The sequence below is a fragment of the Anopheles ziemanni genome, chromosome 3 (genome assembly GCF_943734765.1).
Source record: "Anopheles ziemanni chromosome 3, idAnoZiCoDA_A2_x.2, whole genome shotgun sequence".
Taxonomy (NCBI): Eukaryota; Metazoa; Arthropoda; class Insecta; order Diptera; family Culicidae; genus Anopheles; species Anopheles ziemanni.
The window spans coordinates 23868441-23938335 of record NC_080706.1 but is presented as its reverse complement, the minus strand read 5'-3'; the positions used below and the strand labels follow the sequence as shown (position 1 = coordinate 23938335).

General features: G+C 45.3%; 6 protein-coding genes and 1 long non-coding RNA gene across 8 annotated transcripts; 5 read left to right on the top strand and 2 right to left on the bottom strand.

Annotated features, from left to right (window-relative positions):
* Positions 1-1854: 1854 nt before the first annotated feature.
* On the top strand, positions 1855-3302 carry LOC131286352 (uncharacterized). The gene is made up of 3 exons (XR_009189253.1): positions 1855-2008; positions 2813-2901; positions 3037-3302. It is a non-coding gene; the product is annotated as an uncharacterized LOC131286352 (long non-coding RNA).
* Positions 3303-11318: 8016 nt separating this feature from the next.
* On the top strand, positions 11319-14786 carry LOC131284380 (uncharacterized). Its single transcript, XM_058313234.1, has 2 exons — positions 11319-11357; positions 12746-14786. The coding sequence occupies exons 1-2, from the start codon at positions 11319-11321 to the stop codon at positions 14750-14752; spliced, it is 2046 nt and encodes a 681-aa protein (XP_058169217.1). The 3' UTR covers positions 14753-14786.
* Positions 14787-18152: 3366 nt separating this feature from the next.
* On the top strand, positions 18153-20722 carry LOC131286716 (peroxisomal ATPase PEX6). The gene is made up of 2 exons (XM_058315706.1): positions 18153-20511; positions 20578-20722. Exons 1-2 carry the CDS (start codon positions 18153-18155, stop codon positions 20718-20720), a joined length of 2502 nt encoding a protein of 833 aa, XP_058171689.1. The 3' UTR covers positions 20721-20722.
* A 1132-nt stretch (positions 20723-21854) lies between these two features.
* Positions 21855-23489, bottom strand: LOC131287000 (thioredoxin-related transmembrane protein 1). Of its 2 annotated transcripts, none has more exons than XM_058316014.1 (3): positions 23111-23489; positions 22595-22952; positions 21855-22486 (listed from the first exon to the last, which is right to left on the bottom strand). In XM_058316014.1, exons 1-3 carry the CDS (start codon positions 23257-23259, stop codon positions 21980-21982), a joined length of 1014 nt encoding a protein of 337 aa, XP_058171997.1. In that variant the 5' UTR covers positions 23260-23489; the 3' UTR covers positions 21855-21979. The 2 variants fall into 2 exon arrangements, with proteins under 2 accessions (XP_058171997.1, XP_058171998.1); XM_058316015.1 differs by having other exon boundaries at positions 22616-22952.
* Positions 23490-35213: 11724 nt separating this feature from the next.
* On the top strand, positions 35214-40053 carry LOC131286430 (long-chain fatty acid transport protein 4-like). Its single transcript, XM_058315377.1, has 6 exons — positions 35214-35575; positions 37767-37917; positions 38199-38671; positions 38749-38950; positions 39039-39231; positions 39299-40053. The coding sequence occupies exons 1-6, from the start codon at positions 35460-35462 to the stop codon at positions 40051-40053; spliced, it is 1890 nt and encodes a 629-aa protein (XP_058171360.1). The 5' UTR covers positions 35214-35459.
* A 1436-nt stretch (positions 40054-41489) lies between these two features.
* On the top strand, positions 41490-42578 carry LOC131284379 (lipase member H-like). The gene is made up of 2 exons (XM_058313233.1): positions 41490-41526; positions 41614-42578. Exons 1-2 carry the CDS (start codon positions 41490-41492, stop codon positions 42576-42578), a joined length of 1002 nt encoding a protein of 333 aa, XP_058169216.1.
* Positions 42579-42678: 100 nt separating this feature from the next.
* Positions 42679-47637, bottom strand: LOC131289626 (golgin subfamily A member 1). The gene is made up of 7 exons (XM_058318921.1): positions 45848-47637; positions 45666-45764; positions 44798-44961; positions 44513-44662; positions 44157-44247; positions 43784-44080; positions 42679-43719 (listed from the first exon to the last, which is right to left on the bottom strand). Exons 1-7 carry the CDS (start codon positions 46787-46789, stop codon positions 43576-43578), a joined length of 1887 nt encoding a protein of 628 aa, XP_058174904.1. The 5' UTR covers positions 46790-47637; the 3' UTR covers positions 42679-43575.
* Positions 47638-69895: the final 22258 nt, after the last annotated feature.

Below are 69895 nucleotides of genomic sequence, written 5' to 3'. Positions count from 1 at the left end.
CAGTATACATAGTGCGTACAATATTCCAATAATATACACTTCAATACTTTCACAACTACACTACACAAATGGGCACTACTAATGGATGGTAAGAAACATTACTCCCGGTCCCAAAAGGACACGGTGTCCCCCCCCCATTCCTGGTGAGATTTTAGATAGTAATGTTTTTAACAAATTTTTAGTGTTTAGATATTAACAGCGGGACATTTGTCGGGCCACATCTAATGATCGAATGTTTTTAAAATAGTTTTGTAAATAGAATAACTACAAACCAAGCAGATAATATCCTTACAACTTTAAGTAATGCCTGTCATTTTTAGTTTGTAAAGCCCTCGGCTAAAAACTATCCTCTACGCTAATACCGTAATGGAAAAGGTGTGTCTAATCGATTAGATCGTTCATTGGAATTGAGTATTGCAAGTTCACTAAAAGTACCTTTCCAGTAATGACGCAAAGCAATTGATAGGTCCTTTGCACATTGACAATTTCTTGCGGCAGGATCGGTCAAAGGAAAACCCATACCTATCCATGTTCCTTTTCCAGCTAAGAGAACGCGATTTGCCAACAAATCACGATATGAATACGAATCAATATACAAAAAAAAACGGAGGTAAAATCTTTCGCAAACGAGCTTCTTCTTCTCATGTAAAACTAGCTGTTTATGACTTATCATGTGTAGACGTTGTATCCGTTCATCGTTTCTTCTATGTCACGTAACTTTCTCTATCAATATTGATACTTTTCTTATGCTTCTGGCAAGGCTCTATTCGCTTACTTTCACTGAAAGTGATTACGGACAGAACATCTGAATCGTTTGTTCATCTTTTTACAATAGTTATCGTTGACGCTGCAGATACATCCTTTTTGCAAATCAACGTAGGATAAGAGTTCGGCATATTGGGGTCTGTAAATTGACAACTCACTCGATTACGGGGAACGTTGGGGGCGATTTTATCGATTGCAAATGGTATGATGGTAACCGAAGGACAGGAAATGAACTTGTGATCTTTAGCTGCACTGAGAGGAGGGTAACATAACCTTCGAGGAAATCAGAGGAAATCAACCACGTAAAGACAGTGATCAGGTAGTGAATAGAAGCAGCAAAGATGTAATCTGCTAATGTTGAACTATTTGACGAGATGTGGGTTAAAAGTTAAAGGAAAACAAAACCTTGAACACTCGACGCAGTGAAACCGTGAGATATATTCGGTAATCATCCAGATAAGTGATAATCTACTATTGATCAGCGAATGTGAATTTTGAAGGTGACAGGAAATGAAGAAAAACAATAAATTGACTTCTATCTTATCGGTGGTTTTCTTTTTTTTTAGCTTAATTATTCAACAGATATATCCGTTACGTGAGACACAGCACATTCACACAAAAGAAATGTCGTTTTCTAACATTGTTCGATCAATTTAAAAAAAATGTTCTAACTAAATTTCAAACTAATTTTCTACATTTAACTACTGTAAGCGGAATGAGTTTTACGTCCTATTTTAATTAAACGGTGTGAGAAAACGCGAGGAGTGTTAACGAACAATTGTTGTTAACATTTCAAACATTTGAAAAATTTCGGAACGGAGTGGAACTGGGATTGAGAACCTTTAGACCGAGTCCGCAGAGCTGGGTGCAAGGAATCTCTTTTCCCGGGCCTGTGAACCTACCCGTCCCATTTGCACACAAGGCTGAACCTAGACGCGTCCCGTGAAATTGCGGACTATGGAACTGGGAGGACGGTTTGAACCAGCTCACTACGTAACTGGGTTCATTATCTCTCTTCTAGGAACGAATCGTTCCGGGTAGGTGCTTTACGGAATTTGCAACACTACGCGCTTATTGCCGCCCGAACTTTTCGTCGAGTCGGTCGCGACGTACGGTCGTGCGTTTAATAGCCTGCAAAACGGGAGAAATTATAGGTAGCAAAATCAAAATAGATAGTTTTCTGTGTGACAAACAAACAAATGCGTGGCAAATGTATCTCCAGTCGACTCGACGATTCTGAAACGTAAGGAAATTTCACGGGAAAAGTGTGCCAAGCCGCCAAAGCTCTGGTCCAAGCAGCTTTGTGCATGTGGCGTGTGTGCAACGTTGTGTGTGTGTGTTCTGCGTACAAGTGGAAGCGACGCGCTGGTGTGTGGGGTGGCGCGGCGGGAAGAAAATTAATCGAAATTTTAACAGTTTTTACACGCTTCTCATGCATTCGCTCAAGGGACAATGAACTTGTATAGTCCCTGACTAAAGCAAATTTTACCTTCTTCTTTTAGAGGTAAAACGTTTCATGAAATGCGAAACAACAATTTCCCCGTATGCGGACTGGTAGTGTTGGGTCGTGCGCAAAGGAGCTAGATAACGTTCATCTTGCTGGGTCCGCGCGTTCCTTTTCACGATGCAGAAAGAGTCTTCTCTATTTATAAGTAAAATTGCGCGCCACAAAGAGCGAATAATTATAAAACATTAAGAATACATACTTTACATACAGATATCTGTACCATAACGAAATTATAAAAAATGAATATAAAAGCGTGTTTAAGACATGTAAAATATGTTAAAGTGCTCTCCAACATATTACAAACAATTTATCTGTTGTTCTTCGTCGGCGACTTTAGAACAAAATCAACGGTTACACAAAACATCCTAACTACAAAATCGCTTTAACATATCGTATGGTTGATTTCATTTTATGGTCGTCCACAATAGGGTCATTTAGTTTGTCCTTCTGAGTAGATATTGAACCATATACAACATGTCCTGAACCGCTTGTTTGATTGTCGTGTTTTTCGTTCCAAACGCTGCATCTTTTTCTAAGCAGCAGCATCCAGAAATCGTTGACCATAATTGATCTAAAAGCTGCGGACTTTTACCAAATAATGGCATAGCTAGTGGACAACGAAAAATGAGGTAAGAGTAGTTCACAAAACCACAAACCTAACGAAAATCCGGGAAAATTGTAACGTGTCGTATGTGTATCTCTATCCCGATAGACCCGGGTGTTTGTGTACTAAAAAAAAATACAATGCTCTCCCTTGAAAACAGGTCAAACACACGCCGGTTTCTCGCTCTCGAGCTTCGCTCGTCTCGCTGTATGGTGGTATTGGTGTGCTAGCGCTCGCGTACCATCACGGGTTGTGTGTTGAGTTGAGCAGCTAAAGAACGCGTGGTTGTTGGTGGTTTTTCCGTAGCGCTTTTCGCATGTCCCGTGGAAACCGAGGAAAAGTTGCCGCTGCTACTGCTGCTGCTGTGACTGTGGGACCGTGTGGTGTGCATGTGATTTAAAATTACCCTTGGCGAACCCGGTGCGACCAAAGAGGCAGTGTGAAAAACGTATCTGCAAGGCGAAAACGAACAAGCGCTCGACAGAGAGCCTGCTACTTTCTTCCGTCCATCATGGGTCGGTGTCCGTGCCACGAAACGATTATGTGCCGTTTGTGATAACGATTGGAACAATTGCGGAGGCGAAGAGACCCAGAGGTAAAATGGAAAAATGGTTCTTTTTTTTTATTACAAAACAAAAGTGCTGCGTAACAGGTTCCGAAGTGCGAATCGGGTTTTCGGAGTGGCGTATTGGCGTATTCTTCCTTTTTTCTCCGGGGGACAACTGCGCCCTAATGCGGTTTGGGCGATATTCCCTCGACCGGAAGCAGTTGTCCTTCGCGTTGCACGTTTTGCTGGGTTGCGTGGTGTGCATGTTTGTTCCTACCCCGTGTCGACATTTGCATACCGCGTCCATCGCTGACGCCGTCGTCCGTCGTGAGGCATATTTCGTTCGTTTGACGGACTGGCCGCAGCCGATAGCCCTTGGCCGCTAGCTGGGGCTAGGTATTGCTGCCTACACGACCTTTTTTATCGCTCGCCGAATCGTGCGCGAGCCTTTTGATAAGGGGGTTTAGAAATATAAATATCGTAAAGATTCAATGGGGAGTTGTTCGCAACAAGGATTTTTTACAGAAAGAGTGTAAGTGTGGGTCGTCCATTAAGCAAATGCCCGGTTCAATCCGCACAGTGAAGAAGACGCAAAGAGAACGTATTCGCCAGTGTCGATGATTCATCGTGTGAGGCATTATGAACAGTTCAACACCGCTATATTAGGTCCTTGTTTGGACCTGTGGACCTTGGTTTTAGAACCCGTTTTCCCTTCGAACGACTAGCTTCAAGTGGCAATGGAAAGTACACATCCGGCAGTCAACTTTCTTGGTCGAAGGGCCACGCCATCGGAATGCACATTATCATTTTTCTTGTAAAATTAAACGTATTGTGATGAATAGCACCGTATGGCCTGTTTTGTCATTATCTCACATTTCAGAAGCACTGGTAAAATCAATACCTTCTAGGAGGTACAGGGCTTGAGCTTAATGAGAGAAAAATGTAAGCGTTACTGTTTCCCCACGGCAGCTATGACATCATTTTTAATTACCTTCTCTGGATGTCTAATCCAGGAGTGCTCTAAACCACTTGGGGAGTGTCTTTGCTGCCACTCCAAAGCGGAGCCTTTGTAATGTTTTTATCAACATCTTTTTGGAATATTTTATCAGTACAAAAATACTCACAAATTTCGAGAATTCCGATCTATTTTTAGTGAAATAATAACATGTAGGTAATAGACACGCACAGTTAGCTTCATTTGGACCTTGCTAGGATACATTATGGGGATACATAATGGCTACATGCTAACGCAAATGGCTTTTGTTTCTGTTTTAACCAGCTGTGTACTGACTTTATTAGTGTAGTGTATTTCATACAATTTTCTCGTTGTAATTATAGATAAAGATCTGGTATTTTGGGTAATCACGAAATTTTCTTAATTTATTTATGGGTTTAGCTAGCAATTTACTACTACTGCTTGTTTGCACTTGGCTCCTTGACAATTGGAAAAAGTTGAAATTTTATTTTCTTAACAACCATCTCTTAGTATCTTTTGAAGATGCCAACGTCTCAAAGAGACACATGTTGTGTTCGCTTGCTTGACGCCACCGTGTCAATGATCTTGTACCGTATCTGACCTTCATGCGAACGACCCGAGCTCTGCACGAAAAGCTACTATGCAGTTACGTGTGTTGAGAAACCTTCATGATTTGCAAGTTTGTCTAGTTATTGATGCAACATCAAATATAACTATATATTTTACTTGAACATCATCATCTGATGACCTGTTACTTTGTAACACGGGTTTTAGTTCCCATTTTGAATGATGTATAGATTGGTCGGCGGACCACTATCATCAAACCGCTAAACATAGACAATCATATCCTACGCCCTTGACACTTTCAATATTCATCCCTCTGCCTCATTTACAAAGCTCTCACTTACAATCATCCCAGGGTACCGTATGTAAAAGTTCCACAATCTTCTCCCTTCACCGATATGTGAAGTGTGTTGGAGCCAAACATATGTAACGACCCGCTGATTATCGTGACAAACCATGGTGTGTGGAATGATGGAAATGAAGGCGATCGGTGGCGCAGTGTGCTTCACTTTCAACCTACCACCAGCATGTTATGCCTTTCAATTATGCTCGATTGGCTCGGCCACTAATGTCCAACGTTTGGTCCTAAACGTTTCGACCCTCGAGGTTCGATTATGGTTATGGTGGCGTGTGATGTGGAAGGCACGCAACCGCTCCCGTATCATTCCGCCTTTGAAAGACGGGGAAAGAGGCCGACATCTTGAACTAATTACACAACATAGCTTTGGGAATAAAATCTACATTCTATAATGTGATGAGTAATTTTAATCATTTATTAGTAATTTTTACAATTTTCTTTTAATTTCTATACTTGTGTAATTGTTTCACTTGCATTGATTGATTCAAACGGAAACTACAAGTTGCCATTTTCAAATCGATTTGTTTTCTACAAGTGCAGGTGCTTTGGTCTACGTACGCCGTGGTTACGGGACAACGCCCGCCCCTTCCGAGGATGTAGCATCAATTCAAACCGTCCGTTTATCATCCCCCGGCTGGCGAATAGTGGCGAAGCTTTCGACAGTAGTTCTCCCGGCCTCCTCCACGCCACGTTCATCATCCTTTCCTATTTCGTGCTCGAACGTGGTGGACATGCTTCCGTTTTCTTGTTCCATATGTCTGGCCTTTTCCCTGTTGAACGGCGTGACGGAGCCATTTGCCTTTTAAGGCTACGGAAACACGCTCAACACACAACATCCATACGCCACTACCGTACCGGGTCCGGTTTTTTTCCCTCCATTCCTTCCCAAATGCTTGCCCTCGGCCACTTATCTCCACTTCCACAACACACCTCGCATTAGTGTGTGTGTGTGTGCGTATGTTGTTGGTTCCTTCCGACAGCCGATCGGAAAGAGTATATCATTATTGTATTGCCGCATAGTTATCTCCGGGTTTGGTGATGCGTTCGTTTGTTCGAGATTAAGTAGCAGTACATGCGAAAGAAGAAGCCATGTTTCGGAGCCCAACAATTACGGTTCAAAGGGATGGAAACGTATTCTCAATTATTTTGTTCAAGAACATAGAAATGTAGCATTATGGTGGTGTCGGTTGTTCGATGAACGCGTATGCCTTGAAGGGATTGAATCAAGGACCTTGAAGGGAGGAATATATCCACCAACTCGAATGATCGCCCGACTGATCGATGGCGGCTAGACACAGTTGCACCAACCGAGTTCGTCTAGAGTTCATTGGTAGCTACATTTTTTCCAAATACAAGCGAAAGTAATATCGCAGGGGGTCCGCAAAAGGCCAAGCGGTAGCGCCGGTTAGAACATCAGCCCGCCCTGTTGATATGGGTTCGAATCCCAACCGAGACCCGGACCTCCTCCCCTGTACGAGAGGACTGACTATCCATGTGCACAATAGAAGCAAGCCTAGCAAGCCCTTAATCGGGCAGGCATGACAGAAGACAGCGACGAAAACCGGAGCTAACGCTCAAAAATGTATGTCAAATTTTCATGTTTTCTACCTACTCAACTTATGTACATTCATCTCATTCCTAATTGATGGTGTTCTTCAACCAAAAACAAAGTTTGTATGTTCTGCCATCAACTCAATGGACATAAATAGTTTTATACTCATTATTTCCTTGGTTTCCATGCCATGTAGGTTTACAACAATACATTCAGTGCTTCAATTGAAGTACAATTCTGATTGATCAAAGTAGTCTGAACGGAACAACCTGCACTAAGTCGTTTGTCATACATACTGAATTGAATCGTATGAGTAAAGAATAAAGCTCGTTGCTGTAAACTAATTTCAAACGACTTAAACCGAGGTCGACAAAAACCAAGCCAAGACTTCACATCCTAAAAAACTTGTTTTTAACATTACTATACTTTTTATGTTGCATTTTCATTTATTTTTGGGTCAAAAATTGTTTAGAACTAATAGCTGCTGTCACCCACTTTTGGGTCACGTGGAAGTTAACGTGTTGAAATAGTTAAAATATTACATGATTTGAACTTGGTATCAATTATCTATTACTCAAAAGTAAAAGTCTGTGAAAAAAGTCGTAAAAAATCAAGATATTTATTGCCTATGCTTTTCTCGCTAAGAAAAATGGTTCTATAATATTTTGAATCAATTTTTCGTAAGGTACTTCTGTGAAACATTAAGCTTAACTTTGCATTCTGTGATATCGATCAAGCAATGTAATTGTAAAGTTGGTAAGGCGGCAGCCATGGTGTTCAATTGGCCACGTTCAGAACGATTTGTTATAATTAAATAAATTTAAAACGAAAATTTGTTTACAAAAGTTCCAATTTCTCCTTATCACTGTTACGTTTACGCTGTGTGCAACTGCCGTGTGATATTTGCACTCATGTTGTTGATACGGGCACTGTTTTCCCTTTCCGTTGTAAGTGGAAAAAGAAACACGTATGTTGTGTATGGTTAAAATAATGGTTGTTCCGAATGAAGGACGGCATTTTAGCAGCATTACGTTTAAACGGCCGCGCCATACTCTCGCGTACGTATCTTCGCAGGTTACGCCAAACCCTCACGGGATTCGTAAACCGCTGGAGGATCGCTGGTGGGGCGCGATGTAGATAATGGATGTAAACAAGGGCAATGGAGAACTTGAGCAATTCGTAAAGCGTGTGGCCCCTTTCGCGCAAAAGGGTTCGGTGGTTCTCGTTGTAAACACAACAACAGGCGCCATTCCTGTCCCCCGTTCCATGCCCGGTGGTGGAGGCCAATGCACAGAGTATGGGCCTACGGGCCGGGGGATGATCACAAGATATATGTTGTGTCTTGTTCCAATTGTGTGTGTGTGATCGGGAATTTACGCGCGCGATGTAATAACGCCTTCTTTGATTGTGGCACGATGGGAGAAACTGAAGCTGATCGCGGTGAGATACAAGATCTTCGGTGAGTCGTGAAAAATCTCCCGATCCGTGAGGCACTTTCGTTGCCATAAGCGGGCCTTTTCATGAGGCCAAATCTTCTTACGGTAATATCGAACGTTTGCACAGTTGAACCCTACGTGTCTTCCATTCTGTGTCCGACAATTTTCTGTTCCTCGTCGGCGATAAGAAAAGACTATCGGGACCGGCAGGTGTGATGGCTTTCAGGTGCTAATCATGCCTCCGTTCTCGGAGCACAGCACACAGTGTGTGTGTGTGTTCGTGCAACTTAACCGCGGATGACTCAGACGCGCGAGAGGTTGGCAAGACGTTTGTTTCTCTCGCGACTTTAAGAAAAGAGTGGTGAATGGATGTAAGAAACCATGATCGCCTCACGCCAGCGGCATAAAGGGAGACGCGATACTCAGACGCGCTTCAGCGACTCCACCATCGGATCTTGAGCCCCATGGGAAGCGTGTGTTGGTGGCGACTGCCGGGACCATCCGCTAAAGGCGTGACGAACGGGCCTCGAAAAAGCGCGCGCGTTTTTATTTTCACGACCACAGCGGATTATTGGTTTCGGTGCGTGAAATCTTACTTCGTTAGATAAGCTCCTATAGCTCTTATCAGCCGAAGAATTGAGCGGTAAATCACGATATCTAACGTCTGCCTTAAATCTCAAACGTTTGCCCGGTTGGTCGGGCTTCTTTTCGATGGTTTTATGGCTTATTTTTTTATGTAAACGAGCAGGAATATATTACTCGTATGCGCAAGGAGAGAGGAAAGCAAGAGAGGGCGGATACAAAATCGCGCGCAATACTGTGCCCTAGAATCCGCCGATCGTCGTTACATGTCTCCTAGTGCAAGTCGCTTTCCTTCTTCTTTTACTGATTGTACAACCGATTGTGGCCGGGGAGATGATCGGAAGCGCGAAAAAAGGGTACGATCATGACGAGATCATATTCCCACTTGGCGCTCCATGGAGAGAAAAGAGAGAGAGAGAGAGAGAGAGCATGGTAGTAATGGGGTTGCCCTGATAGTATGCTCCGCGAATTGAGATAACGTTCTCGGTAAAGTACAGTGTGTTTCAAAAGTTAACTAGCTCATATTAATTTATTCGTACAAAGGGTACGTTAACCGTTTCGTCAATAGACGTCAATCGAAAAGATGCCAAAGTATTAAAATAATGTTTCCCTCTGATCAACCCTAATGTTTATGATCCTCGTTCGTTCATGAACATAAACGTTTTGGGGTTCTTCTCATATGCGCATGACTTGTATGTATTTTAACACGTTCCATGCGATCGAAGGGTCGGAGTGGATGATAAAAGATCATCTTCATCTTATTCTTTCCAACGATAAGGTTTCAAATTTTGACTTAAAAAATATACTGGTATAAACAGAGGCGATCAACTAGTCTCTAAAACCAAGGTTGATTTAAGAACCTTTAACAACTATATAATCCTAAAGCAACCACTAATTCAATCTACTGGTACAAAAAGAAATCTGTACGATATGTTCGTTATCGTCACAAATGTGTCCATTCGTTTCAAGAAACATACGAACCCGTAATTGGGTTGATGCTTTACGCAACGTATTTAAATGCTTCCTTACTTGGAAAATTCGGTATGATCATTCTTTGATTGTTATTCTTTTAGAAAGTGTAAAATAATATACTGTGCTCGATTATTTTGCCCTCGCCATCATCCATGGCAAATAATTCTTTTCAACCCTCTTCTCTAGCTCTAACTTTGAAAATGAAATGAACAAATGTTTTTTGTTATCCTTAGCCAAACATAGCTATAAAAATAGATCTTCGTCTCACACATGTATTGTTATCTTTTCCAATAATTAACTTATCATAAGAGATTTTGAAGAGTTTTGAAAATTAGTATCAAAATTAATCTGCTCTCCATGATACCTTTTGGAAATGTACTAGTTTTTGGCTTTCTATTATTTTTGCTTTTTCATTGTCACTGTATAGTGTTATGGTGCCATTTACTGTAATGTACAACAACCTTGTGTTGTTGCTTCTCCTGGCAGCTCATTCTTGCTCTCGCAATTTCATTCGCTACGCTAAACATGAACGCGCAGTTGCACGGGTGTGTCGTAACCATCGTGTTCGCGTTGTGGTGCACTAGACAAGACTGCATGCGCGCGAGGGATCTACTCCTTGTCGAACTTAACCAAGTGCACCCACACAACAACCCAGTTCGGGGCGCGCTGCATCCGGCCATCGTCGGATGGTTTGAGATTTTCTCGATCGACTCCGTGCGGTCAGTAGAGTGTGTTGCGCTGACCTGCGAACTCACACGGTCGTCGCCGCCGCCACCGTTCGCGTAAAAGCCTAGCCTTGCCTGCCTTGGTTCGGTTTGGCTAGATCAGTTGCATTCAAACGTGTGCCTCCCAGTTGCATCGCGAGGAACGTGTTCTGTTGGCCCGTTCCACCATAAGCCCACCAAAAAAAACAAAAAACCCGTGGTCACTAGAGTTGCCGGAGTGCATCGAGCTGACAGGGCGGGAACACAGTGTGTTTGCGTGTGTGTGTGTGTGTGTACTCGAGAAGATTTCATCACAACAATCAGCACCGCGCGGTGATCGCGCTCGAAATAGCCAGTTCCGCGCCCCTCGACAGAAAAACTCGACGATCCACCACCCCCTTGCGTTCGAGTTCCGCTCGTGAGGGTTGTGCCCGGGGGGTTGGAGTGGCATATATCGTGGCATAGTGCGTTGCGCTTATGTTGCATGTGCGTGGGCCCATATTTGGGTGACTTTTTTGTTCGTTTTTGGTTTGCCCTCGCTCCTCTTCTCCCTTGTGGAAGTACTGCTGCAGTGTGTGCGCCTGTTTTGGGCATCGGGCAATCGCGTAACGGATCGAGTACGACGGCGATGATGATGTTGATGGTGTCGTCGATCGGGAGGTGAATTATATGCAACCAAGAAAAAGTTGCAAGCAGGACTATAGTAGCCCGATATTTGTTGCCGTGTTTTGTTTCCATAGTTACCACCATCATGAGACGGTTGTCTAAGCGACGTACGGCGAAGCGAGAAGTGAGTCCAAACGTTCAACAGGTTCACGTTCAACCGACCACCGTGTTGCAACCAGCGGAAATGAAGAATATTCCATCAAATTCTTCAACCAATCTCTCACCAACATTTTCAGATGTTTGCTCGATTAATTTGCGTCTTGGTTTGTTGGACCCATTGGTAACCAAAGTAGCTGTTCTTTACTATTGTTTCTTACAGCACGGCATTCCACGCGTATCATTATCTGCGCATGCAACAACAACAACAACCTCCCTTGCGGGGCTGCATGGAGGGTTGGTTGGTGCACATTAAATGCGCATTGTCTTGACGCTCTTCTCAATCTCTCGTTCTCTCCCTCTCCCTCTCCCTGTTGCTATTTACTTTTACGTTCCTGGGCAGCGTTGTTTGTCGTTTACCTCATGCTAACCACCATCGAACGTACTTTTAAAATGCACGTGTCTCTGGCCATTACTTTGCGCTGGGACACTCTTCCTATTCTGCTACGGCGGAGATTTACTTTGGAAGGGCAAGCAGCCAGTTACCTTCAAAGGGATAAGTTTTCATATATGTTGCCTAACACTGGACCCGGTCGACAACAGGGGGAAAGCTTGCCTGCGGTTTTAGGGTCATTTTAAATTAATTCGTCTTATGTTGATTATGGAACGGTTTAGTTGAGATCCGTGGGTAATGGTCGACGTCAAGGACGACACAGATTATTTTAAATATTTGTTAAATTGAAGGCTGCATGACATTTTAAGACTATCCATATTTTGTAAAATGCTGATGAGTTGGGCTTTTTCATGATACGATAAAGCAAATTTAAAAATGTAGTTTGTAAAATTGGTAAAATACCATGAGAAGGTAGAATTATATCTGCATTACATTAGATTGCAAAGGGAATAATTATCAACTATTAAATTGGCCATTGTATCATTTTTCAATCTTGTTCGATCGATCTAAAACAAATCTATGAAAATTTCAATCGAGATAAGGTTTCGAGAGTCCTGTTTCGTTTACTTTTAAAATTCTAATCTTCCTTTACCTTTTATGTGATTGATGGTTAGTGATCGTGTTATTTAGTTATGGTTATTCGGAGATGTATCGTCATGACGTTGGCCATAATCATCAGTTGTTTTTCTTCAAGATCATCCTTAAACCCATGCAGATTCGATTCAATGAGATATGTGTCCGCCTACGTGCGAATTGGTTGATTATCGCGAAAGTAGATTTCAGTGTCAGGACGATAAGTTATAAAATGCCTCCAACTGAATAATTGGGACACATAACACATTACCAAGTAGAGTGGTGTTTTGCGCCAAATTGCTCCACAATTTCTTAAATGACGATAGATTGATGTTTTTCAGAAGGCGAATTTTCTGAAAGTAATGATGTTTGCACACTTCTCGTTTTAGGCCGGTATTATGAAAATTCATAGCTACAGCACCAGCCCACGACACGAGGAAGCGAACACTCGAACGGCCAAAAGCAATCGCAAAACAGCCGCAGCCGCCGTCGCAAAGCAGCCAAACGGTGTGGAAACGTCCAGAGGCGATTCGTCGGCGCGCAGACTGCAGAGACCGACGAGAACGGTGCGAAATAATACTCCGGTCGCCGCCAGGAACCGGAACCCGGAGCTGGACAACAAAGCCAACCGATTGGCGGTGGCAACGGCGAGACGGAGGACACAGCTGGAGAAGCTGAAGGAGCACCAGCGGACGTCGTCCGCGAACAGTGCCGAGGAAGAGGAAGAGGAGGAGGAGGAGGCGGCCGAAGGGGAGCTAGACCCTTTGGACGACGAAGAGACGGACGAGGTGGTGGAGGAGGAGGAGGAAGAAGAACAGGCAGAGCAGGAGCAAGGGAGCGACGCTGAGGCAAGCGCCGCCAAAAGACCTCGCCGTGAAGTAAAGGAGGTGGTTGGGACACGTACAGCAAAAGCAACGCCGCCGCAACGTGGCAAGCAGCAGCAGGCGGGGGAGAGGCAGCAGAAGCTAGTACGCATAGCCACGGAAAAGCAACAGACGGAGGAAGAGGAACAGGAGGAGGAGGAGGAAGACGACGGAACGTCATCGTCGACAGCGTCAGCCGAGGAGGAGATCGGCGAAGAGATGGAACCACTAGGGCCGAAGGGAGGCCCCCGTGTGGTGTCAACAGCATCCCGAGTATCGCTTGGCCGCGGTTCCTCATCGGCGGTGGCCCGCGGAAGCACTACCACCATCCTGCTGGCGGAGGAAGACTACGACGAGCAGGATCAACAGGTGGATGAGGAGGACGCTGCGATGGACGAATACGAAGGAGCTTCCGGTGCGGGCGCACTCGGTGGTGGAAGCGAGGATATGGAAGACACAGACGGTGCCTTGACCGGGAACCGATTATTTCGGAAGAAGGTGAAACGAAAAGTTCACACGCGGACAAACAGTACCAGCGCGGGCAGCAGCCTCGGGGGCCTCGGTGGCGCAACCAACCAAATCACGTCCTCAAAGGCCAAGCTGCAGATGCTGCAGGAGTTCCCGACACTCTTCATCGGGCTGCGGCGGAATCGCATGTTCTTGGTGAATTCGCTCGCACAGTCGTTCGATCTTAACCAGCGTGACATCGTGCTGACGCTGCGCAAGATCAAGCAGAACGAGAGCAGCGCCCGGCTGGCGAACTTCTTCGGCATCGGGGCGGCCGAGGTCGACCTGCTGTTTCACACGAGCGTGCCTAAGATCGCCGATTGCCTGCGCAACTTCATCGTGTGGCCCGACGATTTCACCATGAAGCTGAACGTGCCGATCAGCCTCCGTCAGCACTTCAACCGGATCCACCTGATACTGAACTACCTGGTGCTGCGGGTGAAGCAGAACGCCGTCCAGCAGCTGCCGCCGAGCGAAATCGGGACGGCGTACTGTCCGGTCGACCAGTGCCACAAGCTGAAGTACCTCGTTGCCTCCACGCTGGACGGGTGCGTCTGCTTCGTGTCGCGTGCGTTCGGCGTCCAGACGGACGACGAGCAGCTGCTCGCCCAGTCCGGCTTTCTCACCAAGTTCAAAACCAACACGAACCTGATCGCGGGCCAGAACTTCCACAACTTTGAGGACCGGCTTGCGAACGGCCACGACCACACAAACAACAATGGTGGTGGGCGCAACCGGAGATCTCGGGCTGCGGGCGGCGCCATCGACGACGACGACCTCGAGCGGGTCCTGGGCGGCGGAGGAAGCTGCGACGATGAAAACTTCGAGGACATCGTCTCGGAGAAGATCAGCAAGAGCCGAACGTTCAAGCTGAAGAACTACATCGAGAACATCCTGGAGAACTTTCAGAACCACCAGATGCTCAGTCCGCACACCTGCATCGATGGGCGGACGTTCAAGCTGCTCGACGACATCGTTGTCATCGTGGGAGCGCTGATCAATCTGCAGAAGCAGGAGATCGACTAGCGCGCGTCACTACGTCGCCAGCGTCGCCGTCGTCGTCATCGTCCTCGTTGGTAGAAGAACTCGCTGTCGCTTTAAGTCGCTACGATGACCACAAAGAGATCGAAACCGGGAGAGCAAGTTTTTAAGGCCATAAGTGTAGCGCCAAAAGCGGTGGTGTGCGGTGGTTGTGTTGTTCAAACCCTGTAGTAAGGAAGAATCGTTCAAGTGGAACTTTTTTCTTTTTCTTTTATCATATGTGGTCGTCCGCTCTATTTAAGGACCTTTCATCAAAAAGGCACCACAATTCCCAATGGCAAATTTCGTTGAAATCATCCTTAGAGACCTTTCATTTCCCCTTTAGCTACACTGAATTGTATGAACTGTGAGAAGGTCGATTATACTATCTTCTATATCTTGATCGACACTTCTTTCGATCGATAGAATGCATGAACTTGTTGAGGGAGACGTGTTTTGTGTGTGAAGGACGAAGGACGAAAATAAACAAACGGGCCAAACTATGTTCCGATACACGAGGCATCCCTTGCAAATGTTTCGGAATTCCTGGGCACACATGCTTCGTTTTGGCCGCTTTCGCGTCTTTCATTCAAACCATACCCCTTCCTCGAACGATACTCACTCGCCTCCCCCACTTCTCGATCTTCGTCTTCCTCTTGGACGCAAATTGGTCCTGGTTTTTCATAGAATCGAACTTTTAAATGTACTTTTCATTTGATAAAACCGGTAGTAAACTCTGTGTGTATGCGCATGTTGTTGTACGTTGTACAGATGTAGTTCAGTAAGGCGAGGCGACTTGGGGAGATAAATGATTCGAGATTTGTGGAATAGCTTGTTCAGCAAATCCCGGGGGCAAAGTTGAAAGGGGGCGTAAAATAGTTGAGCAAAATCGAATGGAAGTTAGTAGCGTAGTAGGCCTTTTACGGAAAGGGTTCGGAATAACAATGTGGATTGCTTTACTTTATTGTACAAAAAAAAAACAAAAAATAAAAAAAGATAGATGAAGAATCGAGTGGCAAACGGAAGAGGGAAGGGCACCACCTGGCGCTGCAATAGGGAAAATTTGAAAATTGTTAAGGTTTAAGCATATATACGCGGGGGTACAAGCGAAAAAAAAGATCTTCCGCGCTGTAGTAGATCGCCTTGATTAACAGAAGGCGTAAAGTGTATGCGGCATTGTTCATGATACACACTATTAACCACCTCACACACGTTGGGCATGGTGTGAAGCGGGTGGTGTCATATCATATGGCCAGAACACGCGCCATCGGCGGAAAAGAGTTCGTGGTTCTGTAATAATTTATAACGATTTATTACATCTTTGACTAAAAATGTCCATTTTCAATTGGTGAATGTAAAGTAAAACATTCGTAGTTTCCTTATCGAATAACTTTGGCCAGCAAGCTCATATGGCTCACAAGCGAAGGGTACGTTTACGAAATGCGTTTAAAGATGCGCATTTATGAGTAACAAAGGGGGGAATATGAGGAAAGCGGATTAATAGAAAACATTAACAGGATAGATAGAAGTTTCCCTGCCGTGTGCAAATGGCGATTAAAATTGAACACAAAGAAAAAAAAATCAAGTTGGCGTACTGAGACAGTGTGGCAAACAGTGTTGCCGCTATGGCAACGCAAAACAGAGACGAAAACAATAGACAAAGATTAGTAACATTTACTGAAGTAAGAGTAGAGATTCAACCACGCTGAGGAGAAGGCAACAAATAAAAGGATACTGTAATGTATTTACGCAGGCACGAAAAGGTTTGAAATATTGTTTGAGTGTGTCTGCGCGTGTGTGTGTGCGTGTGTTTGTGTTGATTGAATGAACGAGAACCGACTGATCGAGTGAACACGCCACGTGGCCGTTTAGATCATTAGAAGGCCTGGGGGTGTATAGGGCTTGGAAACCAACAAAAAAACATTTGCAGTAAAGTTCTTATGATAATGATACACAACTAAGCTTGGCGCGGGGAGATGTACCCCGAACCTCCAGACGGAGTGGGATGGTTCTTAGGTTGAATGAAAAGAAGGTACACCGAGGGTAAAGGACAGCAAGCAGGCGGAAGTCCGGAAGGCACGGGGATACCCAGTACAGTAGTGTGTAGATGGATAAGCTCTGATGCGAGAAATCTAGACGTAAGTTGATTCGAAGATGAAGCAAGTAACATGGATGAAAGGTTTGGTTGTGTGCGCGTGAATGTGGAGAAAATGTTGTGACCCAGGGGAGGGAAATTTCCGAAATCGAAGCAGAGTTAAATAAACAATACACGAGAGAAAGACTGCGTAAGCGTGGGGAAAAGGTGGGTGGGAGACGATGAGCGAAAGAAAGCCGGCGGGGGCGAGTATGAATGAATGTTGCTAAAGTGTACCGTAAATGGATGGTATGTTAAAGCCTTCGATAACTCCGTTGTAGCAAGCGAGTTTAGGTCGAAGCTAAATCTTTCAGCACGCCGCATACATATTGCAACATGCGTCAAGTGCTTAAAGTGCGGCACCGTACGTGGTCCACCCCGGAAGAAACACACATCTTAATACTGTAACAAACTAGCAGGCAACAAATATAATGCAGTTATAAATATCAATACCTTTTCTCTTGTGAAGCCACCGGATCTTGTGGAGTGCACAAAATGCCTAGTTCCCACACAACATTGTAAATAGATATGAAAAAATAAAGTGGTCGAAATGCAATTCGATTTTAGTTCATTTCTTATACAACTCATTCACTACTAGTTGCACTTCTTATCAAAGCAATCGATAAGCAGTAAAACTTACATTATTCCGTGGTAAGGTGGACGCCAGTAGGGTTAAGAATGTTAACAGCCGAATGATGTAGGATACATTGACCACCACTAAAATACGATGCACTTCGGTACTGTCCATTAGTGGGTGTTAAAAAAAGGACATTATTTAACATCTTTTCTGACAATTTTAATTGTGGATAACACTTCTTAGGCCTGGCCGATAATTCGTCGCTTTATTTCAACTGATATTTTTAAATCCCTAAAAGTTCAACGCTGAGAACTTTCTCGGCAACAAAGCGATCGTTAGGATATTCCGTGAGTAATAAAACGTTAGTTCTATCTAAAAAAAGAAAATCATAATCGTTTGCGTTCGAAGCGTTGTTTTAATCTGTTGTGCATCGGTAAATAATACGTTTAATTTGGTATTTTCTGATGTTTACCGTGGGAAGTAAATCAACGTAAACTTTCAAATGGGTTCAGCCTGGGGAACGCGCGTCTGAAAGCTGGGTGCAAGGTGTAGCTGGCCACTCTACCGGGTGTTTGTTTTTATTCCGTTTATGGGATAAGTTTATTCACTGCCTTGTGCCGTTTCTCAACGAGCATGTTTTCGTAACTGTTTAGTTTTACTTTGCGGCCGATAAAGTTAGGTTTTATTAGCGAAACATGGTTGAAAAGGTGGTCAAGCAGTGGCAGCTGCTGCTGTACATCGCACGGTTACGATTCCCGCGATATCCATCGTACTATTTCCCCGTGTTCGTGGTGCTTCAGGGTGTTAAAAAACTGCGCTACGATCTGAAGCTACGGTCATTGGATTTCTACCTTCAGCCGATACCGAACTTGCTGTTCGAGCAGCTCCAATCGGAGCAAATGGTCAACTCGGAGCATACCCTCTTCGTTTCCCCCACCGTCTTCCGGGAGTATGTTGTGGAGCGCGAGATTAACTGGATCAACCTGGTGCTGAAAGTGTCCAAAGTGCCGCCGACGGAAGGCGCCGGTCAGAAAAGTCTAGTCTCGTTCATCCTGAACAAACAGAACGTTAGCGTACTGTTCCAGGTGTGCTCCCATCCGCAGGTTCCCTACAATGCCCTGTGGGTGAAGGAAAATCTGGTGGAAAACCTGAAGGAACGGTTCACGCTCGAGGGACAACGCTACTGGGGTCGCCTACAGCGGGTGACCGACGGGCAACATTTACCGGAGATTGTCGCCAAAGCGAGCATTTTCATCTACCAGACCCCGTACGACCTGAGCACCGACATGGTCGATTTCATCCTTGCGCGTTACTTTGAAACACCACGCCTGCTGTACCGCAACCACACGTACCAGGTGCCGCTGACGGAGCGTTTCCTGGGCAACACTTTCTTCACGAAAAATTTCGCCATCCTAGCGCACATGAGAGCACTGTGGTTTAAGTGCCTTAATCTGGACTCGGCCGGCGGCGCGTTCGAGATGAGCGGCATCGCACACAAAAGCCTCACCACGTTGCAGCAAACGACGACGTACAACAACTTCCTGCTACCGGAGCGTTTCGATGGCATTCACCGACGGCCCAGCTGTCCCTTTGGGTTGCAAAAGTACTTCGATTCACTGCACTCCTCGCTGAAGGCGTACGTGAAAATGGAGGGCAATGGGTTGGTGCGGAACGGCATCCAGCCCGTGTTTATGCTTCGCGGCGAACGAGGCATCGGGAAGCGACTGGTTTTGCAGTCCGTTGCCGGCGCGCTCGGCATACCGGTGTACTATGCAGACTGCAGCGAAATCATGACCTCCATTAGCTCGCAGACGGAAACGAAGCTGAGCAGCGCTTTTAATAAGTCGAAAATTTGTGAACCCCTCATCATCTGCCTGGAAAACTTCGAAGTGTTCGGCGTTGACAACGAGGGCCACGAGGATCAGCGCATCACCGGTTCGTTCCAGGCGGAGCTGGCTAACCTTTTCGGGCGCAAATACTCGCACCCGGTCGTTGTGGTAGCGCTCGCGAACCAGAAGGAATCCAACACACCAAAGCTCACATCCCTTTTCCTAGAGGTCATCCAGTTCCATCCACCAGCGGCCGGTGAGCGGTTGGAGGCGCTCCGGTGGATTTCCCTGGCGCACCAACAGCAACACCGTTTACCGCTAGGGCAGTTACAAAAAGTCGCCGAACAAAGTCAAGGTTTTAATCTGTCCGATTTGGAACTGCTGTACGGAAATGCACTGGAGGCGTGCCGACGTTCGAAGGACACCCAACTCCGACTGACCCACTTCGAAGCGGCGCTCGAGTCGATGCAGGCAACCTTCTCCGACAGTCTCGGCGCTCCGAAGGTCCCCAAGGTGCTCTGGTCCGAGATTGGGGGACTCGCGAAGCTCAAGTCGGAAATACAAAACTCCATCGGTTTACCGCTGCGCCACAAGCACCTGATGGGGAAGAACATGCGCCGCTCGGGTATCCTTCTTTACGGGCCACCCGGCACCGGCAAAACGTTGATCGCGAAGGCGGTCGCCACCGAGTGTAATTTGAGCTTTCTGTCGGTGCAAGGCCCCGAGCTGCTTAACATGTACGTCGGACAGAGCGAGCAGAACGTGCGGGAAGTGTTTACCCGCGCACGAACGGCCTCGCCGTGTGTGCTGTTCCTGGACGAGCTGGACTCGCTGGCCCCCAATCGAGGCGTTAGTGGCGACTCGGGTGGTGTGATGGACCGGGTCGTATCGCAGATGCTTAGTGAAATGGACGGAATTTCTAAAGATCCCGGGCAGCAGATATTCATCCTTGCCGCTACGAACCGGCCGGATCTAATCGATCCGGCACTGCTGCGACCGGGACGCTTCGACAAGCTGCTGTACGTCGGACCGAGCTGTACGGTCGAGGACAAGGAGAGTGTCCTGCGGGCGGTAACGGGACGGTTCCGGCTCGATCCGGCGCTCACGCTGAGGAAGATCGCCGAGTGCCTGCAGCAGGACATGACCGGTGCGGATATGTACTCGATCTGTTCGAACGCCTGGTTGAGTGCAGTTCGGCGAACCGTCAAGGAAGCGATAGCCGGTGGTAAGTTCGTGTCTCGCTTGTTTCCTTTCTTTTCTTACCACCATTCTGTCTTCTGTTCCCTTTCAGACTCCATCGATGAGGGTCTCGGTGCGGATCAGGTGATCGTCGGCGAGGACGATTTTAAGGAAGCGATTAAAAAATTTATCCCTTCAATCAGCCCCTCTGACATGGCCTACTTTAATCAGCTGAAGGGTAATTTCAGTGTGTAGTCTACATTTTTGCAATTGAAAAAGGCCAGTAGATGCATTGCGGGAATCGGGTAGTGTTACGATGCTTGGTACGGAATTGTTAATTAGTTTTAATCATAAAAACCGAAATGCTCTTGCTGCGTGTCGTGGGAAGACAAACGATGCATGAATAAAGATCACGGTTACAGGGAATTGGAAATGTATAATGTTGGATCGACGGGAACACAAAATACAAATTTTCGAAAGGAAGGAATCGGTGGTACTTTTTTTCTTTTCCAACAAACTATAACCGTTTGCCTAATTTCAATGTTAAGATAAAATATTTACACTATGTTTACCTTTAAAAAATGAACTTCATTGACTAACGTTTTGTGACTTTATTATGAATCGAAAAAATCGTCGTACTTTCATCAATATCTGACTACAATATTTCCGTACCCCTTACGCGATTACCAAACATCGGCGCGAGTTCACAATGTTACGATCATATCAAATACATATTTATCGACATAAAATCAGTTAGTACATCAGTAGCAGTAGTGTAAAGTTTAGAAAAAAAAACATCGGTTTCGCACGACTAAGTGAAAGAAAGATACTTAAATAATACATTAAGCAAACATGACAAGCACAACTTATCGTATGGATCGTATGTATGTTTAGTGAATGATCGTATCGCTACGTACGAACTAAGTTATGGTTCAATTTATTAGGCATTTTATTCTTCGTTATTCACTCTTGTGCTTAATCATACACGAGACATGATTCTACTCGATCATGTGTATTCGTTTGCATAGCTAATGCCTCACACGCGCGATGAGATTTTTAAGTGCAGGAAAACATTCATCCATGTCAAAAACTGCCCTTTACGGGTGTTCCCATTGAATGAGTCACTTTTGCTCGACTCAACTGGATGGTTTTCATTATTTCAGAAGAAAACTATTTTTTAAACGTCGAACATACAGAATCTTATACGACAGCAATAAACTAGAAATGCAAAGAGTCAAAGCACACAATTTTGAATGTTGTAAGTATTGGAAAATAGTATTAGATTGAGGAGATGTTACTAAATGCAAAACCATATCTCTAGAAGACTCAGTTCTGTATTCGCAACCTTCGAAAATAGAAAATTTGTTACTCGAGAATTTAGGAAAGAAGAAACTTAGACAAATAGACTATAATAACGCAGGCAATATATCATGCGGCTGCCCCAGTTGAAAGGTAGCAACAATTCACGAAAGCAAAAACACATCCGCACCCTCGGTCCAGTCGGGCGGACCCGATTAGTCCGCTTTCCGTGGTCTACGTTTCCGCACGTCCGGACTGGTGGTGGTTTTTTCCTTCTTATCGTCTGCGGGTTCCGGGGCCACGGCCGGTTCGTTCGTTTTCTTGTCGTCTTCCATCTCCTCCGCCGCTGGTTCTTCCTGCAGTTCATCGTCCGAGTCATCGCTACCGGAGTACTTTTCACCCTCGGAGGTTTCCTTCTCCTCCGATTCGGCGTCGTCGTTATCAGCACCCTCTTCGTCATGCAGCTCCTGGGTGCGCTTCTCTTCGTCCTCGTCCACCAGCTCGTCGCCGCGCAGTTCCTCGGGAACCTTTTCGGCGCGCACCTTTTGCTTGTGCTCGGAGAAGCTTTGTCGCTGGGCCGACTTTGGTGGGAACAGGCAGTCAATGATGCACACCAGGATGAGGCCAAAGATGGCCCCGAGTAGCACCGTACCGATGCCGAACAGTGTGTACGATCCCCAGACCGGAAGTCCGTACTCCTTGAGCAGCATCGTGTTCAACTCCTGCACAAAAGAAACAAAACAACGAAATAGATACGGACATATGAAAACGACGGTACTAATACGGTGCGTGCGGAATTAGCCGTTCTTTCCGGTCGTGCACACACTTACCCGCAGTCGGGTTTTACTTACTTTCAGGAAGTGTGAAAGCTTGAAGAACAGCGACACAAGGGACATCTGGATGGAGTCCGGCTTTCGCCAAGCGGACACCTGCTCGAGCGCTTCCCATTTTTTCTCCTCGACGAAGGACATGAATGAGTTCATATCGCGCGGACCCTTGTACTGACGGAATTCACCGTTGATTACGTGGAAAATCGTGGGCAGGGCGGTCACGAAGAACCTGCCACTCAGACCCGGCGATGACGTCACGTCCACCTTGGCCGTTTTGATGTTCAGGTCATCCGACCAGGTCGAAAGGTCATCCCAGATGGGGGCAAGGCTTTTGCAAGCGGGACACCAGGGTGCGTAGCTGTGAGTTGTACGGGAACAGGGAGTTGCATTAGTAAAACCAAATCTAGTGCAGTGTCAACAAAATGTATGCGCAGTGGATGGAAAAATTACTCTTTTGTTCACAAAAAGAACGCAAAAAGCAGAACGACGTAATTGCAGGGAAAACGCCATACTTACAACTCAACCAGCCATTCATCGGTCAACATTCGGTCCCAGTTGGACTCGTCCAGTTCGATAACCTGCGACTTCGAGTTGGCACCTTGTGCCGCAGCTAGATGGACAGCGAGGCCACATATCAGGGCCACCACGATCGGCCGGAGCGTCATTGTAACGCCGGGTACACGCTTTCGATTTGTGCGACGCGAAGATGACTTACGCTTGGAACACGCGTGGTCCTTCGAACACCCCGCAGCGTCACCCGGTCAAACGAAAAGAAAAACAAAAATGTGGCACACGTACTTCGTTGGTCGAGTGGCTAAATCCGCGAGGAATCGTCTGGTCGCTTTTATAATACGTCAAATTTAACAAGAGAATTTACTTCTTTTATTTACTCGTGTATTCTTCAAGGTACGCAGCTGCTGCTAATAATGACGTTTTCCGTTACACACGGTATGTACAACATTCTGCTCAAGATCAATAAAAAGAGAGGTCGTGTCAAAGCTTTTCTACTCCGCCATTGTTGTGACAGTTGGTTGAAAAAGTGTTTACAAACATACTTGCAGTATGTGGGAGATCTTCGCTAAAATCTCTTCAACCAGTTCCAGTTCGGCGTCGCATCAGAGCGGATGGTTAGCAGAGCACGAGGTTCCTGAAAGGGTTAGCTGAAAAGTAAGGTTATCTTAGGCACGGCCGCGTGGTGTCGCCGAGCTGGAGCTCAAGTCAGAGAAATCCTAGCCGACGCACATCTCGTGCTGTTTGAGTAATCAAGCGGATCACGAGTTTCGTGCGATCTGACAAACGGAAGGAAATATTCCTTTCGTTACGGTGGGTGAACAGCCGCATTTTGCCTGCGCACTAGCGTGGTTGGCTAGCAGTGCTCCTGGCCGCATGGTGGCAGTCAAAAGGCGACGCCTACAGAAAATCGAAAACCACAGAAAACCAGGACATATGGCCTTTAGTTGCCAGTCCTAAACCAATAGAGGTCTATGTCTCCAGGTTAGCTTGCGAAGGCCCAGGAAGCTGGATTCAATAGCCGTACTGGAGTAAATCCTCGCAGAATTGAAGAAGAAGAAGAAATCTCTTCAACCAAATAGGCAATGTGAAATTTTAGATCAGAGTACCCATGATTGGTGAAATTAAGTGTGGTGGTCTTCCTCTCGTGCAGGCCGCACCAGAACATATTTCGAACGCATCAATTGCCGCTCTGTTGATGAAACATACCAAATTTGCAGTTGTGCCCTGGCTGCTCGTAAGAGGTAAACAAAATTTCAACCAACTGTAAAACATTTTCCCACGGTTTTTGGCTCGTTAAATGGCATGCTGCGACCTCTTTTCCATTGATCTTGATTCTGCTGACATTCGACCCAAGGTTTACGAAAGGTAGGTGACAGCAAGAACAAAATTCGCACAAATTTTGATGAATTTTACGAAAAGTTTTTGTTTCAATTGGTTAAAATACCTCCTGTACCTTATATTCTACTACTTATCGTAACATTGGAATAGGCTCTTTTTATACTTTTCATGTCTGATTATAGGCCAAACATCTACAGCCATCGACAGGTGGTGCAAACACCAAACACATTTTGTATGGGCGGGTAAATGCATTTGCACATTGCATGGAGTGCATATTTTTCATTCGAGACGAAGCATCACATCGTCTATGAAAAAGAACCTCAAATATGGTTTTGCCACAGTAAGGCAAAGCTGTGAATTGAAAGGATTTGATTTGGGAATGGGGCAATCCCAGACCATCCAGAAAGAGCCTATAAACATGGCTGCAATAAGAATGGAAGCATAGAGAAAGCGGGCAAAGAAGGATAATGGCAACGTAAAATATATGCTAAATCAAAAGCGCTTTAATTGACTGAGTCAGGGAATAGAGTAACATACATATAGTTACGTTGCACTTAATAAGTCTAAGACAGGAATCAGTATCCGATATGTGACACCGTCGCCGACCCTCAGCAACGGCACGTACCAGCTAGCGGAAGCAGGATCTTCACGGCGCTAAAGCATCACGGATCCCTAGCACCGTGGACCTGGCCGGAGAAGACACGATCGTACTTATTCCAGCGTGTTGCCTTACTACGGAAGTGAAGCATACGATCATGTTCAAGGGCACCACGACAACGGCCTGGAGTAGAACGGACCAACAGGAGCATATCCTCTCATCCTCCTACCGTTTCGTTGGACTTGTTATTTGTAAAGAATAATATTTTTTATAAGTGACTAAGTCGCAACCATGTAATTATATTTCGCATCTTGTGACAACCTGCCCTATGTGGTGTGATATAAAAATATTTACATTCATATATCTCAAATACCCAAATATTGGGAACTTTACCCAAATATTGACACGTTGCGGCATTGCTGGTGCTGGTGCTAAATTCACACTGAGGTGTAATAACCTCAACTATGAAGTGGCATACCAAAAGTACTAGCTCGGATAAATTCATTCATTGTTTCTGTGGCAAAAAAATATAAAAAAATAAAAATAAAAGCATGATAACCATAAAACAAATCGTTATTGATAGTTTTGTTTTGAGTATCTTACAACCCAAAAAACCTTAGGAATTGGTATTAACCAACGATCATGGATTGGATCATGAATCATGTGGTAAACTACAATTTCATTGACTAATTCCAAATTCAGTACAACAACTAAAAATGTTTTACAGATAGTTGTCTAATGGTGGCATAATTTCAATTCAGTGGAATTCAATTCACTAATTCTGATTGGGAACCAAGCTGCACTGTTACCCGTTGTCGGTGGCTTTGACTGCCGATCCTTATCGGCTCTTATCGACCTGCATCCATTGTAAATTAATTTTATCACCACATCTATTCGAGAACCATAATCCTAGCGTCAAAACATGCCTCTTAAAAACGAATCCAAATAAACAACGGGACGGTTTGAAACGGGTTCGATTTATCGGCAAAGGGAAAAGTTCAACGTAAAATATACTAACGCACCGGAGGAATGTTACTTATCGTCGATTCGCGCCATTGTTATCCGCCCGATATGACATAATCCAGAGGTCGTAGAATTGTGGACCCCCAAATGCGAACGATATCTCGCGCGTTGGCGTTGAAAACAAGGTAAGATATTTTCGTCCGTTTTATTCCATTTTCGATTTTGTTATCAAACACATTTGGCACAAGCAAAATTATATCTCTAGTGGCCCCCGCACAACTGTGACGCTTTACCGCACTGTTGCTGGCGTTTTCAGTTGTTTCTAATTTTTTTTTTAACTTTGATTTGGGAGCTATAGCCACACGTCTAGTGCACTTTCGTTTCGATGTCCTTGTGGTGGGATAATAAAAAAGCAATACGCGCTCCTAAAACAGATTTTCGATCCGGAAATTGTGTCAATGCAATCGATCACAGTAGAGCAGGGTCTACCACCGTTCGATACTTTTACCTTATGCGTTGCATCATGAAAGCTGTAAACACCGACGATCGGATGCGAGTAGTAGCATACATGATACTGATGTTTTTTTACGATTTTGAAACTATGAGATATTTTGAAGCCTATGAGTTGTATGGTGACTAGCTGGATTTTACAAGCAGCTTGTTATTTTTTTTAATTTGTGCTTAAATACTTCTAAAATAAATTCTATTAAACTAATTTCTGCGTGAATAAATTTGCTCTTGAATAAATAGCCATCTGTTGGTTGAAGCCCAGCATCCACGACACAAAGGTCTGCTTTCAAAAAGATCCAGGTTCTCTGTCTATATTTAGTCTGCTGAAGTGTGTCCTGTGCCTATTAAATAATTTAAACTTAAATTACGTTATCTTCTGTTTTTTTCGTTTTTTCTTCTCGGTTGAGCATGTTCTGTTTATGCGCACGCATCACGTACCGGGCGGGAAAACAATGGCGCCCGTTAACAAAAGTCCACCGGATGGGGTTTTCTCGCGCTGCGCCAAAGCTCGCCAGTCGGTTCGACTTTCGCTTTTGGGGCACGGCGTTGCGCGTTCCAACCAAGCGGTTGCAGTCTGCGCCGAACCGTCGTCGAACGCGCCTCGCGCGAACCGGAACCACAGTGTGTCCACGTGCGTGTTTGTAGTTTCCCTCACGCTTGGTGTCTTCGTTCTGACGCAAGCAACCTTGAGTCGGTCGCGAATTAGTGTGCTTTTCCTTGTGCGCTGTGAGGACGACTAAGCTTCAAGCAGCAGCATCTGGCCAACCTACCTTGAAGGTCGTCCAAAGAATTTCAGGTTAAGGGTGGTTCCGGAATTGACTTAGACGTAAATACTTGGTGGCAGGTTGATGCAAAAATACCCAGTGCTTCGTGGTCGTCATTGAGTCACAGTCACTTAATCAGCGCGAACAAGTTATCCCCTGTGCTAAGCGATCGGTGCTTTTTTTTTGCCATCGGTCGAAAAGGTGACAAACCGCTTCTTCGCTCTCCGGAACGACCTCCGGCCTGATCCTAATCCTAATTCTCAGGCGACGTTTCTTTTCATCCCAAACCAAAACCAGCGGCAAACCAACGTCAATCGCGCATCGCAGGTCGTCTCCCGCTCTGTATGGATTAATTATCAATATTCACGATGAATAACAATGATACGATAGCGGTAAGTGAATGCGATCGGGGCGATTGGGAAACACTGGGACTGCGGTCGGATGTGTTGTGCAAGGCGTGTCGTACTTGGTATGCATGGGCCCAATCGGGGGCAATCGGAACGGGTGGGCCTATTTGGGGACCTGGCGGCACATTGGGGAACCAGGTCGTCGGTAGGTTTCGTGTGGTACTGCTAAAGTGAAATTATTTTCAGTGACGTTTCCGTCGCGTGTATCAGATGCCATTAGTTGAGCCAGTCGTGGAGTGTACTAATATGTTTGAAATGTACTTAGTTCCGGTAGTCACTAATGACCGTCTTGATTATTTAAATTTTCCTAGTTTTCTCTTCCTATCCAAAGGAAGCTCTTGATTACCATAATTGTATCAATTCAACGAATATATAGATTTGTTAGATAGATTTGCCGAAAATTCGCGACACGGAATTGTGTAAAGCTTACTAAAAAAAATTCAACCAACCAACGTGTTAGACGACACGCGTGTTTTAGGTGAAAGGAAGGGCATTTAGTCACGCCATTTATAATTGCTTGATGCAACTGCTGATTAATGTTTCAGCAACAACGGTTTTTTTTGGCAACTTTCCGGCGTAACACTGCTGTGACTCTGAAGCCTTGAAGCCTAAGCCTACGTTCGGGTGGAGCATACAGCGCATTGGACGATATGATTGATTCGTAGTAGAGGCGTATCTTGCACGAATGATCTCGCACACTCTCACTTCTCCATTGTGCTACCGATTTACCAACGATGTAAGTTGTCGTTTCTAGCTCATTTTACATCCACAGGATTCAACCGATTCCGTCACTCAGCGACGTTACCCTGCGTAAAATATGCATTTAAATCCGGGCACGTTGCTAGAAAGGGTTTCAAGCGTAAGAAAGAGGTAGCTTAACAATGAAAATGCTTTCCATGTCCATTTAGTTCACCGCCACTTAGTGCGTTCCCTGTTGGACGTGGGACCTGACGCGGTGTTAATGATAATAATGATACACGTTTCAGTCGGTTGGCTCTAATGGCGATGCCGGCAACGGTCGGCCGGGGATTGGATTGGGGATCGTATTGCTTTAAAAGTGATCACGATAGCATCGTCGATTTTGGATTTGTTATTTGTTTTTTTTTGTTAGGTTACATGTATCATAGCAATTTAGTGGTTTTTCTCTTCTTCGGCTAGTATGAAGTTTACCAATCCGATCGGATCTTTATGGTCGGCAATTCGATTAAGTGGAATCGTTCGAGGTCATGGCGTTTCGAAATACAGTATACGTTTGCTGTTTAAATATCGTTATGACAATACTATCGAGAACACTGCTAAGATAAATAAAATGGAATGATGCTGTTGATCGTTCCTCGTTGATGGGCAAGTAGTCTTAATATGTGTAAAGCTTACAATCACCGCATGGCTCTGTTGTCTAGCAGTTCGCGTACATAAACCAGAGTTCCTTCTTTTTTTGGGGTACTCTTCTGTGACTAGGCAAAAAAACTAGATGGTAAAATCCTACATGGGTCATTTACTTTCAGCCGAAAAAACCTGTTTCACTTGTTTACGGTCCTGCGTGTGCCCCGCGTGACCTTCATTCCTGGACGTTGAGCGGTTTCTTCGAGTCCACACACCACATAATGTGATCGGCTGGTTCCAATTGTGGTCCATGTAGTTGATGGAGTAGCAAAGTAACAAAATGAAAAAAAAAACACTACTTCACCCTGGGTCGACCGAAAGGGATGCGTTGTGAAATTCTTCTTACGACACAAGCGCGCTGGATAGTAAGCTGAAAAACGTACAACGAATGATCGCCAATAAAAATGATTGTTGAAGGTGATTTTCCAGCGATCATGGCCAACATTCTATATTTAGAAGGCGCAAAAAAGCTTAAAATGTTATATTTACTTTGCACAATTGAATTATAATAATATCCAATAAAACTTTGAAATTTCTATGAAATACTTTATCCAACCATACGCTCCTGATGGTTCAACCTAGATTCAGACATAGATGCTTTCCAAACGTAAAGCTATCGGTTTGGAAATCGAATTGGGATCTACACGTCCCCCAAAACTTGTCCTATCGTCACGCCGTGGTCGCATCGAACCGGTATACGTAGGCTTTACATGAATGTTTACAAGGTTTTTGATAGTAATTTACGATGTCCTGCAGAAGAATCTCCCTAACGGCTCGATCACTGGTCGGTTTAGTTTACAACTTACTTCAAACAAACGAACGACGACCAACGAACGAACAAACCGGACCCAAATAGCGCCGGACGTGTTGTCTTGGGGTCGTCTGGGTCTCAGTGGATTCAGAAGTGTTGGGTCAACAGCGTCGTTCAACCCGTTACCGTCTTTCTCCTGGTGCCCTTATTGCACAGCTATTGGGTTTTTGGAGTGGCTCTCGGCCGAGCGCCGAATTTTGATTTGTCATCTAATGGTTTGGGCACGACGTTTTTTATGGGTTTCCAGCTAATGCTCGAAGTTGATGCTGTTTCGAAACGAAGCCCACCAAAACTTGTATGTGCGTTCCAAAAGGTGTTAAACGTGTGCGTTGTGTTTTGGAACCCCAATGTGGTTAGACTTTGACCGAATACTCGAGCAGGTGAGAGGTACTCGATCGAGAGGTGTTGTTTGATTTACAACTAAGCAAACGCACTTAATTAGTTATAAGGTTCCCAAGTTCTAACGTTTTTTTCTGCATCAGAGTTTTAAATTGGCAGTTTTATATGCTATGGTCTCTTGCATAACAGAACACTTCACACCACCACCTTTTGCCTAGGAGGATCGAAAATCGAGCCCCCCGAACCACTCACCAATGTTCTTGGGCACTTGATTACCACCTCAATGGGTGGGCGTCAACATCTTCAACAACAAATGCAAATAAACACTTCGAAAATGCTGCTTGATGGCTCAAGATTCGGTACGCAAGTACCGGTAACTGTTCGACTTTGGCGCCCGACGCGAAGCCTTGAATGATAGTTGTTGTCTTAGCCGGCCTTTTGTTAGAACCATCATCATCCCTTGTGGTGCTAATTGATAGCTAAATAATAGAAATGGTAAAAAAACACCAATATTTGCTTCTGTTGTCGCGTGAATCATAAAAATCAACATCAATCTCTGGGCGCATGGAATCTCTGGAACACTCGTCAACTCGGGGTTGTTCAAGCCGTTGGGTAGATATGAAGCAATTAAAAAAAAAACCTAATGAGCGTCAACCGTCACTTTCTTTAACAGTTCCCTCAAGACACCAGGAGTTCGAACGAAAGTTTTGCCCGTGACGAAGTTTTTAAGGGTGGCGCATTGTTGAGCATTCAATTGGCTGGTAAATTATGCCAAGATGTTGGGCCGCAATCTACCTTCTTTCATCCCTCGCTTTCGATGCACAGGTATGAAGTCGTCAACAGCCGATGGCCATGAGGCTCAAGAAACCTTTTATTTTCTTTTCTTCAGCCTGTGGCTCAACATGTCAGCCGTCGATCATTAAGATGAGCTGTGGTTGCACACACAGCACACACAAAAAAAAGGCGTACGACCCCCGCTCCGAATAAGTAGTCATTGTGGCAACAATGTCCATGGGAGGAAAATTGCCGCAGAGAAAATCCGCCGGATTGGATCGTTGAACCCCGCGCCGATCTGTGTGTCCCGGCGTTCGTTAGGCGATTTGTGCACCGCGGTGAAGGTTTTGTGAGCCGATCGGGCATACCGGCGGGTCGGAGCGACCGTCCAAGTGCTCCCAGCGCCTCACCCCGGGAGGCCATTTCCATTTTCTATTGTTTGCGAAAAAAGAAGTAACATTGCTTTCGATCGTCTCGCGATCTTTTCTCGCGAATGCTGGCAAGGGGTTTGGAGGATCGCCAGGGAGTACAGGTGAGTTGATGTGGGGTTGCTTGAAGAAGGCCGCAGCTTGCGTTGCACAAACACTAAGGTCGCGAAAGTCAATATTGAAGCTTCGCCTCGCCACCGGCCGGCGGAGGTGTATTTGCATAGAATTCCTTCGCGTTGGGCGTGTGCGCGCCACCGCTTTCCGCCGGGCAGAGGGAAGTGAGGCGTCAGGAGGAATTTCCTACTGCACCGAGAGGGTAAACATGTTCTACGATGCACTTTTGCTTCTTCTGCATCTTCTTGCTTCTTTTTCTTAGAGCCAGGTCAACATATAAACTAGCGATTCTCAAAGCCTTTTGCTGCTGCTTACTATAGTTACTAAAGTAAACTAATTCAACTATTTTTTAACAAAAACATAAAACATGCCAAAAGTAATTTTAGACTCAGAATTACTTATTTTGACCTAAAGACCTAAAATTACGTTCGATTAATGTCATCTTCGTCCTGGGTCATATTTGGTCCATTTCCACTAATAATAAATAAAAAATTGTAATAAAGCTCAGTGTTATATTTAAATTTTTGTAAATAATACCACGTGTTTGTATTTAACAAATTTGTCTTAGAACCGAATATCATACTATTTCATTATATATTTTTAAATAATCATATAAAAAATGGACTAGTAGTTTTTTTTAAAGGGGATAACATCTGATCATGGTTTTCTTACGATCAAACTCGTTTAATGGCGTGTTCTTCGAATAATTTTTCTATTCGTATCATTTTTCTGTGACTTTCATTCCTGTGTCTTATGTTGTATAGTTTTTTTTTGTTATTATTTTGAATATGTAGAAAAGTTTGGCCAATTGAGTGCAACATTTGCTTTCTTATGACTTGTAAATATACGAAATATCCATATATCCATCCATCACATGTGTGTTTCATTTGTTGGATCATCTTCAACTGTTCAATGGCACAAAACTTACGTTGAACGCATCAATGCTCTCTACTCTCAATCAACTGCTTTGGCAGGCGTAACAATTAGATTTTCGTTTTATTTTCCATTCGACCTAGTTTGCTGGGGTAGATGGAAGGAAACCGGCGTGCACATGTTCATGGCCAAAGGGTACCGGCGAGTTGCGATGTGGAAACTTCCTTCCCTTGTTATGCGGAGTAGGGTTAACTTCAGTTACTGTCTGGCAGACGTTAAAAACCCTAACGTTCAATAGACGCGAAGCATTAAAGTCGGCAGTTAAAATAATTCAAATGGCTTACGGCTCGCCATAAACGGCAATATGACCCTGAGACACCGGAGAGGCGTTTAACCGTTTTTTACACTATATTTTTAACCAACACGTGCGCGTTTTAGATATTCACCAAAGGTTGTTAGCCGCACGGAACGCATTCGGAACGCATTTCGGTGCAATAACAGCTGTTTCACCCCGCGCAAATGTTCTCGTAGTGTTCGCGATGGAAAACCGTCAACCCTGACGCGGTGAGGGGTTTTCCATGGGCCCGTGGATGCGCATGGGACGGTTTTCTTTGGCGGCCGGGGTGGTCTGCGCATCAAAACAAATGCTCTGAAGCGTCCTCGCCGAAGCACGGTTTGACATTTCCAAAAGAGTAGCTATTTTTCGCGAAAGTGTAAGGTTCATTTGAGGTCAAGTGTGAACGGGTGCCGGAGGTTGGGCAAATATTTAAACAACAATAGTCGGTAGTGTGTTGAACATTTTAGCTTAGAAGTTCATAATTTGAGAAATAAATATTGACGATCCTGTCGTAAGAATAAACCATTCCGAAACCGAAAGCGGAAAGTGACGGAAGAGTGTTCGGTTCACGGTTTTGTAGTTCCGTGTGCAATTTGTACGAGATCGGGAGTGAAAAGAAAAGTGAAATTCTGATAAACAGAGCACATCGAACTGAGCTATACCGCATTCATTTCCGTGATTTATCTTCCACACTGGGAAGTGGGAAGTTTACGTGGATGTGGTAAAACAACTCGAGTCCCACGAGATACACTTGCTCTTCGACGGTACTGCCCTCTTCGCCCGGGGAAAACCTCCACCCTAATACACACTCAAAAGCTTCGCATTTTCAAAGCCCCTCGTTTCGTCTACTTGAGACCCGGCAGCCGCCGCCAGAATGATTTTCCGCAACTTTCTTTTCTTCACGCACCAGCTGAACGTGAAAAGCAAGTACGTCTCGTGACGTACGATACGCTCGGTGAAAAATTTCGCCCGAGCCCGAACGCGACGCTATGGCTCGTACAGAAAGGTAATGAAGTCTTCCCATAAGCCCTAGATCGCGCCCTTTCTAATCTAAATTTGATTGTCTTTAAAATAAAAAGTTGTAGTTTTTTTCTGCGGCACAACTTCCCCTAATGCGACAAGGCCTCTCTCCGAACAGAGTTAATGGGACCGAAAGACGGTATATTGTAGATCGGTGGTCAGCCTTTCCACTATCGGTGGTCAGCCGTGCTTAGGAAAATACTAATAATAGATTTGAAATTGTTTTGATCAGACCTGATGCAACACTATTTCGTTATTTGGAGGAAACATCAAACAAGATTAATATATCTCTCATGATTTGCAAATGAGGTGTTTGGTTGATAAGAGCGTATCTGAGCTTCCAAATTAGAATAAGTAACACGAAACCAAAATGTCAGCATGAGCAAAGTCAAATAGAAAAAAACAGACGCTTGCATATTCTAGGAGATGAATCTGGATGCCTGGTTTTAGCCTTGCAGCTGGTGCACTTTTTTGCAACTAACAGTTTTGATGCACAACATTGATAGGGTTAGTCGGGGTCGTTTTTTTATCGCACGATCAAATATTGTAAATAAATAAACTGTATGCAAATAAACCAAAAAACTAGCATGGAAATAGAATTGTAATAAGCATGTATCCAAACTAGTTTCAAGAACGTTTTAAAATTATGACTGGCTATGAAAAGCTTGGCTACAACATAAATTTATATAAAAACGCATCAGATTTATCGTTTAGTTGAAAGAATGCTCCGTTGCTATTTTCATAGACCATGAAAATAGTTTAACATGTTCCGTACCAAAAGTAATACTTGTAAGATAATTTTTAACAGCTTTATAGTTGGCCTTTTGTGTACTCAGTTCTGCAACTATTACATTTCAGATAAAAAGCGTATATGTTACGTAACTGATGGCTCTATTTATCCAGCTCAGTTATAATTTACGAGCCTTTTTGATAGTTTCAAAATACGTATTCTTCAAAGTGTAGGAACGTTTGGAATTCAACATTCCATTAAATATTTTTGCGTTCTATTCTATTTAGAGACCAATTAAACACACACTTTCAGTGGATCTTTAAAAGTCAAATCGTGCCACCGTTCTAGTTCATGGTCAAGGTTAAGTGGTGGAGGGGGGGAGGTGCAACACTTGATCCACCTTGAAGAGGGAGCTCCGCATACGTGAACCACACATGTGCGACTAACGTAGCAGCCTCATCACAGATGGGGTTTCGATCAAAAGCTTCCCTTCGAAACGAGCTTTAAGCTCATGTAACACCAGCCCACCCCGACATCCCTTGCATACCCAGGGGTGGTTCAACTTGTTTAGATCAGTTTGGCGCCCCCCTGCATGGGCTCGTCGCGCATCGTGATCCGCGGAAAATCCCGCGACTTTATGCTCTCCGTTATTCTGAGATTGTGTTTCTTCCCTCTTCTCTTTCTCTCGTTCTCGGAAACGCGCTCCGGCAGCCGTCGATAGTGGACGTCGAGAAGGGGCAGCCGGAACATGAACTCTCGCGGCAGCTAGCGGCCACCGTACCACCGACCACCACCTCCCCACCGTCCCTCCTCGGGGGAGCGAAGGTTCACGACGACACCACAGCCACCAGCGAGCTCAGTAGGCGCACGACCAGCGACCGCTTCAGGCTAGTGCTTCTGTACGTGCTCCAGTTTACCAGCGTCGGTGCCTCGATCGCGGCCGTTGTGCTCATCTGGTACTACATGGGTTGGGAGTACGGATTGCCGTCGCTCCTGATCACCTTGGTGGCGGTGTTCATTGCGAGCGGCTGGTGGCGCTGGTGGTACATTGCCTTCGTGACCGCACCGCGCGACATCAAGTGAGTCGACTGGTTTTGCCGTGTCCGTGTGTCTCTCGCTGTGCGTTTGTGTGTTTAAGGGTGGTCCGGTGCGGGGCGGGACGACCCCTCGGTGCGTGGCAGTGAAGGAATTTGCATTGTTAATCGTCCCGGCCCAGGGTTCACCGTGGGGTGGCAGGGAGTGTCCTTCCCGCAGGCCGAAGAACCGCGGTGGCCATCACCGATCGGTGGATCACTCCGGAGGTCTTGCCCTTCGCTTAAGGCACGTAATTTGCCTCCAGTTTATTGCCGGTTTCGTGACGGTGTGAAACCTTCTGGTCGTAGCTGCCAGAATGCTCCACGTCGGACGTCAGAAAAATGAAAAGCTAACTTATTCTCCATCCAGTCCACCAACAAAGACGTAGCCGTGTGTCGTATACGCAATGCTGAGTTGCTTGCGTGGATAAATAAGGTCATTTCTTACATCACTATTGCACGCGAGCAGTTGGCGTTGCTTTAGGTTCGTCGCTGGTGTCCAATAAAGCAAACGAAAGAAGACATCGTATCGAACAACCTAAAGTAAAGTGCTGAATCTGTAGTTTTCGTTCGGTTGGACTTTGGCCAGGCAATTGATCACTAACGTACCGCCTTATGGCGGGCGGATTTGGCTACATCTTAATGCCCAAGTCTAAGTGTCTCCCCAGTTAGTCCGTATCTGCACGCTTTCACTTTTCACTCAACGTCGCCTGGTGGTGGTAGTCAACGGTGATCATGTAAGGCCGCCTTATAGAGGCTCTTCGTGAGAAACTTCGTGGAGATGCAACATAACCAGCGACTATTGCCTATCACTGTGCTTGCGCGCGCGTGTGTTTGTGTACAGAGGTGTTGAGTGATGAAAACACGCTTTCCAACCGAACTGACCACAACGTAAACGGCCAACCGAACGACCCTGCAAGTATCTTGCAATGCGCACCCATCTTGAAGGTCAGCTTAAGAAAGTGAACCACAAAGCGGGAGGGTTTCTTTTGGCTCTCCAACCTGGACGCTTTGTTGAGCGAGTCTTTCAGTGGATAAAACAACGGATGCAGTTGGTGAATATGTGCCACGTTTATCCTCCAAAACAATCTTGACAGTTTTGTTCCAGATTTATCATTGAAAAACCGGTTTCCATCATCGGACTGGGAAGTGCCTTAGGACAGGTTCTTACCACTATCAATGTTGCATAACTATTCGCATCATATCTAACTGTTGATGTTTGCTAAACCTGTGCCACATCGTACCTTCAGAAGTAAATGATTTTTTTAAGAAGATCATTAAGAAATGATGATCGACTCGTCGTCATAAAGAAGGTAGTGCGAGCGTATTTCGTGAACGCGACTTTAAAGGTCATTGCTGGACTCGATTCAACTTGAGATGTGATGAGATGTGTGTATTCAGCTATTTAAATCGTAGTGCTTTTGAGCAAAAACAAGTCACATAATTAAACATATATTTGTATAGTATTTTAGCTCCTTTTTTGTGGTATTTTATTTTGTCTTGTACTCCAGTACCCACTTTTTATCCTTTGTGTTGGTAGTCGTGAGAAGTGCTTTTTTAATCCCGGTTTTCTTACATTTATTAAGTCTCAAAATAATAAAACAAAGCAGTAGCTATTCGGTGGCCATTTTATCCGTTGCAAGCTAGATAAGATGGGAAAACTGATCCATCAGCTGCACGCGACTCACTCAACAGTTTGTTTTTCCAACCAACGGTTCGGTGTGCGATCAAGTTTTTTATGGTTTTTTTTACACCAACCAAAAGAAATTACTGCCTTTTTGGAGTTTCTTTTCGTTCACCAGCACCGGAATTTGCTATGTCATAATAGGAAATTACAAGAGATATTTTTTATATTTCATTTTATTTTCACCCATCGTGAAGCGTCTTTATCAATAGACGCTAAAGCCGTGCACCTTATCGTGGCAAGAGGTGATGATAAGGGGTTGAGGATTAGCATGAAATCGAGAGTGAGTTTATGGTAGCGAGAAGTTTTATTTTATTTTAATGCCTAACTCTCTTTTACTTCCCTCCCTCGAAGTTTTGTTCATTCTAATCGATGGTGATTACGAAATTAAAAAAAAAGAAACGCTATCAGCGTTCGGTAAACACATTAAAAAACATTGTTTACAACCACGCGAGAGAACACGATTGAATCAATTGTGAACAAATTATTCAAATAGACGGTTTGTTTTTCTAGAGCTCTCACGAGATACATCAAGCTGCTGGGTTTGGTGCGGAAGCATGCGAAGAACAATGCCACGATCGGCGATGTGTTCGCCGAGTTCGTCTCGAAGCAGCCGGAAAAAGCGTGCCTAATTTTCGAGGGCCGTACTTGGACGTTCCGGGAGGTAAGTGATCCTTCGCAACAGGTTGCTTATTCCATGACGTCAACGGTCGGCGACGACGTTGTGGTGCTAGTTGATTTTACAAATATCATCCCGTACCCGCCCCGAACACGTTGAGAACAGGTTTGCGTCGTCGATGTTTTATTTTTTGTAGCTTCCGCTTGTACCATGTTGGCCCGGAATAAGTGAAACACAACTGGCACAACGCACGGGAAGCAGAACATCGGCAACGTAAATTGCGTGAACTTTAGACCCCTGACCGGATCTGTCTGTCCTTCGCACAGGTTAGCGACTACTCGAACCGACTGGCGAATGTGTTCCACGCGCACGGCTACAAGCATGGCGATGTGGTGGGTTTGCTGCAAGAAAACCGGCCCGAATTCGTCGCCACCTGGCTTGGGCTGTCGAAACTGGGCGTGATCGTGCCGCTGATCAACCACAATCTGCGCAAGAACGCCCTGATGCACAGCGTTACGGTGGCCAACTGTAATGCGCTCATCTACGGCGAGGCACTGGCGGACGCGGTGGCCGAAATTGCCGACACGCTGCCCTCCTCGGTGGCCCTTTATCAGGTGAACGAGACGCCGGACCGACCGCTGCTCGCCAACTCCAAGGACCTCACGACGCTAATGCAGTCCGCCTCCAAGGACCTGCCGACGAGCGGTGTGAAGAAGCCGAGCCACCACGATAAACTGATCTACATCTACACCTCCGGTACGACCGGTTTACCGAAGGCGGCCGTCATCACCCACTCTAGGTTGGTTCATCTCCTCCAAGAGATTTTATGGCATCAGTTCGACTAAAGGATTGCCTTCTTCCAATTTCAACCAACAGGTACATTTTCATTGCCGCCGCCATCTCGCTGGTCGCCGGATTTCGCGCCGACGATACGTTCTACACCCCACTGCCACTGTATCACACCGCCGGCGGTATGATGAGCATCGGTCAGGCACTCCTATTCGGAGCCACGGTGGTTACGCGCAAGAAGTTCTCCGCCTCGCAGTTTTTCACCGATTGTCAGAAATACAACTGCACGGTATGGACATTGGAAATGGCGCTGCTTATTGCTGTCCACTGGCCGGCCCTATAATATCGACCCCTCCACCCCCTTTATATCCCCTCAGATCGCCCAGTACATTGGAGAGATGTGCCGGTACATCCTAGCAACTCCGCCGTCTGCAGCCGACAAAGCACACAAGGTGCGGCTCATATTTGGCAACGGACTTCGGCCTCAAATCTGGCCACAGTTTGTCGAGCGCTTCAATATCCCACGCGTGGCCGAGTTCTACGGCGCAACGGAGGGTAACGCCAACATTGGTGAGTGCTCTGAGGGGTGACAAAAGCATATTCTCCCTTGGTCTAATCCTTCGTTTTCGTTTTTCAGTCAACATCGACAACACGGTCGGTGCGATCGGGTTCGTGTCCCGCATCATCCCGATAGTGTACCCCATCTCGATCATCCGTGCCGACCCGGCCACCGGCTACAGTGAGCCGCTGCGTGGCAAGGACGGCCTGTGTCAGCTGTGTAAACCGAACGAACCGGGTCTGTTCATCGGCAAGATCATCCCGAACAATCCGTCCCGGGCGTTCCTCGGGTACGTCGACAAGGGTGCGACTGAGAAGAAGATCGTGCGTGACATCTTCCGCAAGGGTGACGCGGCCTTCCTATCCGGCGACCTGCTGGTAGCGGACGAGCGGGGCAGTCTGTTCTTCAAGGATCGCACCGGCGACACGTACCGCTGGAAGGGCGAGAATGTGTCGACGAGCGAGGTCGAGGCGGAGGTGAGCAACGCGGTCGGCTACCGGGACACGGTCGTGTACGGCGTGGAGGTGCCCAACCTGGAGGGACGCGCCGGAATGGCCGCCATCCTCGATCCCGACCGGCAGGTCGACCTGGAGCAGATGGCACGCACGCTCAAGGACACGCTGCCTTCGTACGCACGGCCACAGTTTGTGCGATTGCTGTCGAAGGTCGACATGACCGGCACGTTCAAGCTGAAGAAGCTGGACCTGCAGCTGGAGGGCTTCGACCCAAGCGTGATCGAGGACTCCGTGTACTACCTGACCAGCAAGGGCCAGTACGAGCTGCTGACGCCGGAAATATACGAACAAATTAAAAAGGGCACGGTGCGATTGTAGGAAAGAATTCTATCAAATGTTATCATTCTGCACATTTAGTATGAAACAGTGCGCATCGTTTTGTTCTGTTTTTGTTTTGTTACAATATATTTTGTACTGAAGGCTGTTTTTTTCTACTAAGAATAACTGTGACATTTTCCATAACATATTATTGCACATGACTCGTTCTTTACGATTTGGCCGACGACGGGCAGGGCTGAGCGGAGCAGCTGGAGCATATTACAACGTACTACTTCTGATAGAACTATTTTCTTAAAATGGTGACTGAAAACAATGTTGACACATTATTTTGTACGTTTAAGAAGGAAGACTTTAGAGAGCCTAAAGAGTAGCTAATTGTGTAGGGAAGGAAACTGTGGTGTTATTGTGGAGCCAGAAAGAAGGGGTGTACTTGAACCATGCAACGACGATAATAATATATGCAATAAAGAGTGTGAACCCAGCAGAAAAGGTTAGAGTGAAATCCCCTTTACCAATTACCAGACTTTTTGAAATCCATTTATCACAAGTTTTTAAATAAAATTGTTCAAATTTTTACCTCCCTTTGTAACATACTGGTTGCAGTTAGGTAGGATCAGAAAAGTGTTATCAAATAAAATTCAATAAAAATGCATTTTAAGCCGTAAGCAGATGTTGAATAAACTAATGGGAAGGAAATTTAACTTCAGTTTTGGTTCGAGTTGAGAAAACGGAGAAAAATAATGTTTTATTCCATGATTTACTACAATATATTTTGTTCCGTTATTTTGAAATGGAACGTTTCAATTTCTTTGTACTGCCTACTTCGACCAGCAAAAGTAGCACTTATTAGTTAATCTCAAAGCCTTCTAGACGACGATAGTATACCTTTAGGCAACGTGCATAGTACCTTTTTAAATTCGATGTAGCTTTTAACAACCTCAGCCACATGCACTGGACACATGTGAGTGACAAATTTCCCAGCTTTCAGCGGTGACTCGGTTCTGTCCATAGTTCAATTAGTAGATTACGTCTCAGGACCGCAAATTTAACACCCGATAGCACCAAAAATCAGCCATTGGCGTCATGATTGGCTGCTGTTTGTGGCATGACATTTTAAATTTTCTTCTTCGCAGAAACAAAAAATTAACAAAACTGTGACGTTATTCTGGCGTGCCGAAAGTAGGGACTATGGGTTTCACCCGTCAAATAGATTATTCGTTGCTAGATGCTTTATTTAAGCGAAGATAAGCTCCTTCAAGGGGGATACTAAGTCTTGGATCGTGAGTTCGAGGTAGTTAAGAACGTGAGCGAGATAAAATCAACTACCGGGTGGTCGCGATAAATGGTAATAAAAAAGGGGGCTTGCGTCCTTTTTGTACTATAAATTGGGAGGTCAATCTTACCTGCCGTGTGACTTTCGGTTTGAATCGCACAGTTCACGTTACTGTCCCGTAGAAGAAATGGCACGGACCGCAATGTTTGGTTTTCTTGCTCTTGCCTTAATCGCCGCTGGTAAGTGTATCTACATATCGAAAGCAATAAGAAAAGTACATTTTTTATAGAATTGAGCTAACTTGGTTGATCATACTTTTTTCATAGTTGTGGCGATTGATGAATCGGCCTGGCAGTTGGTGCCCGATGGCAACGGACGACTGCATCTGGTCAACACCAATCCGTACGATCTGCCGAAATCGGACGGTCCTACGAAACGGTTCGTTCCCCAGCAGGACATGATCTTCCGCCTGTTCACCCGTGCCAATCCCAGCCAGCCGCAGATCCTGCAGCTGAACAACCCGGGCTCCATCAGTGGCTCGAACTTCAACGCGGCCCATCCGACCCGCTTCACGATTCACGGCTGGAGCAACGATGGTTCGCACTTCATGAACGCGGACATTCGGGATGCGTTCCTGCAGCAAGGCGACTTCAACATCATCACCGTCGACTGGGGAGTGGGTGCGATCGATCCGAACTACATTGCCGCCCGCAACTTGGTCGGTCCGGTCGGACAGACGGTTTCGCTGTTCATCGATCAGCTGATCAGCGCCACCGGGGCTAACCCGGACAACATCTACATCATCGGTTTCAGTTTGGGAGCGCACGTAGCTGGCAATGCCGGTAAGGGCCAGCAGGGACGTATCAACACGATTATCGCACTGGACCCGGCTGGTCCACTGTTTGCGCTAGGCCAGGCCGATGCTGTGTCCCCAGCTGACGGTCGGTATGTGGAGACGATCATGACGAACGCGGGTCTGCTCGGTATCAACACTCCGTTGGGACAGGCCAATTTCTACCCGAACGGTGGCCGCACGCAGCCCGGTTGCGGGACGGACCTTACCGGCAGCTGTGCGCACGACCGTGCCCCAAGGTTCTACGCCGAATCCGTCGCCGGAGGCACTCCGTTCCGTGCGATGCGCTGCGCTGATCACGGGCAGATCATTTCTGGAAGCTGCACCTCGTCCGGACCGGATGCGAACTTTGGTGGCCAACCGTCAAACTACGGTCGCGGCGTAACGGGTGTTTACTCTCTGGAAACGAACGCTGATGCTCCTTTTGCGCGCGGCTAAGCGGTAGAGAAACTCCTGTTCTGTTCATGATGTGAACATTGGCAATATACTGTAAACCTTTGAATTAATCCCCATATTGGGTGTTCAATCAGATGGCGTTGTGATGCATTTATTATGTTGTTTATTTGAAATCGTATAAACATGAATAATGGCTGAGTGGAACATATGAACGATGAACCTGTTGCGACTTTCTAGGATCGTGTCTCCGATCGGCTGGGCGCTGCTGATAAGCTGGCCACTATCCATACCCGGTGGCTTCTTAATTGCTTCACACTCCACCTTCAACTTTGTTTAACGTTACTCTTCCAACTTTTCAACAATCTGTTCTAATACACAGCACAAAACATGACTTAATTCGACACTGACCGCTTTCCGTAGTGTAATAAACTAAAAACAACTAATAACACACTCATGCACTTTAAAACACCTCACAAATGCTTTTTTCACGAAATCTATACGGGGGTTCCGTGCTGTGTTTAATACTATGGCATGATAGAAAATACATAAGTTTCTTTGGAAACAAACAAATCACATTCGTTCTCTCACTCGGCAACATATAAGCAATAACTGTTTGATAAAGCGTACAGATCAAACGATCTTTTAAGGAATGTTCGTATAAAGTTAACGATATAATATTATCTGCATAATCTGCATAAAAAGCAGTTAGATAAGAATAGTAAAACGAAAACCAAAACAAATATATGAGCGTCCAAAGAAAAAGAGATCTACTCGCTTGGCATATCGTTTGTGCTTAACGCAGTGCAGTACGAAGGCAACCCGCGCGACTAGGTTGAGTGAAAATTAATATTCGTTTTGATTATGTCTTTCTTTTTGCCTTTTGTCCCTACATCGGTTGAGATTACACCTGGCTTTATGCGTTTTCTCCGTTATATCATCATATGCATAACGGCATATATCGTAGATATGCTGTGGCGTAGCGTGAAGCACCGTGGACACGTTCAGGTCGCAGGGTCATCAATGCAGTGGGGGACAACTTTTAGCTCAAGGGAAGCGTTACCTGACCGGGTCGGCTGCCGAACCAGCTCATCTTCCAGTTAAGCGTATCGTGGAGCAGTTTCTCTTCCTCGTAGCTAAGCTGCAGCAGCGTTGAGACGGCTTTTATCAAATGCCTTGCTTCGACCTGTCGAGAGAGAACCGGGTCGAGATTATTTTACTGTGGCACCTTCTGCGAACTTTCTACGCACCTCTCTACTGGTAAGAAATTTGATTATCACATGTTTCAGATAGCGGAAGTTCACCTCATCCATCACTACCGGTGGCCCATCGCTGGTTCCGTTCGGCTTAAGACTACCGTTCTCCTTCACGATCGACTTGGAGTCGAAACTTTTCGATCGCTCGAGCGAGGACCGATCGGCCGGAAGTGAGCCCGGACCACTGTGGCCATGCTGGTGGTGATTGCTGTTACTGCTGTTCTGCCCTTTCAGTTCTTCTTGGAGTGTTTTTTTCATATCCACTAGACGTTGGTTTAGAATTTTTATAATCTAAAAGATTACGAAAACGGTGATAAATAAAAATAGACAGTGATGGAAAATTTGTAAGCATTAATGCAATAATTACCTTATTTTTATCAACTAGCTCGGCGTTCAGTTCGAGATTCGTGGTCATGAGTTCATCTACTTGCTTTCGTAGCTCATTTACTGTGTTTAATCTACATTTAAAAAAAAAGTTAAAAATGGAAAGAACAGTAATAAATGTACATTAATTAAACATGGTCGTAGTGAAGTTTTCTTTAGAATCAGAACCGTTAGCAAACTCCTCCAGAGAAAAAGGAGAAATTTTAATTAAATTGTAGCATGTTTTAATTACTCAAAAATTTACATAAATTTACATAGCCATGTTATTTACTTGTAAATCTTTACAATGGACAAACATTATGGTCGTGAAATGATTGGATTAGTAATGTTTATATTCACCTTTTATCCAGTTCTCTTTGCAGCATCATTGCACGATCGTGCAGTTCGATCGATTCGTCCTTTTCGTGGCGCAACTCCTGGCGCAAGATTTCTTCCTGTTGCGACATTTCCGCATTCTTCATCAAAACAGCCAGCTTTTCCTGTTTTTCACTGTAAGGTAAATTAAATTCTGTTTAACAAACCGACCGTTTCGAATTTATGATGGGAAAAAGCTAAGGTGATAGAGCATGACCGACATAGTCATCGAAAGATAAGAAATTTTGACAAATAGAAAAGGGTGTTTACCCAGCCAGTTGGTGGTTTAGTTCGCGCACCGAGTTCTCCAGTTCTACCAGCTGCCCTTGATAAGCTCCGCTGGAGCGGTCCGCACTTTCCAGGCACTCCAGTAGCCGCTGCTCGGTTTCGGTGAGATTCGTGCGTAGATGGCTTGTTTCCGCTTGCAGTTGCTCCTGTGAAGAAGGTCGTAATTGGGTACTTTAAATAATCATCTTTTCAAGTCGAATGGTGTGTAAGGTTTTAAGTGGCTTAATTGTGATGATATTTTTTCCGCCACCGAGCGGGCAGCGCTAGAGAAATGAATCCTACACTAAAGACTATGATAAAACTGATAAGGAAAACAGGGGCTGTCAATAAAGCTCACGCGAAACGAACGAACTAAATGTAAAGCTTGATTAGGAAGGCCAACCAATAAAAAAACATAACAAAACAAACTTTATTTCATTACACTGTTCTTTATTTTACGGGTGTTTTTTTTTAAATAAAGTAATGTGATACCATTCCAAGTAATTGGTCAAGGAACATTTACAAGTTAACTAAGTAAAATTGGCTTCTTATTGTAGCCAAAACAAATTATTACAACATGGAGCAATCGGTCCCATGTTTTGGCACTTATGGAAAGGCACGGCTAAGCCCGCGGAGGCTTATCACAATTCCTACACTGCCACTCGACTGATAAGCTGTACACCCGGCCAATCGGGTGGGAGGGTGAATTAGAGCGGATCGAGACGAATCGGGTGGAAGGAAAACAACATTCGTTCAACCGTTTACGTTGCGCTTGTGTGTGGCATTCGAGTAGTGGCCTGCTCTCTCAACGGTGCCCATTCGGCGGAAGTTGAGGGATGTCGGTTCGAGTTGAAGATGTCTTGCTACTTACTACTTTGCCGGTCATAAACGTGACTTCTTCTTCATGCTGCTCACGTGCCTCCCGGAGCGCGGAATGCAGCTCATCGATTTCTTCATTCATAAGCTTAATCTGTGAAGAAGGAAGCGAACATGGGTTAAAAAAACTTTCGATCTAAAATCAACAGAAGTGGTGGAGTTAAACCTTATGCATACCTTATTGTCACGTTGCGTTACTTCAGAGCGCAGCTTCTCAAGCTCAAACTCCAGCTGCTTCAACTTCTCGATCAGTTCGTCCTTTAGCTTGAGCGCCTTATGCTTTTCGGTCGTCTCTTCGGCGACCTGGCGGGATAACCGATTTACCTGCGTTTCCAGCGTCATATTCTGGCCGCTCCATTTACTCTTGATGTCCGACAGGTGCAGGTGGGCCTCGTGTAGCCGCTCTTCGAGCATTAAGCGCTCTTTCAGCAGGCACTGGATCTTATCGTCCGTGCTGCCACCGGTGCCGCTGGCCGACGTGAGCGAAACACGTGTATCCTCCAGCACCTGGATACGGCTCTTCAGGTGCCGGTTCGTCTCCTCGACGGCGGCCAGCGTCGACATGAGGTTGTTCCGTTCGCACTGCGACGAGTGGCGCAGGTTCTCCAGTTCGTCCTGTGCGTTCTCCAGCATCGGCTCGAGCCCCCGGAGGCGTGCCAGCTCCTGCCGGAGGCTCTCGACCTGCTGCTCGGCGTTCTTCTGGTGCGCTATCCGGTCGACGGCTTCCTGCTCGCGGAACAGCAGCATACTCTTCAGCTTTGATATTTCCTGCTGCTGGAAGTTCTGTATCTTGTCCTGCTCCTCGCGCTGCAACTCCTGCTGCACCTGGCAGGCACCGAGTTTTGTCTCGAGCGTCTTGTTGGCCTGCTCCAGGTTGGCCCGCTCCTGCTCTAGTTTGTGTGCCGCCTCGCGGAAGCTGTTCAAGTGGCCGGTAAGCTCTTGCAGCTCCAACCGGGTAGCGTTCAATTCGGCATCCTTCTGCTCGAGCACGCTCATCTCATCGATCGAGCTGGCGCTGGTAAGGGATTCGGGTCGGCTACGACGGGTTCGCGAGACGGACAGTGGGGCCACATCGTTGCCAGTCTCTTCGCGGATCTTATTCTTCAGTGAGGCAAACATGGTACTAACGTTTTTCTACCTCTTTCGGTAACGACTAGATTACGCGCAGTACACCCAAAGTGTATCAATTCGCTGTTGTTGTTTTACTATGGCCTGGGACACACTTTCGAATGCGGCACTTTGCACTAGCTGTGCATCGTAATGGCTTCGAACGGTAGCGAAACACACTGTCGCCAGCTTACTTCACACGCTGGAAGGGGATATGTGGAAGAACTTTGTTGTAACGTTCACTTGCGCCCTCGAACGTCGAACAATCGACTCGATTATAGACAGCAATAGCCCCGTTCTGGGGCTGCACCGCTCGTGATAAGCGGCCAACCCGGGTGCCTTTTCCTGTAACCTGTGTGTGCTGCGCACCTGTACGCCACTTCAGCGGTTCGCTCGCTTACCCTTTCCTTTGCACACAAACACACCGCCGCTGGCTCTTATCAGCCGTTGCTTTTTCATCGGTGACGGAGGCAGTGGAGCTGGAGGTGGCGTGCGTAATGGAGCAAACACACGGTGGGAAATTTGTTATTCCTGCCGTAACAGGCGCGACGGAGTTCTTTGGTGAAGTAACACAAGAGGGCGATAAAGGGGGCCCAACTTTGACTAGAGAGTTCGTATCACAAACAAGTTTTCCTTACATCGGCGGAAATGAACCCATCGATTCGGGGGAGGCAGAAGGACGTGCTGTGGGAGGCCGCAGATCGGTGCTGGGAAGACGGTTCACTTTGCCAACCAGCCTGCACACCGACGGGGCCGATTGTGTCACAGTCGCGGGTCACTTTTGTGAAAATAGCCAACCGCTTGTTCGTGGTGACCTTCTCCACCGAGGGACCACCGAACTTTCTTTGCGAGTGTCTTCTTTGCGAGGTGTTTTCACAGTGTCTTGCGTATCCTTCAAGTTGGACAGCGAGTTTGACAATCTTCGCTCAAATTTGTTTACCATTTCGTTACGATACAACCAAGGGTATTGTAAAGCGAAAGGTGGATCCAACCATTCCTAAGCGTAAGCACAAGAATTAATAATTAATAATAATTGTAATGCCCGAACTTATTTTACAGTAATTTTATTACAGCTAGTCTTTGGTTGCTATTATAATATAATAATTTGTGATGTGTAGCAAATTCAACAGCCTGACTTCTAAATTAATTAAACGTGCTCAGCACAGACTACGATCGGAAAATATCCGTTCGACGGTCGGTGAAAAATGAACTCTGTGTGTTTATACCTCGTATGTTCAAAGGTTCCTTTGAAGCCTCCAGCTTCGTTTATACCTAAGGCGCTCAAGTGTTTCCATGAAGTGGATGATTGTTTCTTTCCGAACGAAGTCGGTGTTAATCATTTCAATAATTACACAAAATGATAATAAATTCATAACAAACTACAAATAGGATCCTCGGAAAAGCAATTAACACTCTTTTTTTGAATAAGAACCTTCAAATGAACGAATTCGTTGAGAATCCGCGGCATAAAACCTCGCGGATTTCTTCCCATACAAACGGGTACGAACGGATTTGCGAAAAGAGTTCATTTCGTTCATATTCAAAATGGCAGGTAAAATGAACACATTTGAGAGGAGGTGAGTGAAACTTGACAGCCAGATTTGCCCGCGCTTTTCAACGTGAGTGACCTTTGACAACTCGATTCGAACGGATATTTTCCGATCGTAGTCCGTGCTTAGCCCGAAAATCATAAGCTCATCTGATTTAAGCACTTTAATTTTCGAATGAATAGTTAGTATTTGTTTTGGTAACAAAATCTCATTTTAAATCCCCGCAATGAGAATGTTTGAAACTAGATTGAAAACATTCAAACTGGTTTCTAACTATCATAAACCTGGGTTGTCATAGCCCTGTGATTACACAAGAGTATAAACGAAACGAAACTTATTTGATTCAAACAAGAAAATTCTGGTATATTTGACGATTTTATAATTTTCTTTCTCGATTTTTCTTCAGCGAGAATGTTTTTTGTAGAACTCAAACCTAATTTTTCATATCGTTCTTATTTTATCCTATAGATCTGAGAAAAAAACGAGGCCATAAACGAATGCGGTCAACGGCTCATTTTCAAAACGTTTTTCATTTAGAACACACTTCCTGCTTTGCAAACGGTTGGTGTTTCGATCGCTTATTAGCTATATTCGACGTTTTTTAATTAGATAACCACCATAAACAGATCGGGTTGGATTTTTTAATTTTTAAAACTTTTAAACTTGAGTAACATTTAATGGAAAAACTATCCAAGATAAAAGAATCAACTTGAACAGAGGACAATAACATTAAAATAAAGTTCATATTTTTCCGATCAACAATGAGATCTTAAATTTGTCTCAACCCGTCTACAAGTACTCGATATTTTTCTTCGTACCGAGCTAGCGCACTGATAAGACGTTTACACATTTGTGAAATTTTAAAATAAGACAAAGGTATAGCCTTTTCGAATAAGCTCATGTCATGGTCAAAATGCAATATTTTTAGGTCAGTTTTAAGTTTTAAGTTAAAGAAATATTTTTTGTCAATGGTATACCAACATTTGGGAGCACTAATTTTATTCTTCTGTCTTGTGAGTTTTTGTCTGTTTGACCGAATGATCGAATGGTCTGTGAGAAATATGTTACAATCATTTCAAATTCATTTGAAGATGATAAAAATACATCATGAAGGAAAGGTCGGAGTAACCTCCCTTCAGTCAACCTTCTTTGCAACAACCTGTTACTGAATACAATGTAAGCCATAAATAGAATATAATTTAAACATACCAAACAGCAATAAAGACTGGAAATTCAAATCAGCTCGACAAGAAGCTAAAGTAGACCTGATGATTATCCTCCCACGCGGGTGCTAACTTTATGAAGAAGAGCCCCATTGAGTCAATTATGTTTTCAATAAGCCGTCGCCGCCCGAATGGCTCCATTCCGGATGCGCCGTGGCCAACAGTTGGCGTCGTTTATCATCCAATTGGAAAATAAACGGCGGTTGTGTGTTTACATCCCCGGGAAAGCTACCACCCGTCGGTTCATGCCGCCAGTGGGGAGAAGGTCTTGTTTCTTCTTAAAGTGGTTGATTTTCCAGTCGGCTTCCAAAGAAATGCCATTGCTATTCCCAAGAGCACCGCAGATGGACAAGAAAAAACGAACTTGGATGGAACGAAAAAAAAAATGGTTGAAGCATTTTTGCTCCTGGTCTAGTGCTGTTATCCTTTCGGTACTTACTGCTTGTTATCCTTACAATCGACTCGGCGGACTGTTGTCCACGGAGGCGACATAAACGAGGGATGGCGCAGGTGCGTGCAATGGCTTCGGAAGCGGGAATCGAATGAAAACAATCACTTTGCAATTCTAATCGTAACCGCCAGGCGCAGTGGCCTGCTCTAGGTGGCTGCGGAGTCACTCTGGGTTTGTGCCACGAGCCACGTTTCGCTGGCAGTTTTTCCACGGCGCGTTCCCGTCCACACCAAACGGTTTGTTTTTCCTCTTCGACGTCCACCGCAGCTGCCGAGGGTTTTTCACGCCGCAAGTGCCGCTACACGCCAGGGTGGGAGCAAAAAACTCCGTCAGACAAAAGGCAGAGCAAAAACCCTCTCACCAGCATGATCGTCGTCATCATCGCCGAATGCAAAGAAAGCCAACGAGGCCAATTGGAATGAAAGCAAAACAGCCAGCAAACTGCATGGAGGAGATTGTTCTTCCGGCATTTTCTTTGGCCCCAGTGAAAGGATAAGCACGTGGTTGAAAGCGCACAGGAAAAAAAGAGAAAACAAATGGTTTTTTGTTAACACTCGCCGCCATTCTCCCACTAAGCGACCACCGAGAAGATAAAGATATTCGGGGCGTGTAAATGTTGTGTGCGTCTATTATTCCATCCCGAGAACAGCAACATAATAAAAACCCGCTGATTATGCGGCTTTTAGTCGAGGCTTATTTCACGGCCCACTTTGTTTAGAGATTTCCTTTTTTGTGTAATGTTTCGGTGTTGTGCGTGTGTGTTCTTGTTTTTTTAAACGCGCCGTTAAAGGTACTTTACGCTGGCCACTTACTTTGGTTGCTACTTTTTGTTCCAACTTTTGCCCAAACTTCCATTTCGTACTTCATTAGCACATGGCCAGACTTTGCGTTTTGTTTTTCCGTTTGTCGTGCCTCGAGCGGTGTGGGGCATTTGGAGTAATGAAAATACCATCGCTCATTTTCTGGCATCAACATAGGCTGGGCTGGCTTTCTTTAACCGAGTGGCACGAGTGGATTACATTTTCCACCACCACAGCACCCTTCCCTCGCTCGCCATGGGAAAATGCGGTTGGGTCCGGAAAGTGCGTAAGGAAATGTTGTTATTGTTCTGCCGCGCCAGTTGTTGTTTTGAACTTTGCGTCTCGTTGCGCTTCGCTGCGTTCCATTTTCCGTAAAGGGTCGGGTTGAAGTCCTTCGCGTGCCGCTTTATTTTAGCTTCAGTAAAGCCGTTTTTATCTGTCGGCCTCTGTTCATTACATATTTTTTATGTTCTGCTGCAAATGTGACGTACGTACCTGAGAAAGGCTTTTACTGCTATTTTGGGTAGGTCGAACAAGCATTTTTTTACAAGTTGTTTTTGTAGAATCTGATTCTCTAGCAAGTTCAGTATAAAAGGTTTAATTTCGATAGCTTTGAATGATTCTTGATGAAATGATCCATGTTTGCCTTCCTCTTCCTGACAAAATTTTCATAATTCTTGATCATGCTGGCTCTTATAATGTCGAATTAACTTAATAACTCTTAAACCGACCGACTTGCGAAAAATTGCAAAGAGAAAAAATCTAACGTTTACCTTATTTCGTCAGGAATTAGGTTTGGAGCACAAGTGGGCCAGGTAAAATATATTGTAAAATAATTGCTCAACACCCAAAAGATCCCAGACCGATAACAGATCGTTGCATTTGAGACGGTGATATTACAGGTGATATTTTTAAGCTTTCAAATGAACATTCACAAGAACATATCAATTAGAATAATAAACCATCTGGAAAAGGCTGTCGGGAAACATATCTATTACATTTACCCTTTTACCCAATTTTTATATGTGGGTTGCAGTTGGAAAACTGATAAAATATGCTAGATTGAAAACAAAGATAATCAGACAGTTTCTACATATACGTACGATGGCACCAATCCCCTAACGTTGTAAAACACACAATGGGAACGTGTGGTCTTGTCAACTAGTTCATTCAAATCCCGTCAGTAAATGTTTCTTTGCTCGATCAAATGGCCAATGTATTGTGTACTTTTTATTAAGTCTGAACCGACTACCGTTCAAAAGGTATAGCATCGATGACTATTTGCTCCCCGACACTGTCTGTCCGGGAAAAATGGATCGATAAATAGATGTTTCACGTTTCATCTTCGACTCTAGCTCACGCAAAGAAAACCTCCAAATGTAGGACAAGAGCATGGGATAGAAGGGCACTGTGGATGGCGTTTGCCATCGTCAAGCTCCGTTACATCCGCAACGCCTGAGGATGGGAAAGGCTTATGACAGCCCTCGTCAGACAGGGATCAGGCATGTTCGCCAATTTGCCATCGGAACCACACCGTTATCGACCGCGCTGTCGAAGCTCTATCGGAGCACTGCAACGAAAACACAATGGCGAACGGCGTTGGTGATGTCGGAGAAGTCGTCGTCAGCTTCCACCAAGCTTCCAGTTCAAACCAGCCAAACTCGCTTTTCGCTTTCCGACCAGCACACAGCTCGAAGGTCCTCGGGGAAAGTAGGGAACCGAGCCCGCATCCGGGATTGCCGCCATCCGTTACATGCATATGAATGCGAATATTTCTGCACGGTATTGGCATGAATAATGAATTGACAAGATGACGTTTAAACTACATTTTGAATGAATCATCCGGATAATGGAGTCACACGTTGGCAGAACGGGACGGATCTGGACAGCGGGGAGGGAGTTGATGTTTAAGGTAGCTGATATGGCAATGTGTGTGAATGGTAGGAAAACTTGTGTTGAAATCTAACCACCGTTTGTAGGTTGTTTGTAGCTAAACCTTTCGACTATCGCTTATTATTTTGCATATTGTTATTTTCTTCCGGTGTTTTTAATAGATACAGTAAGATCGGAATATGGTTAGCTCAAATAACATGAAAAATTCTTATAGTTGAGTTTTTAGTTTGTAGTAAATACGTTGAAATATATCTACAGTATTACTTCCACAAAATTTGAAAGGTTTTTATAATGAAGTTTCGCACTATAAAAGTTAATTCGAAGATGAACACTAAAACAAAGTGTCAAGACAGTTTCCGTTGAATATCCTTTCTTATTATTTAATTATTTTCGAATGTTCACTATGTAGTAAAACTGTAAAAATCTGCTTCATTGGAATTATACTGTGTCTATCTTGGCATATATTCGTTTTGGTAGTCTTTTTGCGAATTATGGCTATGAAGGATCAGTTTATTTTATGTTGTACTGCTCAGGGGTGGTAGACATGCACTGGCCAAAGAGCAGTCGATCATTTAAGTGGCACGTTTTATCTGATAATTGACATTTCTTATCGCTCTGAATGGATTTCGATTTACGTTGCATCAGCGGACAAACAAATCTGTCCGTAAAACATGTTTGTTTTATTCACAGAGAAAATAAATGCTCCGACCATCGATACGAATAGCGTAGGACTTGTGTGGGAACAGCTGATGAAGCTTCCACGAAATCATTTCCGCTGAAAAGATACATACGGTTTGGATTTGTTTTATTTCATGGGAAAATATAAAAGTTAATACCCTTTCCTGTGAAATAAATTGTCACTGCACTGGTCGAAGTCGACAAGTGGAACTTTTCATCGTTCTCCAGTAAATCCCATTGCTTTAGAATTTCTAGACAACTTTTCACATATCCTCCTGTCTAGGTTGTGGAAATCATATAACCGTCCCCCTCATGGAGCCTTCATCGTGGGTGAACAGGGGGGGGGGGGGGGGGGAGGCGCTAGTAATAGTAGTAGTATTAATGGTGCCACTAGGGAATAGAAACAGAAGTCGTGGTCACCGTCGTTGCCATCGTTATTTGACAAATTATTTCTCCCTTCGTGTTGCAAAAGTGCCCACATCCGCCAACCTACACCATCCTCACCACCACCACGAGGACCGCGCTAGACCGGTTGGCAAAGGTAAACTTAATTTTTCCTTTCGGTCAATTTAGACCAACGACCAGTCCGCTATCCGAGCCCCGTCGGTCCATTAAAAGAGAGGGATGGAAATGTCATTTGATAAATGATAATCTGACCAGGTTGAGCGTAGGGTCCGGGCGTTGGTTGAAGGACGCAGCTTTAGCTAGTTTGGCCAGCTCAGTCCAGCACGATCCGGGACCTTGGAAAGGTAAAGAGCGCCACGGTTTCCGACGGTTCGCTGAAACGGGAGCGCTGTGAGCGGTGGGAACGAATTTGATTCCAGCTTGTTTTTTTTTGTGTTCGTCCAACCACCCAACGGTGGCAATAAATCACGACATCGCGTGATGGTCGCGCCAGCCGCCAGCTCCGGGAAAATCCTCCAATTTGGCCCATTTACTCGGCGCGGCTCAGACAAATAGAGTCTTGTCGAAGCAGCAACAATCAGCGGGAATGAAAGAACGAACGACAAACGGCGCCCTTTTCGCGATTTCCCACGACGATCAATGCTGGCTTTTCGTGGAACTGGTGAACCGTACACGGCAGGTGCCAACAGTCCAGGGTGGTACAGGCTCTCGAAGGACCTTCAGTTTTTGGACGCAGTCGCCGTCACCGCCGGCCGAGCCAGTCACGGTAAATTAGACTTGGATTCGAATCCATCGTGCATTTCAAGAAGGACACCGTTGCCGACGGGAAAGAAAAATGCCATTCTGCATTACCTCGCCGGTGAGCTGCGGGATCCTGGCCTATCGTTAATGAAGCCCTATTTGTCTCCCACGATGTTGACTGTCTGTGTGTGTGTGTGTGGGGACTACACGCTGTATGTTCGACCGGGTCCACGAAAAACGTATCAAACGCCATCCATCGCGACCAGACGTTGAAAACTCCCTACGCACAGTGCCGTTCGGTTTGATTCCTGCGCTTTTCACCGTGGGCTGGGAAAATAAAATCCCGGTGGGTTCGGATCGTGCGTGGCAGACACGTATCGGTGCTCGCGTCGACACCTTTCCTTGTTTAATCGATGCAAATCGACCTAGCCGGCTCCCGGCGTTTCCGGAGGTCGCCCAGAGGACACGTCACCCGAGGGCGATCGGGCGATCGATCAAGTCGGTGGATTTATTCGCCAATTGGCGTTTATTGGCAGTGCGAATGCTTCGACGGTGGGTTTCTCCTGAAAAAGAATCATAGATGAAGATACTTTGTTTGGTAAGAGTGCAGGGAACCGGTAAAGAAAGCACGCATGGGCTGGAAAACATTTGCCATCGTGCATGCGTTTGCAACAAAGAAGATGACACTAAACTTTATGAACTAAAACAAATATTAAAAATAAGGAAAGGTAGAAAAAACTACTTAAAATAAACGACTAGGATTAGAAATTGTAAACAAAATCTTTAAAGATTGTCTTTTTTCACAATCGTAATTGAATAGTTTAACCTTTGCCTACTTGTAGTTTGAGTTCAGGTTAATGTTTATTAGAAATGTAAATTTTCAATGTTGAGCCGTAGATAAGTGTAATTATTGATAAGAAACTTAAGTTAATTTATGACTACTAAACCTGAACAAAAAAGTAAACATTGACATATATACAAATAAATTGGGGGTGCGCGACAGCCGAGCGGTAGCGCCGGTTAGAAAATCGACCCATGAGCGCCGGGGCTCACCACCTCGATGGCGTGGGTTCGAATCCCAACCGAGACCGGACCCTCCCCTGTACGAGAGGACTGACTATCCACGTACAACAGGGAAACAAGTCTCGTAAGCCCTTAACGGGCAGGCATGACCAAGAGGTCGTTACGCCAAGAAGAAGAAGACAAACAAATTGGGCAGCTTTATTTATTAGCTAAGTTAAATCAAATCAATCGACATTGAAACCGAAAATTCAATCTAAAAATATCGTTAGTCTTAACTGGAAGGTGAAAATATCATTTTGAAAAAGGTCATACAGTGGACATCCGTTCCTTTTCGGACGGATTTTTTTTGGAAAACATAATTCTGACCTTCTCGAAAGGCATTAGTGGCACCTGAATGACGTAGGGTTCTTAAGCCATGGAATCGTCCTTCTGCCAAATCGAGCAACAAATAGACGTTAATTTCGCCGATAAGTAGCCAAAATGTTCGGACAGCTGTGAAACTATGCCGGGAAATTAGGAAAGATGCAGAGATTTTGGCAGACGGCTAATAAAATTATGAAACTTTCCGATTCCGGCGCGAAAAAGCCATCCGGTAATGATTCAATCAGCATAAAAAGGGAAATCAGCGCCCAAGGACGCTCCTGCCCAGCTGGAAGCCCAGCTGTAAGTGTGTAGAAAGGCGGAGGAGAAAAAAAATCTTCATTAATAGAATATTCCCTAATCCACTTCCACGACGTTCCGACACGGTGGTGCGTGGGTCAAGTACAGTCACGCACCGTGCACCGGCACCGCCCCTCCCCCATTTCCCTTCCGCCACCACCTGAGGGCACTGCAGCGAGGCTTTGATCTCCACTTTCCTTGATCTTTGGTGGTTTTGCTTCGCGAAACCGTCCGGAACGTTCGCCCGTGGCCACGGGGCCCGTACCGCAGGGTGCGAGTGTGGTTCGTTCGTAATAGTTCGAAGCCGATACTTCCGATACGGTCGTGCTCTAACTCTAGACGGGCCCTGGTTTCGCCCCGGCGCCGGAGCGCCTGATCCGTTTAAGCCGCCGATTAACTTCCAATCAAAGTTTAAGCACTTTCCGAGCACCGGAAACTTTTTTCTACCCCATCTCTCTCCCCCCAAACCAAACTCATGAAGTTCCGAACCTGCTGCGGCGTGGGAAAAATGCCAACCACAAATAGGACACAAGGAAGGTAGATGGCTGTGTATGTGTATGTGTGTGTTAGAGCCTGGCTAGCGATGGGTGAGGAAAAGAAAACATCGTAGCAATTGGCAATTCAACTTCGGTTGGAAAAATGTAGGGCAGTTTGTGCTTCAAGCGGAAAACGGGGAAAAAGGAAAGAAACGAGCATGAAAAAATACATTGAAAGTATGTGCATTTTAACTCAAGGCGAGACGAGCCGCTTGTGGAAAGTGGCGTAAAAGTTGTGTATGTGTGTGTGTTTGTGTGTGTGAGTGCGTCTGTGTGTACGAGAAGGTGTTTTCGATCGGACAACAAGTTACTCACCGAAGGGCAGCTCGAGCTTGGATAAGGAAGGAAGCCTAGGCTGCAGGTGGAACAACTTATCGAATCCCGATTCAGAGAATAAGGCCAGAAAAAAAGTTGAATGGAAACCCTGCGGACGAGACGAGGGGGGAAGGAGGAAAAATTTCTATAAAGAGAAAATACGCACGGAAACATCGCGAGCCCGGAAAAACCACCAGTTGTTGGTTTCGGTCCGGAAAGGAGCAACTTTTGCCGCACGTCGTTGGCATCGGGAAAAGCTTTTCCCGATTCACTTGCCCTAAGCAAGTACCCACACACACACACACACAAACACACCGCGCTGGTGGGCACCTCGGCCGGCGGTGGAAACAAAAACAAAGAAAACATAATCGAAACATAATGAACTGCAACCGAGGTGGACGGAGGCTGCGGATACGCGCCGGAGCTAATATGCCCGGGACGAGATAATCGGTCCGGTCTTGAGATGAACGAGGGCGGAACTTAGTTTGCGAAGTGGATCACGTCCGAAGACAGTGTGAGCTGATTTAATTAGCCAATCTGTTCCGGGCAGATCAAAGGATTTTGCCGGAAAGAGTGCAGAATGAAAAGTTTTGCCACGGGATTGAATCGCGTGCAATGTCGGCTGAAAGTTTCCGGGTTTAGAAGAGCAGTTTTATTGTGTACAGAATAGGTAATAGATTATGGAGCACCGGGTCAGTTAAGGGTATAATTTTGTTAATTTATAGAATAATTCGTAACGATAAGAGTTAGTGCTAACATTTTCTAATTTTAATAAGTATATTATAAGCTGCTAAGTATATTATTGTTTTGAATTATACAAATTAGAATAATTTAGAACAACAAAATGTGTTACACTAAGCAAAAGCTTTATTTTAGTAAAAATTGGAAAAAATCTTACAACCATTCGATGTTCACAATTTCCACAATATTTGTGACAGAGCGGTTTTGGAATCTTGACGGAAGGCTGGAAATTTTCGAACACCGACCGTTACGCATCGCAATTCGCCCCGCGGAGGTCATTTGTGCCGATTTCATCGGATTAGCCCGAGCGTAATTGATTCAAAATTAAGTAATCTCTACTCGATCCGGCTCGATGTCGAAACCGAGTTGGGAAGTTGATAATTCATTTAGCTGTTGATAGTACTGGCTGCAGCAATGTTTCGGAAGGTTGCGCGTTTTCTTGCTTTCCCCCAGCCATTCGGAGCAGTCCCCCTTAAACGGAGGGGTGGTAAATGGTGAGGCGATCGAACAGGATTTACCGTTTCCCGTATCGATTATTTTACACTAAACAATCCTATCGGGGCTATGTACGAAACATGCAGTTTATATCCACTGACAGCGGGGAATTTCTCGGCTGGATTAATGGCCGAACGTGGCCTTACTGTCGTGCAAATTATGACGTCATCGAAGGGATTTAACCTTTCCGAAGGACAGGCTCGACAGTCGCGGACGTATCTCCTCTTTCCGCCGCTGGTCCCCTAACCGAATTTTAAGCGAAGGCTACCTTTCACATTCGCGCCCGTCAGCTTCTGATGCAGTTTCAGTGGAATTTGGAAAACCATCCTTCGTCCGTGCATATTGCACCGTATTGCACCGGCAGTTGGGATTTCGGCTTTAATACATTTATGCTCGGTAATGACAATTCCGTCCCATTTCGCCCGCTCAATAGGCGAAGCTGGCGCTTTTATGCTGGTGCAATTGAGTGTACCAGTTGTCCGTCCGTTTCATTGCGGGCGAATAACGGAACCATCGCTGGAGGTTCAGCAGCTATCGATCATTCCATACTGGGGGATTTTTTTTATTACTACTTCATGTGCAACCCGTGGGCAGTGAGATAGAATGTTTAAAAAAAGGGGTTGTCCTGCCGTCGGCCGGGTCAATTGGGGGTTCGATGTGCAAGCTTTGCGCTGGAGCAATTTGGAAATCATTACGGCACAGTGGCACGACCGAGGATAATGTTTCGGACGTTGTAACTTTGTATTAATAGTTACCATTTGTTCATAAGTGAGCATAATTTACGTATCGTTATCATCAGCAGTAGTTTAATTGTTAAAATTAATAGTTTAAATTAATAGTTTTTCTAATACAGGATTCATCGAGTTAATTTTTTATTGAATTATCAATTTTTCCTTTCAAATAAAAACAATTATTTTGTTCACATTTTACATAAATAGAGCTTTTGATAAATATTTGTATTCATCACATTAACACTCCAAAAAAACCCCATTTTCCCAAAGCAGATAAAGTGCATAGCGTGAGGAGCGAATCGGAAAATTCCACATCCTGTCATAGTGCAGGGCAGTTTGTTCAGTGCACTCCTGCACGGAACCAATGCTTGTAACGATAGCCATTGAGAACCCTTCGTCTTCTTGCGCACCCCCCCTAGGTCGGCCCACATTTCCCGCCCTGTTTTCCGAGCACATTAAAAAAAAACTCGAAACCCCGGAAATACCCACACGGAGCTGGATTTGAATGGGATTTTCGAACGAAACGGCCATCGAAGGGTGGAAAGTGCAAATACAGACACATAATGGATCTGAACGTAAATGAATTAAAATTTATGCATAATGCATCAACTATCTGCAGGACGGGATAGGAGCGGGTGGTCAGGGCGTGGGTGGTAACGTAAATAAAGGGTGCCGTTTGTAAAAGGTCAGACAGAGGCCCGAGACCCGTCCAGGGTGATACATTTTGTAGCTTAATCATGTTAAAACCCACGGCCCGTCGGTGATCGTTGCCTTATTGGAACTGGCCGGAGGAAATTAAAAAGAACGAAGAAAAAAAAAGGGGGAAATACGGACCTACAGGGAAAGCTTATCAGTAATTAAACCATTTCTCACGGCACTTGTTGTCTGTCTGTTTAAGGGGGTCGGTCCGTGATGTGGGATAATGGGCAGCTTTTGGGATAAAGCTGCCGCAGAATGGGAGTTATATAATTCATTCGAGAGCTGTTAAGGAGGTTAACGTTCTTTTTCATATGAGTACGTTTATAGTAATACCGTAACTTCTCTTTATTAAAATATATCTTCAAAGGGATTTATCGATTACATTCGAGACTTTGGGGTATTGTCAATAGCATTTATTTAATTGAAACTTATCTAGCTAAGAGTTCGAACTGCCGCAATGCAAAAGTTTCCCAGACAAAACTGATACGGTAGAACTTATTTTGTTCGAGAGTTTTTTTTATCATTTGAACATTTTCGTGCATTTTTCAAAATAGTTTAACATTATCAATGAATGGTTTGAAATTGTCGTCGGTGTTATGACGAGAATTACGTAGCCATGTTTAATGACGTATAAACATACACACAGTAATTTTTCTCATATTCAGTATAATGAAAGTGACTTTTCATTTCACTATCCGTATTCTCAAATGTTTCCGGTTTACCATTGGAATGCAACGTTCGATTCGATTTAAATCGCAGCTTCCGTTCATCTCTGTTGCGTTCTTTTACAAATTGAACCAAAACCGCTTTGTGGCTCTCGATCACGAACGTTTTCCAAATTAGCGTATCCTCCATCGCATCATCGATCAACAGCCAGGAAGAAAGAATCTCGTCCTTATTTCACTGTGGTAACAAACTCAAAAAAAAAAATTTAAAAGAAAATATACGGATAGGTGGAAGGCTTTTGTACATTTATTTCTCCTCTATTGCTTGTCTCAACTCGCATACCCTCCCAAGGGCTGCGATCAAGCGAGGGAAAGCATGATTTTTGAGCCTCATCTATTTTACGGTTTTTATTTTATCTTTCCTCCCTTATCGCGCTCATGTGTAACCGTAATCGTTCCGTTCGCTCGCTAAGAAACCAATCATTCGCTAGATTTACAATTCAAATAACCACATTCCACACCCTACCCGACAAATACACACAAACACACCCAACTACACATCCGAGATGCTGAAGCTGCGATAAAAAAGGAGCGCCCGCGAGCAGTGCCAGCGATGGCTGGCGTCGCATTCGCAAGCATTTCCAGCGAATCAATTCTGTGGTATTTACATCCCCATGCTCCGTGGTTTTCGACATCATTCAAAATTGCTAACAAATCGTTTCCACCCCCCCACTGGGATGGGGGAAGGGAGACGGTGGAAGATCTTTTCTCTTCCTGTTGTTTTCTTTTACATCTCCCCCTTCTCGTCTTCAAATTGGTTCGAAGGGGAAAAGTGTGAAGCGCTGGCACGGCTGCTGAAGCTGTGGTCGAGTCAAATTTCCCCCGGTTTTGTTATCGGAACGCTGCTTTCAATCCGACATTTCCACATCTTCAACATCTCGAACATTTCCCTCGGCATGTATGTGTATGTGTGTGTGTGTGCGTCTGTTTTATTTTACCGTTCTATTTGTTCACTCATGATTGCTATTCGTTTTGTGTCCCGTTTAGGCGCATTTCCTCGTTGCCTGCCTTGCACACCCAACCGTTTTTCCTCCCGAGGGACGAGATATTACTCACACCTGAGTTTATATCAAAAGCTTGGATGGATTGAAGCTTAAAATTTCTTCCCGAGTGTCCCCCCTTGCCCTTGCCGTACCTCTCGTATGATAAGCTCCATCAACGGGAAAGCGAGATTCACTGCAATATTCATGCATTATCTCCGGGACAGTTTCGTTCTTCGGGAGATACGTTTTCCCCCGAGCACTTGAATGAGGCATGGTCGGGATATTTGGCGACCGAAATGGAAGCGCATAAGAAAGGGCTTCCTATTTCTTTTGCGACCGATCCGCCGAAAGGGTTCCGGATAACCGTTGCGTTTACAATGTCTGAATGGCTCGAAAACGAGTTCGACTAGATCGACTCCGGTAGATAACACATCATTATGCACCGTGAAACATTCCGCCACGATTCGGTCGCAGTTGGCTCCATCGTTATGGTTCACTCGGCAATAATATTACCCTCCGATATGCATCCATATCGACATGGATGGCGGTTGTGTGTGTGTGTGTGTGTGTGCCTAGTAAAACGAACATAAAAGCCGAATGTATATAAATATATCGTTCCAAGATAAACCGTTCGTTTACTTAAGAAGTCAGTGGCTGTGTAAATGGCGGGTGTAAAGTGTGCAGAAAATTTCTCCTGTGGGTTTTCTTAAACCTCATCCGCTTCCTTTTCTCCCCTACGAAAACACTGGTAAGATGGTTCACTACCGGTGGCAAGTTCTGGCATCACCGGGCATGGTAGCTCTGGACGCCCGCACGCCACGACCATATGGGATGCAGGTGGAAAACTCGACATTTGTCTAGCAAGACTTTCGGTGATGTGCAAGTGATACAGCGCGGCTTGGGAACGGTGTGGAACCGGGTAGTAGCGTGGGGAAGAAAATACTTTTACCAAACGCAACGATGCGGGGTGGAAAATCCGGTGCCAGTACCAGGGAGTAATGCAGCTTTTCGTTGCACGGTTAAAATGGAGAGAGAGAGAGAGAAAGAAAACACCACATCGGATGGGGGGTGCTGGGATTTGTGTGTGTGGTAACCGAAAATGGGGATGGGGAGGGAAGGGAGGAAAAACCACGAGCAGCCAGCGAAATCCGGGCCCGTCGGAGGCAGGATTCCGAACCAGGCACGGAACCGAGGCGCATAGTTTTTAAAGTGGTTTCACTTCACAAGATAGATGAGGTAATTTCCTTTCCATCGTGGAAAAGGATTCGCTGCTTCGGTTTCGCCCTCCCCCCTCCACCTCCCGGCCTCACCACAACCTGGTCCTGCTCAACCATGGATGGGTTCCCCCGTGTCCCGATGCCTTTATTTTCCGTGTCGTTCCGTTCCACATCCCTCCATGGGTTGGTTTATTCTGTTACATTTTTTCAAATTTCTTTTTACAAAACAGTTTGTGAGTTTTGGGGAATGTTTCAGGGAGAAAAAAAACCGGAGGAAACATTTTTCTGCCAAAGGAAGAGACAGAAAATAAAAATAAAATGACGCTAGCTAAAAAGTGTGCGATAGCTCCGGTTGCGCTTAAAGGATACAATGCAAGTGTGCAGAATGCTATTCCACCGAGCCATAATATTGCAAATACTTGCATTGAGACACGTTATTGGTTGATGTTTGGAATTTTCGCCCCCGTGCCGTTGCGCCAACCGTATGTGTGCAAGGAAATGCTTCTAATGCAGTGGCCATGGTATGATGCGACGATGCGCTAGCGGAGATTTTCATCGAACCTTCGATCTCGATCGCTGTGATATTGCTTTAACATTTTTTTATTGCTTTTATACACTACAATGTGCCAGCCACGTATGTGAAGGTAAAGCGGAGGGGACGAGTCTTTTGTGGAATGCAACATTTAATATTTTCAATAATTCCTACTCAGTTTTTCGAAGCAATTTTAAGCGTTCCAGCATTTGCTCGTAGCTACTCTAACAGTTGTTTGCATACCGAAACGTAGTTTCCCATTTCCCTCCACCTTCTTTGTGTGTGTGTGGGTGCGGTGAAGCGTCCTCTAAATTATTTCTCGGAAGAATGCTTCAGATAGACCGCACCCAAAACTATCTCAAACCCGGGCCAGGGGATCGGCGGAACTCTCAAATCGTATCCTTTATGGTCGAAAAGCAAACGAGCGTCTTTAAGTTGTTCGTGCGCCTTCCTTCCGCAAGGTAGTCGGTCGGGATGGTCCAGTGGTTTGCGCGAGGATTAGGAATCCCTTAGTTCTCGCTCCCGGAAAGGTGGCCCCGCGTGGGCGGTGAGCCGGAACGCTCGAAACTACCACTTTTGGTGAAAACACACACACACCCGGTTTGGCAAAACGTCGAAGAGCCAAAAGTTCAAAAGTTCACCTTCTAAACGACCAACCGAGCAGCGGAGTCCCCACGTGCGGAACAACAGTAAGGTTTAGCGGCGAAGTTTTCCCCACTGTTCCGGGGGTCCGGGCGTTCCAAGTGGTTGTATCCAGCGGGAGGGGTTGTGAGGGAGTGAGGTCTGGGAAGATGTTGACTTTTCCGTGAACATCTTCATCCCGTCTCGGAGGTCCCGTTCGACCGAACACCACTCCCCTGTCGTTTGGGGCAAAAAGGATTGTGTTGTGTGCGCTTATGAGTAGGTTTTCCCACCCAGGTACAATTGCTTGAACCGGCGGCAAGTTCCACTATCGGCGACGATCGTGGACGCAGAGAACCGGCGGTGGAAACCTGGTGAAAGTTTCCGCTCAAGCGATAAGTAGATGGCACACGGTGGGCATTTGCAGTAAAGGTTTATTTTTATTATAGTTGGCTTCCTCGTACGAACGGCCAATGGGAATCGCTTGTTACCTGAAGTCCCGGAGAAAATGTACGAATGCTTTCCTTCACCCTCCCCACACTCACCCACGGAAAAGGTTATCCACTGGGTTGGGTGCTTTTATCTGTCCCTTAACCCTGACTCGGATTCCCCAAAATTATGGGCCAACAAGGTTGAACATCTTCTTGGCCAACTTGCCCTCTTCCTGCCCGGGTACAAACTATTGCGTTTTCCTTGGGAAAACCTAGCACTCGTCGCTGCTGATTCGGCGATGGCGAAAACGAAACGTTGCACTTGAAGCCGGGTAGAAAAGGCCCGGCAAAGGTGACTCCCCGAAATGGAGGGCTGTTCCAGGCGTGAACTTTTTGTGGTGAAGAGATTTTGTAACAACATCCAGTGCCTTCGCGTACATAGGATCCCTTTTGTAATCATTGCGGTTACAGCGAGCTAGCGCGGGATTAACCTTTCGCTGTCAGTTAAAAAAGAAAATCAAAACTTTCACCGACACACGATTGGCTTTTCGGTGAATCAAAGCTCACTCTCTCTCTCTTTTGGTGAATTTGGTTTCATCGCAGGGTTGTTTTGATGTGGGGAAGGGCGCTTTCAGTTCGACATATTATACTTTTTCCCTTCCAACGAAATCAACCCCCGTTGAACCTGGTTATCCGATTACCCTCACCGACCGGAAGCCCTCGGACGGATGCGGGTGGCCGCAACCGCAACTCCGATGCATGATTGACATTGGATAATTTAATGGTGAAAGTTTTTAATTAAATAACGCTCCAAGGGGTTGGCGGCCACTCGCGGTGCGTACCGAGGCTTTACCCCAACACGGGAGGGACGACAGGATTGGATTCACTTGTAGTTAAGTAGCTTAATCAGAGCGCCACCACCGGTACTTGACCCCCAGACCCTCGGATGGGGTAAATCAGAGGATCGGCCAGACCAACGGTGAATCGGTGTACCTTTCCGATGGTCGATGGCTGCTTCCGGTGGTGGATTTTTGATGGCCAGTTCTAGCATAAGCGTGTACCATATGCATATTACATACGCACGTTTAATTACTTCCCCACGTACATCTAGCCACAAGGTTAGTTTCTTTTTCGATCTTCACGAGCCGGACCGACGTTACGTGACACAACACGGAGCACGTCAGGGTTGGAGCGTTTGTCGTCGAGTTAATTAAAGCGCAGCTCTCATTTTGGCCTTTTGAAGCGAACTGCCTCTTCGACGCCCATTTTGGGTCCAACAAACTTCCAGCTTCCATTCCAATTCGATGGAATGATGAAATGGTTTATTTGCTCAGGACTGCGATACCTTTGGCTAATTAATAATGTCCGTACGGTTGCCTACGGTTAAAGCTTGGGCAATGTTGCGGTGGGCATTTGTTTGTTACGGTATGCCTTCGGAAAATGTTTTACGACATCTACCCCAAACGAAGTGAGTCCTTTTCTAATGTTTTAGTTTATCAGTCGCTTCAAGCGGCGAGGTTTTATGTCTTTTTTTAAAAATGAATAAGTTTGTGATATGTGTGTTTCGAGGAAAACGTGTACAAAATCAACTTTTTTCAATATATTTTTCGACGACATACACAATAATTTAATAATGTTTCTCCGAGCTGAGAGTGGCTATCCTTAGACATTGTGTAAGAGTTCATGTAGCTCTGTTTTCATATTTTGTATTTCTATATAAATGTATAAATCCTTCATGATGTTGCGATTTGCATTGTGAATCCACGTTTCGCCAACGTGAATTTTCGTTCAAAATTTTTCCCGATCACGATGTATTTATTTTACCCGTTCTATTTATACTCCTGTGTATCTGGTTTGGTTCCCAAATTCACATCACAGACCCGTCGCTTGCAGACTTACCGTTTGCCGTTAAATAGAAAATACTCAATATCCCAGCTACTCCTCCCTCTTTCTCTCTCTTTCTCTGTCCCTTCTGATGATCTACTTACTCCCCCGGGGAGGTTTCCACGGGCGCCACATTATGGTTCGTTCATAAAAGATCCACCTCTCTAGCCAGACTACCGGGATAGTGGATAATCCTAAAACAAAATACATACCGTCCAACCCAATCCCAAATGCGCAGGGCTATGGTGTTTGGGTTAGGGTTTGTTTTGTTTTTGTTTTCCGTTCTCTATATGTTGCTATTTTATTGAGGTATTCCCGGTAGGCTGCATAGAGTAACCGAAGCTCGGCTTGAGGTATAGACATTTTGCAAATTTCGATTTCCGTTCCCTGGTCGCGGCCGGGTCCTTTGTTTTAGCTCAATGCGCGTTAGTTATGATTTTGTGGCATTAAAATTCATCAATAGCCCGGTGCCGGTGTGCTATTTTTCGTGCGTTGATTTGTTGACTTTTCTCGGCACGGATTTTTGTTTTCATTTTCGTTCGATTTTTCGTGCCCGTCCGTTTGTTTGCAGTTCCGTTCCAGTAGGGTTTTGGCTCGCGTCACTGGACGGATGCGTTTGTTTTGGTTGGCAATGGCATTTCAAGGATGAAAATGAAGTGATGAAGTTTCCTTCCCGAAGGAGGTAGGAAACCCTTCTTCTCCCTGCACTGAGGTTGGCATTGTTGCCCTCACGCAGCGCACGGTGGATCACACCCGCGTCCAAAGCTAATATTTCCATAGAGGATTAACAAAACCGGCTCGCTGGATGAGCAAACTCTCGCTCCAGTTTCGCTGCCGAACGGTGCTTCATTTCCCAGCTCACCTGAGTCTGCTCACCGCGTGCAAGTTTGTGTTTGTAGTCGCGCGTGTTTGTTCGCGCCAGGAGATTATTCTTTTTTCCGGCTCATCGGCTCACAAGAGCACGCCAAAGCGCTTTGCTCGCCCCGGAAAACCCTTTTCTTTCGTCACGATGGATGGATGGGTGGAAGAAAATGATCAATCACGGTTGAGCTGTATTAAAAAAAAAATAAAATAACGAAAACTCAACAACTCACGGTACATATTTTTGATTTTCTTACGCGCTTCGACACCGTAAGGTGGAGGAAACATTTAGTCATCAGCCTCATCATCGTCCTCGAAGGTAGAGGATGTTGGGACAATATGCATCCCTCACGCGTACAACCAAATTGGAGTTCATCAGTAAAAAAAAAATTCAATTGATTTCTTAGTCCACCTCCATTCTTTGAGATGATTTTCATCGGCATAAAACAACAACAAAACGTCAAAATGGTAAACGATTTGTTTCTTTTCAAGACTTGATATGCAATGTCGGTTAGCTAAATATGCTGATCAATTTATCTTACTGTTGTTGTCATTGTTGAGAAGATTAATCAGATGTCTTCCATGTATACAATTGTGTAAATGCATGAACTTGAATAAATTATCTGTGAGTTCTGTTTAAATTATACCCCACCGGTGCATATAACCCTACTTTCCTCTATATTCCGCAACGTTTCTGCGCTTGTTACTCTTTGCTTGGTGTTAATCCTAATCACTCCATGAGGCGCTTCACTATAGAGTGGCAATGAATTTCGCAGGAACGAAACCATTTCCCAGCCATTTGCTTTGCTTGTTTTTTTTATATTTTGACTCTAAACTTGACATTTCCAGCTCACCGGACCCCCAGCGAGCAGATGGACGCCTCGGTAAAAATAAATATTGGCGAAAAAGATTTTCACACGTCGTTCCCGGCGTTGTCGTTTCAGAAGCTTGGCAAACATTTGCTCATTTCGGTCTATTTGGCACCGAGTTCAGTTTCGCTTGTTTTTGGTGTGCCGGTCGGGTTTTGTTTCATGTCTTGGGTATTTTTTTTCTATGTTTTCTCTAGCTTGTGTATCACCCGTTTACTCACCGAAAGGGTTAATCCGCATCTCCGCTCTGTATAAATAGGTGAAATATGAACGCATTTGTGTAGAGAAGAAAAGTAGACAAAAATGGAAACGAATAAGTCGAAAAAGTTAAACAAAGTATCAGCACCACTCGGCAAAAGTGCTCGCGGGGATGTGATAAGGGGGAAAAAATGAAACTGCTGAAACGAACGAACGAAATGCAATATTAGACTGTTGACGTGGGGTGGCCGAAGGCGTGACAGATTACGGCCTTTCGGAAAGTAGGGAAGCAAGCAAAATTTTCAAACAACTTAAAAAAAAAGGACAAATGGAAACGGATGCCGAGAAAAATAATAAAATCCTCATCAGTTGGCAATGGTGCTCAAGTTTGGCGTTTTGCGAATGGATTCGGAAAATGTGTACCAGCTGGAAAACTTTGAAACTTAATCCTTCGGCCACCGAGGCGCACCCGCCGGGGGCGGTGGGGGAAGGTTCGCAGGTTGCGTGGAAAGTGCAAAGGGTTCGCAATAAGAGTGCCACACGCCGTCACACATACACACACACACAGTGGGGTTGGACGCCGGAGGGAATTTCTTCTCAATTTTCTCTGCCAACCGAAAAGCCAAAGTTTGGAAAGCGTTGCTTTTTTTTCCTCTCCGTTGGGTTTTCTTTCCCTTTTTTTGCATTGCTCTGCATCCGAGTAGTTTGTTTTCGCTTCCCCGGTGGCCAGTTGGGTCCCACCGGGAAAACATGGGGATGCAGAATTATGTTGATAATTCAATTACCCAGGCGGGCGGGGAACTCTCCCAGCGTCTTCCCGAAGCCGAACCAATCACCCGTGCGATTGCGCAAATTATGATGGGATTTCCGTGCGGGCTGTGGCTCGGCCCGGGTGGAGCGGGTGCAGCTTCGGAGGCAGGAAAATAATACTCCATCCGTAGCACCGTTGCAATTCGCAGCTCGTTTTGAGAACGAGCAGCTCGTTTGGGGAGGGAAAAGAAAAGAAAGGAACACGAACGGTTTCAAATCCTTTCCGTCCCTTCGTTCGCCCCGGGAACCCACTGCCATTCGAATACCACCGGGGATTTTAATGTGTTTGTTTGAGGTTGAAGTTGATGGAGAGTGATTTTCGGAAACAAAAGAGCCCACCAAAACCATCGCCCACATTCGTGGGAAGATTGCATTCTTCACATCCACCGGGAAGAGTGGGGGGGTTGGATTCTTGGAAATCGTGAATCGGCACCAAATGGTGCATGCATCGTCGGACTGGTGGCGCATCAGCAAGGCGAAATTGATATTTGAGAAGGTAAACAATGGCTTTTCCGCTGACGCACGGCTGTCTCGGTCGTCGCGTTGGAACCTTCACTCGGTTCCCTTCGCCGCGCCTCCCAGAACTTTGGCGAGGCATAAATCATCACCCAAGCCTCCAATGCGACACGTCTATCACGATTTGCCTCACGAGTGCAGAAATTGTGCACGTCCCGCTTCGACCGCAAGGTGAAGCAGAAGGATAAAGGGAAAAGGGGGAAATATTTTTTTCAATTTAAACTATCATGCCACGTCCCTGGCATGCACCAAATCCGACTGCCCACCTCTGTTGGCTTCGAAACGTCATTGCGAGTACCGTGAGCCGCCTTAATCTTTTGTCACATAATTCTTATCCCCCCTTCCCTTTCTCCACCATCATCGATTCTTCTCTCGCTGGGAACGTAAATAAAAGTGGAAAAATACTGGGGAAAGCTTCCCGCGCTGCCTTCACGGCTGGCCACCGCGGGGGGGGGGGGGGAGGGGGGGGGCGAAACACACGACCGGGGAAAACCGAATAACGGAGAAAAATAACGCCGGACGTACGGGCA

Coding starts and splice junctions, on each gene's coding strand:
- LOC131284380 (XM_058313234.1), top strand. CDS start 11,319: ATGAGACGGTTGTCTAAGCGACGTACGGCGAAGCGAGAA. Junction 11,358..12,745: donor GACGTACGGCGAAGCGAGAA/GTGAGTCCAAAC, acceptor TTCTCGTTTTAG/GCCGGTATTATGAAAATTCA.
- LOC131286716 (XM_058315706.1), top strand. CDS start 18,153: ATGGTTGAAAAGGTGGTCAAGCAGTGGCAGCTGCTGCTGTACATCGCA. Junction 20,512..20,577: donor CAAGGAAGCGATAGCCGGTG/GTAAGTTCGTGT, acceptor GTTCCCTTTCAG/ACTCCATCGATGAGGGTCTC.
- LOC131287000 (XM_058316014.1), bottom strand. CDS start 23,259: ATGACGCTCCGGCCGATCGTGGTGGCCCTGATATGTGGCCTCGCTGTC. Junction 22,953..23,110: donor GATGAATGGCTGGTTGAGTT/GTAAGTATGGCG, acceptor TACAACTCACAG/CTACGCACCCTGGTGTCCCG. Junction 22,487..22,594: donor TAAGTAAAACCCGACTGCGG/GTAAGTGTGTGC, acceptor TCTTTTGTGCAG/GAGTTGAACACGATGCTGCT.
- LOC131286430 (XM_058315377.1), top strand. CDS start 35,460: ATGGGTTGGGAGTACGGATTGCCGTCGCTCCTGATCACCTTGGTGGCG. Junction 38,672..38,748: donor GCCGTCATCACCCACTCTAG/GTTGGTTCATCT, acceptor TTCAACCAACAG/GTACATTTTCATTGCCGCCG. Junction 38,951..39,038: donor GTCAGAAATACAACTGCACG/GTATGGACATTG, acceptor ATATCCCCTCAG/ATCGCCCAGTACATTGGAGA.
- LOC131284379 (XM_058313233.1), top strand. CDS start 41,490: ATGTTTGGTTTTCTTGCTCTTGCCTTAATCGCCGCTG. Junction 41,527..41,613: donor TCTTGCCTTAATCGCCGCTG/GTAAGTGTATCT, acceptor CTTTTTTCATAG/TTGTGGCGATTGATGAATCG.
- LOC131289626 (XM_058318921.1), bottom strand. CDS start 46,789: ATGTTTGCCTCACTGAAGAATAAGATCCGCGAAGAGACTGGCAACGAT. Junction 45,765..45,847: donor TAACGCAACGTGACAATAAG/GTATGCATAAGG, acceptor CCTTCTTCACAG/ATTAAGCTTATGAATGAAGA. Junction 44,248..44,512: donor CAAAGAGAACTGGATAAAAG/GTGAATATAAAC, acceptor TTTTAAATGTAG/ATTAAACACAGTAAATGAGC.